At 39.1% G+C, this 72,089-nt stretch overlaps 1 protein-coding gene across 1 annotated transcript; it reads left to right on the forward strand.

Annotated features, from left to right (window-relative positions):
- Positions 1-228: 228 nt before the first annotated feature.
- LOC124117920 (probable methyltransferase-like protein 24) lies at positions 229-25,221 on the forward strand. The gene is made up of 9 exons (XM_048395055.1): positions 229-272; positions 4,122-4,246; positions 7,260-7,316; positions 7,484-7,561; positions 18,272-18,339; positions 19,168-19,296; positions 19,816-19,890; positions 20,509-20,644; positions 21,384-25,221. The coding sequence occupies exons 2-9, from the start codon at positions 4,172-4,174 to the stop codon at positions 21,678-21,680; spliced, it is 915 nt and encodes a 304-aa protein (XP_048251012.1). The 5' UTR covers positions 229-272; positions 4,122-4,171; the 3' UTR covers positions 21,681-25,221.
- Positions 25,222-72,089: the final 46,868 nt, after the last annotated feature.

Consider the following 72,089-nt stretch of genomic DNA (forward strand, 5'->3'; position numbering starts at 1 on the left):
TGTATACCGTACAATTTAACCGATTACACAAGCATGGCAAGTATTTATAAAACGACCGAAATGGCGGGGGGGGGGGGGGGGGGGGTGATATTCTGGGGTGATATTTTATTTCGTAGGTGGGGGGAGAGTTTATTTCGAGAGGGGCGGAACTGTACCGGTATAAATTCGCCGGGGGGAGATTTTATTCTGGGGGCGAATATATTTCGTGACACCGGTCTGGCCTGGATACATAACTTCGACAAGGAATTAAGCTGTCTTCCTCCACGCTGAAGGTATGTTCTCTATCGTACTTGATTAATTTGGACTTTGGTTTGTTTAACACTTAAACTCTAGTTTAAAAGGAATACTCAAAACTAATTTTAATCAGCTTCATATATCAGAACAATATAATTAAATCAATATACGTACTGAGAAGAGAACAGCAGTTGTGTGAACTAGGGACAGGTGTGTGTGTGTGTGTGTTTAAAGATGACCAAAACGGACAGGAAATTAAACAAAAAGAATTTTCCTCTATGAGTGTCACTTATTCGTAAAACCTCGGATATAATTATTTTTTGTGTTGTTTATCAGGTCTGTATGTACACTTCAACACTACGTCGCAAAAGTCAGTTATCGTGTTCTCCAGCAAAATTGCGGATAAGTTGCTAATAATTCGTAAATGATTTGCAAACCGCGGATTTCTGCGAAACCGTTTCTATTGCTTTATGGCACTAATTAGGAATTATATGGGACTTCACGCCGTCAACACATGACAATAGTCTCCATACATGTACAATGTAGACTATGATGCTATACTGTGAAAGGATTGAGGTACATGTAATATTTGATAAATGCATGTAAACACCAGTTTGTAAAATATTCCTTGCTATAATAATGCTGCCACTAAATATCTTTATTGTCATGAATATTTGATTTATGATCCACTTAAATCGTGTCTCTTGTCTACATATGTCAGGATATACTAATGTAGTGGTTAGATAAATACCGCGTTGACACTGGTCATATCACAGTTGATACAATGTACATATACTTGGTTAAAAACCACATACAATGTACATGTACTTGGTTAAAAACCACATACAATGTACATGTACTTGGTTAAAAACCACATACAATGTACATATACTTGGTTAAAAACCACATACAATGTACATATACTTGGTTAAAAACCACATACAATGTACATGTACTTGGTTAAAAACCACATACATTGTACATGTACTTGGTTAAAAACCACATACAATGTACATGTACTTGGTTAAAAACCACATACAATGTACATGTATGGAGGGGCGTCCTGATTAGCGTGGCCAGACAGTTACCCTTGATAACAATATGAAGTGCATTACATGTACTATTTGATAACCGGTGTATAACCATATTATGTTCAGAATGATCAATTCAGTGTGGCAAATGTGGCAGTGTGGCAACACGATGTACATTTATAATGTGTAAACTGTGGTCAACTCTCAAGAGAAAATATATTTAATAAAGTTAAATGCGTGTGTAAATAGTGTGTAAACAAGGTATACATGTGGTTATTACACTCTAGTGAAAGATCTAAAAGTTAGCAATCCCCCCATTTATATCCCGAGTAGTTTTGTGATTCAGTTGTCATCACCTTCCTTATATGAACATTTGATTTCCATCCATGTTCATTGTGCTGGAGAAGTTATACACTATCATTTGTAACCGAGTCACAGACACAGGTGATAACAAACTCCGAGAAGTATACTTGGGTTTTGAGTTTTCACATGTAGAACTTTACATTGAAGGTATATACCACATATATCGACAATATTATATTTGGTTGCAGGGATGCTCGAAAATTGATGATATAATATTCCTCCGATTGATGCAGAATTGAGTGAATATTCGGACACGAATGCAGCTTGTAGATTTGATCAGAAAAACAGAACAGCCTTCTTATGATAATTCCCATTTTCTCACTAGTGCGTTGTATAATGTCTTATCCGTATATGCCCTGTAGCTATTAGAACATACAGAAACATATATTGTATATATTCTTTTTATAATTTACTTAATGATCGCGGACACGAATACGCGTAGATGATGTTAGAAACCGCAATTCATTGATATTGTCTCTCTGTATATGCGGATTGACTGATGCCTTCAGTAAAATATCTTCTCGTTATAATCAGGACAGTTTACTCTTGAATACACAATGTCATTCGCCTAAGAGAAAGTCGTATCTAATTACAGAGTCGGCCTAATTTACAAACATACAGACAGATTGTTCATTTGAGTCTCACCTCACAAAATTATTTACATAGATACATATAACAGTACATACAATAGGAAACACGTACATGTAGTCACCTACCCTAATTTATCTGCTAATTAAAATTTTCAGTTGTCATGTGATAGCGCTGTGACTAAAATCTGGCTGTTTTCTCTGTATCGGTTATGAATATTTGAGTCGTCCAGTCATACATTGTACGATTCTTACCCAATCGAAAGATTGGCACCACACATTTCAGCAGAGAGTTATTTTTTTAATTTCATTATATAGATTTATTGTTAGTTGTGGTAGATACTTACATCAGTGTGTCTCAGAAAGCAGAACTGTAAACATGTACTTTCTACACAGGGAATTGCTACTCATCATTTCCTGTATATATCTCCTTGTACAAAGATCCTACATGTATGTTGTAATCGGTGCAGTGTGTGTCCACATGTACAGTCACAGCTGGCTACCGTTGCATCTCCCATCAAGTCAGCTCTATATTTCAAGCATGATTTCATTTCCAAAGACATTTTGAATGAAAGGAATTAAAAAGAAATTCGTTTTATAGTCATATTTACCTAACGTACGTGTATTTCACCAAATAAAAAAAGGTATACACTCGTACTATATTTCGTTCCAATGGACATAGAACATTCAACTCGCTCGCAAAGTTCGAAGGTGGTATATGACTTTCAAGTGAATACGTTTACAGTGTTAATATATTTATACTTTTAACTGCATAAAACAGAAAACGAATTATCTTACCCCACATGAACTACCCCACATGAACTATCAAAATACTCAGTAATTTTCTTGCCATAATCGTATGTTATAGTTGCTTTAACATGATTACCCATACTCTGAATAATACATAAAAACTTGTCATGAATACCATTTTGCAATAAAATATACATTAACTTACTCCTATCAACCATATCAAATGCTTTTCGAAATCAATAAAAGCTATCATTATGATGTTGAAGAAACTCACTGACTTCAGTTGAGAAATTCTCATCCCCTATTGACACTGGATTAAGTAATTCCTTAAAATAATCTACCCAAGTTGCGGGTGCGATGTTAGAGTCCTGCGAGCGTGCGGTAATATAACGTTTAACAAGTCTCAAAATTGTTGTACAGTTGCTATCATTCGCAGCATTAACTAATGCCTTTGTAATGCTCTGCTTAAAATGAGTCTGTATTTGTTTACATAAAGATTAAAATCCCATATCGGATCCGTATATACACACCAATATCGGATCTGAATGTACACTCCTATATCGGATCTGTCTATACACTCCAATATCAGATCTGCATATACACTCCTATATCGGATCTGTTTGTACACTCCTATATCGGATCTGTTTATACACTCATATGTCGGATCTGTATACACACTCCAATATCAGATCTGCATATACACTCCTTTATCGGATCTGTTTGTACACTCCTATATCGGATCTGTATACACAATCCTATATCAGATCTTCATATACACTCCTATATCGGATCTGTTTGTACACTCCTATATCGGATCTGTATACACACTCCTACACGTATGTTTTGCTGGTCTGATAGATAACGACATATGAGTGCTTTCTAGCACACAACATTCACAATATTATATTGACCATTTCCTATTTGAAACATATACTTTTCATTTCAAATATCATCGCTCGCTTGATTCGAATTAACAGGACTCGTAGGCTCAAACGACTTCGAATTAGTAGAATCGGGTTTTGACTACAATGTATATTCATTTGCACGTTGTACTGCTAACGTGGTCTACTTCCTGGTGGATACAATGCAAAGTCGTGATGTTGTTATACATATGACGTCATTTCGATTTCTGTAAACTCTGATATCCTGACCACAGTTGGATATTCGCCTGGTGGCTGCACAGAGACGTCTCGTTGTGAGGGGAGAATGAAGTTGAAAATCGCACCTATCGGATTCATGTTTGGGTTTGGCTGTGGCGCCCTTTTTCTTATCATCACTCAGGTGAGTTGCTCTCCAATCCATTTCATAACTGGTTTGAAAAGAAGAGGGGTGCACAGTCTTATAAAAAAGTGGTTGTGAGGGTGGTGCACATAAAATACAAAATTGTTTGCACATAATTCGGGAAACAATATGTGTGTATAACCCATGCAATAGTCAAACAATGCTACTTTTGTTATGAGAACAGAATGTGAGCAAATGATTTAGATATTCTTCCCCATACAAGTGTACTTCAATAGGGTTAGTCTGCTTCAAGACACGACATTCGAACCCCCGACCATGGATTTCTGAGAGACCTACGGTACGGAACTCTGCACAGCGAATTGCGGCCCTGTGGATGACTGGGCCACCCGTCCCCCAAATATTAATAAGATGAAAACATAGCTATGAATCCACGACGCAACAGCGGTTTTACTGCTTTCACAGGAGGCTATTGTAATTAAAGTCTTTGTGTTGGTAAAATTCTGCAGGTAAGGTCATATCCGAATTGTAAATCCCATTTACGAATTTTTAGTATGCAAGTTTCGGTGACACGGAAATGGTTTTAGCTTTGTAGCTGCCTTTTTAGGCACGGCAAACTGTTCGCAGCTCATATTGTGTCATTGAGCTGGTGAGGTTTTCTTTCAGTTGTGGGAACAGAACAAAGAGTTAAGAAGGGATGGGATTTATCATTATATCTATAGCTCTGAACACTCTGGGACGCCGTAACTTCAACTCACTCTGCATTATTACGGTGTGTTTGTTCCTGTGTGTTTATTCGTTTCAACAAATCAGCAGTGCGTAGCTTCATCCATAATAAGGATAAAATGTTCATGATAACATCTCGCCAAAGTGGCAGTTCCATTAGACAGCAATTTATATTGCATTTGTCTGGAGCGATATGTTACAGATAATAATGATAATATTAGAGGGCGTCATGGAAAATGATAAATACAAAATCCTTTGGAATAGGCCCATTTACAGCCTCAGACCTATCCAGGCCAACAAACCTGATCTTGTCCTTTTTGATAAATCCAATGAAATCATTTATATCATTGAATTTTCTGTCCCCTTTGACACTAATGTGATTGACAAGATTGAGGAAAAACATGGCAAAAATGTAAATAATAATAATGATAATAATAATAATACTGTACCTCACGAATGGATTTTGAAGTCACTAGAATGTATTGACCTCCCCGAGCGACTGCTTGTTTTACTCAAGTCTTTATTGAATTGCTGGTCAACTCAACTTGAGATGTATTTGCAGGGGCAGGTGGTGATTACGATTCGGAACCCATTTCTATTAGAAGAGGAATATTGCACGGCGATTCTTTCAGTCCTTTGCTCTTCTGTTTGTCATTAAATCCTTTAAGCTTTTGGCTTGGCAAAGAGGGAGGTTATCATCCTGGACCTCCTCAGCACATATCCTCAAGACCCCTTACTCACCTCCTTTACATGGATGACCTTGAACTTATTGCCAATTGAGGATCCACACTAAAAAAAACTAGAATCTCCTTGTCGAGTCCGTTTCTAATGATATAGCACAAAATCCACATCAGTGAGGGACATGCTCAATGCGCAAAATTCAGTATATGTACATATGTACAACAGAGAGGGGACAATAAAATAGTAAAAATATACACATTCAGTTGTAGCGTTCAAAAAGGTATGTGTTGAGTCCAGACTGAAACACAGTGATACTAGTTGCACTTTTGAGGCTGAAAGGAAGGGCGTTCCACCAGCATGAGAGAAGGATCGAGCACCGAAGGACTTTGGTCTGTATTTTGGAACATACAGGAGAAGTTGGTCATTTGAATGGAGTCAATAAATACACCAAGGGTTTTGACAAGTGAGGAAAAAGGAATCAAGGATTGTCCAATTGTGAGGTTGGTTTGAAGAGATTTATGCTGTCTCTCGGGCGGAGCGATTACGATTGCTTCTGCTTTATCGTCATTCAGCTTAAGCATGTTGGCAGTCATCCAGGATTTGACATTGTTTGGACAACTTTCCATCTTGTTCAAAGATGAAATCTGATTGTCGAGGAGGGGACTGAAACTATCAACTAATTGTGAATCCTCTGCATCAAAGCGATGAGCCACATGCCCTTCTGATATCAAATGCCCTACCGAATGCCCATGGTGAACAAGATCAGTCCCAGCACAGACCCTTGAGGCACACCACATGTGAGACGTTCGCTGTTCGACAGTCTTGTTTATCCGAACTGAGTGTGTCCTACCTGTCAGTTACTAGGAACACCACGCCAGGACAGTGCTGCTCAAACCATTGTCATTTTCCAAACGAAATAATAACCTTGCATGGTCTATTGTTTCAAACGCCGCTGACAGATGAAGAAGGACTTACTGACGCGCAACGCGGAGACATATTTGTTACTAGTAATTGATGCGCCGCATGGCGCGATATATGTTACCAATAATTGATGGGCCACAATGGCGGTCATTACTATATTCCGTGTCGTCATGCACATGTGTTTATTCTGTCTCGAAGAACACAGGAACACTTCAAAGTATTCTAGATAAAGTACAGAAAAGATTTTGCTCAATCACTGTTTTTTATCTTTTTGTGAAATCCACAATCTCAATCTCACGTCAATAAGGTCATTGTCTGTTTACCTGCCCACTACCAGTTGTTTTACGCGCTTCTGATTGGTTGAATTTAATTAGGGGTGACGCTTTATTGACAGTGTTGAAAATGGTGTTTACACTGTCACTTACATGTATTCATTCGCCAATTGGGATTTTAAGCACATTGTGATATTTGTTTCCGATGTTCCTCTTTTCAAGTGAAAATGTCACTAAATTGATTTATAAGGATTGACTGATATTAATGGCACTGTCTCTTGTATGCAATATTGAGTACACTCCACGCCATGCTAAAGACATCAGTTAAAGCTTATATTAGGCGTTTTACTACTTTAATGTGTAAAGTTGAACTGAGCTATTATAAAATTTAATGGTGATGTTTTTATTCTTAAACATAAAATGAAATTAAAAGTTGGAGCCTCTTCTTTTTCCAGTATCGAGTCACAGAACAGAAGGCCCATCTAGATGCTAGTACCAGGACCCAACTCAAGGTGACCAGGCAACTACATGACATAAATGAGACAAAAGTAACCTTAGTAACAGTAGCTTTCAAAGTATAAACGATGAAATCGAATTAATCACTTGTAAGTCCTGAGCAGTCGTATAGTTTAAAAAAACAATTATTCGTTCAAAGAATGTTGAAAAATCTCTACTTCAGTACCGAAAATCAAATTGGGCGTTGCATTCAGAAGAAAACATGGATGGACCACTCAAGGATCTTCGCCAGCAAGGACAGGTATAGCACCACCTTTCATTATCTCTTATGAGGCGGCAGGGGTGGGCCAGCAATCTAAGGCGCCTAAAATTTATCGTTCAGAGTTGTCTCCCTTAGAAGTGCCGGAAACCTGTGATCTGGGGTTCTGATCCTGCATAGTCCTGGTGATGTTTCTAGGTTTGTCAGCACCATGGCCATGTTCATGAGTTCCATCTAGTAAACGCTTCGGGCTGTGCGGAATTGCGTCCGTTATGCGTCCCAGTAAAAACTATGATCCTTGGTTCGAATCCCAGTTTGCTCATGGGTTTCACCAACGCGAACATCCTGTGGCATAACTGAAATACAGTTGAAAGCTGCGTTAAACAAAAATCACCAACTTACTTGTATGTCATTTAATCTAGTTTAAGGTAACTTGGAACATCATGCATGTGAGTGATGTGATGACGTGTGAGGTTAGCGCAGGGAGAAATAGTGAGGACCATAATCAGGGCAAACCTGGATTACGTGCCCGCAAAAACTGGATCCTGACACAGGGACGCAACTCGGCACAGAAAGATGCTTTGCCATATACCATTTTCTCAACCGTACCCACTTCTCTCTTGTATAACCACATTGTATTTATTAATTTATTCTAAATGTTTCATTTCTATTTTTATGTTTGGAATAACCTACTTTTACTTTTACTGATACCATTCCCATCGAGATTCCCTGGCACCATTCACATCTAGAGTGGCCTGATACCATTCATTTCTGGAGTGGCCTGTGTCATTCACATATAGAGTGCCCTGATACCATTCTCATTTAGACTGGCCTGATATTCACATCTAGAGTGGCCTGGTACCACTCTCATCTAGAGAACCCTCATACCATTCACATCTAGACTGGCCTGGTGTCATTCATATCTAGAATGGACTGATATTATTCACATCTAGAGTGGCCTGTGTCATTCACATCTAGAGTGGCCTGATACCATTCACATCTAGAGTGGCCTGATACCATTCACATCTAGAGTGGCCTTATACCATTCACATCTAGAATAGCCTGATACAATTCACATCTAAAATAGCCTGATACCATTCACATCTGGAGTGGCCTGATACCATTCACATCTAGAGTAGCCTGATACCATTCACATCTAGAGTGGCCTGATATCATTCACATCTAGAGTGGCCAGATACCTTTCACATCTAGAGAGGCCTGATACCATTCACATCTAGAACAGCCTGATACCATTCGCATCTAGAGTAGCCTGATACAGTTCACATCTAGAGTAGGCTGATACCATTCAAATCTAGAGTGGCCTTATACCATTCACATCTAGACTAGCCTGATACCATTCACATCTAGAGTGGCCATATACCATTCACATCTAGAGTGGCCTGATACCTTTCACATCTAGAGTGGTCTGATACCTTTCACATCTAGAGAGGCCTGATACCATTCTCATCTAGAACAGTCTGATACCATTCGCATCTAGAATATCCTGATACAGTTCATATCTGGAGTGGCCTGATACCATTCACATCTAAAGTGGCCTGATACCATTCACATCTAGAGTGGCCTGATACCATTCACATCTAGATTAGCCTGATACAGTTCACATCTGGAGTGGCCTGATACCATTCACATCTAGAGTAGCCTGATACAATTCATATCTGGATTGGCCTGGTACCATTCACATCTAGAGAGGCGTGATACCTTTCACATCTAGAGTGGCCTGATACCATTCACATGTAGGTTGGCCTTATACCATTCACATCTAGAGTAGCCTGATACCATTCACATCTAGAGTGGCCTGATACCATTCACATCTAGATTGGCCTGATACCATTCACATCTAGAGTGGCCTGATACAATTCACATCTGGAGCGGCCTGGTACCATTCACATCTAGAGTGGCCTGATACCTTTCACATCTAGAGTGGCCTGATACCATTCACATCTAGATTGGGCTTATACCATTCACATCTAGAGTAGCCTGATACCATTCACATCTAGAGTAGCCTGATACCATTCACATCTAGACTGGCCTGATACCATTCACATCTAGAGTAGCCTGATACCATTCACATCTAGACTGGCCTGATATCATTTACATCTAGAGTGGCCTGTGTCATTCACATCTAGAGTGGCCTGTGTCATTAACATCTAGAGTAGCCTGATATCTTTCACATCTAGAGTGGCCTGATATCATTCACATCTAGAGTGGCCTGTTTCATTCACATCTAGAGCGGCCTGTGTCATTCCATCTGGAGTAGCCTGATATCTTTCACATCTAGAGTGGCCATATACCATTTATATCTAGAGTAGCCTGATACCATTCACATCTAGAGTGGCCTGATACCATTCACATCTAGATTGGCCTGATACCATTCACATCTAGAGTGGCCTGATACAATTCACATCTGGAGCGGCCTGGTACCATTCACATCTAGAGTGGCCTGATACCTTTCACATCTGGAGTGGCCTGATACCATTCACATCTAGGTTGGGCTTATACCATTCACATCTAGAGTAGCCTGATACCATTCACATCTAGAGTAGCCTGATACCATTCACATCTAGACTGGCCTGATACCATTCACATCTAGAGTAGCCTGATACCATTCACATCTAGACTGGCCTGATACCATTCACATCTAGAGTGGCCATATACCATTCACATCTAGAGTGGCCTGATACCTTTCACATCTAGAGTGGTCTGATACCTTTCACATCTAGAGAGGCCTGATACCATTCACATCTAGAACAGTCTGATACCATTCGCATCTAGAATATCCTGATACAGTTCATATCTGGAGTGGCCTGATACCATTCACATCTAAAGTGGCCTGATACCATTCACATCTAGAGTGGCCTGATACCATTCACATCTAGATTAGCCTGATACAGTTCACATCTGGAGTGGCCTGATACCATTCACATCTACAGTGGCCTGATACAATTCATATCTGAATTGGCCTGGTACCATTCACATCTAGAGAGGCCTGATACCTTTCACATCTAGAGTGGCCTGATACCATTCACATGTAGGTTGGCCTTATACCATTCACATCTAGAGTAGCCTGATACCATTCACATCTAGAGTGGCCTGATACCATTCACATCTAGATTGGCCTGATACCATTCACATCTAGAGTGGCCTGATACAATTCACATCTGGAGCGGCCTGGTACCATTCACATCTAGAGTGGCCTGATACCTTTCACATCTAGAGTGGCCTGATACCATTCACATCTAGGTTGGGCTTATACCATTCACATCTAGAGTAGCCTGATACCATTCACATCTAGAGTAGCCTGATACCATTCACATCTAGACTGGCCTGATACCATTCACATCTAGAGTAGCCTGATACCATTCACATCTAGACTGGCCTGATATCATTCACATCTAGAGTGGCCTGTGTCATTCACATCTAGAGTGGCCTGTGTCATTAACATCTAGAGTAGCCTGATATCTTTCACATCTAGAGTGGCCTGATATCATTCACATCTAGAGTGGCCTGTTTCATTCACATCTAGAGTGGCCTGTGTCATTCACATCTGGAGTAGCCTGATATCTTTCACATCTAGAGTGGCCATATACCATTTATATCTAGAGTGTCCTGATACCATTCACATGTAGGTTGGCCTTATACAATTCACATCTAGAGTAGCCTGATACCATTCACATCTAGAGTGGCCTGATACCATTCACATCTAGATTGGCCTGATACCATTCACATCTAGAGTGGCCTGATACAATTCACATCTGGAGCGGCCTGGTACCATTCACATCTAGACTGGCCTGATACCTTTCACATCTGGAGTGGCCTGATACCATTCACATCTAGGTTGGGCTTATACCATTCACATCTAGAGTAGCCTGATACCATTCACATCTAGAGTAGCCTGATACCATTCACATCTAGACTGGCCTGATACCATTCACATCTAGAGTAGCCTGATACCATTCACATCTAGACTTACCTGATATCATTCACATCTAGAGCGGCCTGTGTCATTCACATCTAGAGTGGCCTGTGTCATTAACATCTAGAGTAGCCTGATATCTTTCACATCTAGAGTGGCCTGATATCATTCACATCTAGGGTGGCCTGTTTCATTCAAATCTAGAGTGGCCTGTGTCATTCACATCTGGAGTAGCCTGATATCTTTCACATCTAGAGTGGCCATATACCATTTATATCTAGAGTGTCCTGATACCATTCACATCTAGAGTGGCCTGATACCATTCACATCTAGAATAGCCTGATACAATTCACATCTAGAATAGCCTGATACCATTCACATCTGGAGTGGCCTGATACCATTCACATCTAGAGTGGCCTGATATCTTTCACATCTAGAGTGGCCTGATATCATTCACATCTAGAGTGGCCATATACCATTCACATCTAGAGTGGTCTGATACCTTTCACATCTAGAGTTGTCTGATACCTTTCACATCTAGAACAGTCTGATACCATTCGCATCTAGAATATCCTGATACAGTTCATATCTGGAGTGGCCTGATACCATTCACATCTAGAGTAGCCTGATACCATTCACATCTAGAGTAGCCTGATACCATTCACATCTAGAGTGGCCTGATACCATTCACATCTAGATTAGCCTGATACAATTCACATCTGGAGTGGCCTGATACCATTCACATCTAGAGTGGCCTGATACAATTCACATCTGGATTGGCCTGGTATCATTCACATCTAGAGAGGCCTGATACCTTTCACATCTAGAGTGGCCTGATACCATTCACATGTAGGTTGGCCTTATACCATTCACATCTAGAGTAGCCTGATACCATTCACATCTAGAGTGGCCTGATACCATTCACATCTAGATTGGCCTGATACCATTCACATCTAGAGTGGCCTGATACAATTCACATCTGGAGCGGCCTGGTACCATTCACATCTAGAGTGGGCTGATACCTTTCACATCTAGAGTGGCCTGATACCATTCACATCTAGGTTGGGCTTATACCATTCACATCTAGAGTAGCCTGTTACCATTCACATCTAGAGTAGCCTGATACCATTCACATCTAGACTGGCCTGGTACTATTCACATCATTCCGTCTATTTATAATATATCCACCTAAATGTCAACATTCTATATATAATATCGCCATCTACATATAATTTTTTAATTTGAAGTTTACACGATATACGGCTTTTCCATTGGACGAGAGGTCGATCACATGACCGCGAAATTGACGTTCATAAGTGTATGAACGACACAATTTGACGTTCATACGTTTTTCACGAGACCGTGTTCTTGAAATGACGTAAACACTGACGGACTACTTCCACATTCCTGGGGAAACCCCTGGGAATTCCCTAGCACGAAAACATGCATAAGCGTTCTTTCTGATCATTTAGAACCTTTATTCTTGGTCTCAGCGTTTCAGTATACATTGAGAAATGCGGTGAGCGTGACTGCATGATTGTTCACGAATATCCTCGCTACGGCCCATCCTAATGAACAAACGAAGAAATGCACATCTAAACTATCGTAGTATCGACTCGATCCGTGCCTAGGCTGACATTGACCGTCTCCAGCAATCCATGTATTTACCTTTGTGTCTGTTTGACGCATCTTTATTCACCTTTCAATGATCGGCCAGTTGATCAGTGATGACTAACACATGTAACCGCCACAGATTCACTACCAACTTCGGAAATCTCTCCCGTCACGTTTATTGTGTCGGCCATTTTGACGTCTTGTACTTGATGTAAATGTATTACGACGCGCTGTCATTGTGACTTACTTACTGAGGTAGTTCTTTACAGACATTTCTCATCTAATGAGGATATGATTTGAACACATGTGCTGCGTAAGATGTTTCTGAAGAGCAAGTTGTGCATCCATACGCCCATGTCACCTCTCTTTTTGAGGAACTATTTTACTCCGCGATATAGCTGGTTGTTGTATGGCTGTCAGCGTAAACATGAAGTCACACGTACTAAATAAAATTGTGTTACGATCTTGGTCTACATCCTTTGAGGTAAGAAATTGTGATAGAAAATTATAAGAATTGACTTTCACTTTGTGTGAGTTCATTGGAGTATGAACCTTCATAGAGTGGGGGCCAAACATTGTATAGTTGTATAGTTTGGCCCTCAGTCTATGAAGGTTCATACTACAATAAACTCACACAAAGTGAAGGTCAATTCTTAAGTATACATTCCATTTATGACATGGTCATCTTCATGTAAACATTCTCAATATAATCGCCATCTTCATGTCAACATCAGGTTTATTCATTACGAATTCACAGATCGATGAGTGATCGAGGGTTGTATTATTTTCAGACAGGGGCAGCATACTTAGAAGCCCAGAATACACGATTAAAAACATTTCAAAACAACAACAAAATCATTGGAAACCAATGAAATGGACAGTGGGAAATGTTCTTGATTTGTTTGTTTGTTAGTTGTTTAACGCCGCACTCAGCAATAAATCGACTTGACAGCCCAGTGACAAACATCATGAACACCGATCCACGGAATGTATCGACATTCAGTCAGCCAAGTCACTGAGCCTGACCACCCAACCTATTTAGTTGTCTCTCACGACACGCTCCTGTTGCTGGGGATCTATATTCTTACCCTGAATCGCCACGAGTAATCTCCACAAGTGCTGTGCTAGATACTATGAGATAGTGTCAAATAAAGTAACTTTGGTACAACCTCGCTAGGCCCGTCCTACATACAAAATATCTAAAACATAACGTTGCATAAACTAAATTTGTGAGTCATTACATGTTTATTCCAATGACATTTTAGTTAATTAATGATGAATCTTACATCTTCAGGTTATGACTGAAGTCAACCCTTGTTAATCCAGGAGATTACCCAATCAAGGCAACTTGATTAATATTTCCCCGCATATCATCCTGCACACATGCACACGTTTGTTAGAGTTAGCGTTTCCAAGTTAACGATTTTTCAATTAACAAAAATTAACAAAACATTATATTTCATATAACGATAAAGATATTTGCCATCCCACGCACGTGGGATCAAAGCGTTCTCTATCGTACTTCCTACACAGTGAAACCTCGTTAATCAGGACGGTACTTTCTCTGTGACATCGTCGAGGAGAAAGTGTGATGTATAGCACCTATACAAAACATGAACAACATGTAAAGAATAACAAATATCATTTGGGGGTAATACAGAACAAATTCCAAACAAAACCCCAAATACCACCAAGTGGAAGAACAAGTTTTTAACTTAAGTAAAATTCTTGTTATTATTAGAGTCAAAATGTGATTGCTTCATTAAGTTGTCTTGCCAAGTTATTGTCAGTGATGCAGACATAGCGTTCATAGGACGATGAGCGCCAGTCACCTCTGAGCTTAATAAGAGTGTTAGACTCCCCTACTTCGAAAGCAAATAAGCAACCTCCACTCCGAAAAGAGGGACAACTGTAATCACTTGACTTGTAACCACACAAGAACTGGTGACAATTCAAGGTCCAATCAAAACCATTGTATGTTAAGCACTTGGCCCAACCACCAGCATTCATATCGGAGAACAAGGGGACTGCTGCCTTCTGTATAGCAGCACAATACTGGTCAATGCAAGGCTGACACAGGACACAGTCTGATGTTTGAAACAGCTGCCAGAGGTAAACGAAGCACACGTTGTCCAAACTGTCAGGCTTTTGTAGATGTGTGTCGAACAGTCACCGTAGTCAATTCCCCTGCTGTGGAAAATAACATCTTTCATCAACAGATAGGTCTTCTTTCTGGAACTTACGCCACTGGCTGATTCAGGAAGCATAGTAAGACTTGTCTAAATTGATTTCTCTTCTAAGTTATCCAAGGGGTTCTGCAATCCAAATTCGAGGTGTGAAAGTCTCAGTACCTTCAGATATCCTGGAATACTTGAGGTACAAAGGGATCCTGCTAAAATGCTGTGAACAGCAATATTGTACTCATATTTGCAAACACTGGCGTACACCCAAATAGAAACAGAATCATACCTAAGCATTATTCATAGATGGATAGGTCTTTTTTGTAGTCTCAGCATATGTTGCTCGTTTAAACTGTCGGTGTTCTGTTTGTAGCATACGCCACTGTTGTGCCACTGATTCTGCCAATATATTGAAATAATATCAGTCATGTGGTTCACAGTGCTTATCACAATGGACCTCTGCATGTGAAGTTATTAGTAGCATACATAGTAAACACGTTGTCTTATGTACAACAATCCGCTCTCCTTTTGCTGCACCACCGTTTAGCTGACAGATGGACGATAAAGATTTCTTTAACATTGATATGTGATCAGTTAACTTCTGGAAAATCCAAATTTCGGTTGCGATAGATCCTGTCCGTTCCATAACGTGCTGCGCTACCCTCTTGACATGCATCTGAGGTCCATTTTTTCTTTGAAATTAAAAGGACTTCATGATGTCTGCCTACTCACTCTTATTGAGTCTTACATGACGACTGCGCCTTTTTCGGGTGTTTATTAAATTAATCAGTCTGAAAAAGAAGGCTCGTCCACCATGAACCATCCATGCAACCCAATTAAGTTCACGTTTTTTTCTTTTTGCTGACCCAATTTGCCAAATGTCCTTTAACCTCCTCCAAAGCCTGGGATTTAGGCTGTACCACTTGTTCTGTCAATTTCAATGCCAAGAAAACCAAGCTTTTGACAAGGCCGCACTGTCTTATCAGCAATAATGCATTGAACTACTGAGATTTTTTGTCCCCAATCACTGGAAAGTCATCAGGATACACAACCACTATGAAACCTCTGTGTTCCATCATTATTCTGACCGAAGAAGAAAGTCTGTGGAATATATCTGGTCTGTTAGATGTCCCCAAAGGAAACCTTGTATCCACCATATAGGTTGGAATATTAGCGTTCTTGAAACACGGTTTCAATCCATTTGCTTCATAACTGGTTTCTAATGTCTATCTAGGGCGGGTTGGGTAGTCCAGTAGTTAAAACGTTTGGTCGTCACTCAGAAGACCCAGATTCGATCCCCACATGGGTACAGTGTCTGAAGCCCATTTCTACTGTCCACCACCATGATATTGCTAGAATATTGCTAAAAGCTGCGTAAAACCACCAGTCAATCAGTCACTGTAATGTCTATCCTTGCCATAAAACTTTTTGGCAACAATTTAACAGCAGCATCGATTTCTTGATGTTGGTATTTTTGCGTTGATCAAAACAATCACGAATCAGTCTCACATTCCTGAACCTTTTGTAATAGCACCAAGGCAGCTAGGGTTCTAATACACCGCTACCTAACCCCAAGCTTCATTTCTGAAGTGATGATTTGAACTTCAACCAATTGTGCATTCTCATGATCAGAAGCAGATTGGTAATATTTAAAATAACTTTCAATATCTCAATAGTCTCAATGCTCTGGTTCAAATAATCACTGTTTTTTTGTGCTTGCTGATGACGATGTGAGTTGTCAAGCAGCATCACCGATGGTAGAAAGAAGATCTGGCAAAGATCCCTTATCTCTGCTGTATATTCCAAATGCTCTTTAATTTCTGTAATTTCTGCGTCACCTTAATCCATAAGCTTTTGAAGTAGATGAGCATTTGCAGATACCGATTGCGTTAACTTGACCTGTTCTGGTAAAGGCTTCATCTTAGATGTTCGTAGATACAATTGTTGACAACCCTCGATTTTGAGTTTCGTCACTGACGACCTAGGCTTTGTGACGAAATAAGGGGCCTCTCACCTTCAACTTTTCGTCCTCCTTCATCTTGGTCGAGGAGGCCATCCATGGAACTTCGGCCGAGACACTTCTACAAATGCACATCGGATAGTCCTTTAGATCATTCAGCTCTTTGTTAGGCGCAAGTGTTTTCGTATTGATAGGAGCAGCAGCTTTCATTTCAGTTAATACCTGCATAGTCTTCAACAATGCGTGTGTCGCTACTTGAAACTCATTTATGGCATTGCTACTCCAAAGGAAATTATAGGTCCATAACATCCTCAAGAGACAACGGCTTAATTCCACACAATTCTTCATCCTCAAATAGCTGTGTCGTTTTACTGTTGAGTTCCCGATCGTGAAACCATTTCACCATATCTAAAACCGATACTGATCACCATTAAGTTTTCCGCAAAAGGGCCTTAACCCAACGTGAGTAATGTAACAGTACTGTCCATATTTGCTGTACTGTTCGTAACAAGGAGTGTCCGGATTAACTGAGACCAGTACTGTTTGCTAGTTTTTTAACGCTGCACTAAGCTTCATATTTCAGCTATTAATATGACGGCGGCCTGTAAGTAATCTAGTCTGGACCAGACATTTCAGTGATTGACATCTCACACAATTGCGAGATATGATGTCACATATGATGACATGCAATCAAACAAGTTACTGAGCTTGACTACCCGATCCATTAAGTCGACCCTTTAGACAAGCATACGTTAAAGTGTACATCTTTCTTACCCGAAACACTAAAAGGGAGAGAACTATACGCTGCCGCGGACCTATATTCTAACCCGCAGTCCCCACAGGGAGACAAGCATAGGTTTTTGGGGACCTATATTCTGACCCGCAGTCGCCACAGGGAGACAAGCATAGGTTTTTGGGGACCTATATTCTGACCCGGAATGAAGTTTTAAAGTCCCTAAAGACGAACCTACAATAGGCGTAACGCCTCAGTTGCTTTGTGGAATGTGAGTCTTAACAATTATTATTTGGTATCATACATTATTACATATATTTCCATGATTTAGGTTCGCCTACCGAAGAAAGATGTAATAGAGAAAATGTCCATCAGTGAAGCATTCAAAACGTACCACAGGTAGGTGTACTTGGTGGATACAGTAACAAAAATGGACATATTATCATGAGTTAACGTACACACTTGTGTAATATTCTTGACTACTGTGGACAGAAATCAGTACAATATTCTTGCAATGAAAGTGAATTAGTGAGTGAGTTTGGTGTTTTGCCTCTTTGAACAGTATTTCGGTTACATCACGGCGTACCAGCTTGATGTGGGAGGAAAGCCCGACATGATGCAGGTCTTAGACGTTTTACCGATTTCGTTAAATCCATGAGCAGGGGTATGACAAACCTCGAAACCTAATCAGGGAGAACCGTTGATAGTGGGTTCGAATCCCAGATTCGTACTGATAATCTTCTCAGTACCATGCCAGTGACTGTGACATAGTGTTACGGCAACTGTAATGCAACACCACAATTATTTACAGAGGTGAGTCCTTCAATGTGCAAACGGTGGTCTAACATATATCGTTGGTGCAAATCATGACGTTGATGCTGATAAGAACAATAATTTTATAAGGGCTTCAACAAATATCATGATTACGCCTTTGTCTATATCTCGCTCATGGGTGCAATTTGTGTTAATCAGGCTCAATAAAAGTCAAGTTTGCGAAATTCTTGGGCACTAATTGATACAATAGTTCTTTGCCCAGCAATATTCCAGTTATATTGTGTTGGCCTGTAAATAATCTGGACCGGACAATCCAGGGCTTGATCTTGCAAGCAACGATCCATGCCTTCGGGGTCCGATTGCACACATTCTACCAGGATCACAGAGCCAGACCACCTACTCCATTTGGAACTTTACAGTGTGTAAAGATGTGTAACTCTTCTTGTTATTCAGTTACCTTGACAACGTAGATATGTTGTGCAAGCGAAAGCTGCGCATGGGCAAACTCGGAGACGGAGGCTGGGAGATATGTGATGACGCCGAATACCGACCAGTAAAGCCTTGCATTGTGTATTCCTTTGGGTGAGTTGTCACCTGACTGGAATATATAGTTGTCTTAGATACAGAAACAAACACCGATTACAATGGCATGTCCAACGTATGAAGCCAACGAAACACTTTGAATCGGAATCTAGGGCACTATGGTGTCCTTTTCAAATGTCAAAAAATGTTTAGTTATACAACGCGGACCCTTTAAAGATAATCTCACAAAATTCAGATCTGTTACCGCACCAGGAAACATGATAAACAGCCAATCAGCGTCGAGGCATCTAAATTATCGATTGTGTGAAAACAAACAGTTGTTCATGTAATTGTATGTAATCGAATTATCGTGTTTGTGTACTTTGAAGGGCCATCCTTCATTTTGATTGATGTATAGTATCGGAATAAATGATCTGACTTTAAAGCTATTACTTTAAACTGTTGTGCACTGCCGTGCATGTATACCCACGCCGTATTGTACCTAACTGGTTACACGATAAGACACGCATATTCTAAAACTTTTCACAGTGAAGTAATATTGTTGTTGTTTTACTGCAGAATCAACAACGATTTTTCTTTTGACGATGAAACGGCCAAAAACTATGAGTGTGACGTCTTTTCCTTTGATCCGAGGTTTGTACAGGCGCTTGTTCAAACCTACTTATACGTTATCCACTGGGTTGTTTGTTGTTTAACATCACACTCCGCCATATTCCAGCAATGTCGGCTGACTTTTTATTAATTGAGCCTTGAGAAACTAATGATTGATATTGAGCCGCCGTGGGGGTACGATGACATGCAATCAACCAAATGACCGAGCCTGATCACCCGAATCATGAAGTCGGCTCTTTAGAACAGCATATGTTGCTGAGGACCAATTCTAACCAGGAATCCCCACGGGGTAAGAACTCATAACGAGGACTGTCTGAAATGAACCAAGTTTGTCCGAACGCATTGGGTAAAGGGAAGTAACTCGATTCGTTATGTTCTTTTTTTTATTCAATACAAGTGTTTTGTTAACCCAGTGAAACTGCGTACATATATATATATATATATATATATATATATATATATATATATATACCCCCATTGAGATCGGTTGGCAACATTCATTGTAACTAAAATACCTGACGTGGGATAAAATGTTTTTCTTTTGGAACAGATCATTGTGGACAGTTTTGCCATTGAATTTGATGTCCATGTCTCTGATTACTGATGTAATATATTAATGGCACGTGCATGATATTTCAGTATGAAACAGAAAAGTTACCAGAGATCACCACGGGTGCGGTTTTTAAGTTTAGGTATTGATGGAAAGGACTACAAGAAGGGTCCCTGGAATCTTCATTCACTGACCAGTTTCAAGAAAATGTTGAACCACACAGGGGTCAGTGATACGGAAATATTATGACATTTTACATCATTAATAAGAAACCTCCACAAACTAATTTAGAACTTTTTGTTATTAATGTCTCTACTCTTGTCAATGTTCAGGCGAAATGAGGACGTTTAACTTAAATGACCCCCAATGGAAGATGAAGATTCGTATCATTCATTTGTTTGTTGCCAGACAATCCACTGATGAGTATTTACAACCCGACCCATTTAGTCGCCCCAAGTTTTATATTATGTGTGCCATAATCCGTTATTTGTGTAAAGAAATTATCTTGAGTTAACACAATTTAACCACGTATTAACATGAACGTGTTATCCCAAAGTAATTTCTGAAGAGCAGAGATAAGACAGAGAGAATGGACTCTCTAAGGACTCTTTGCGCATATTAGCAGTTCTCCCCTGGCCGTGTCATTCAAAATGACGTTACAAGATGACAGGTGTTGTTACCCTTCTTGGCGCTCGGCATGAAGGGGTAAAACATTGATGGATCGGCTCGGAGTCAGTATAATTTGCGTGGGATATCCACATTAAACTGTGGCATGGTATCCAAGTGGGCTAGCACAATAAAACATGCATACGTCAGCCACACATACACGTGCATGCATGTCGCTATAAGTGAAATAACCTTGAACACGACATTGAACCCTATTTCACATATTTTCAAACCAAAAATGTTATTAAATGTGTAAGGATAATTTGTGATACAGTAAGATCCTTCTTTTGTTTTCCAGAGATTCATTGATGTTCTCAAGATGGACGTTGAACACTCAGAATGGCCAGCGCTGCCCAACATGATCTCATCAGGGGAACTGTCTAAAGTCCGGCAGTTTCTCGTGGAGTACCACGGAAAATGTGACACTAAGAATGACTGCCGCAATAAACTGAAAATTTTGAAAGACATCTATGATAAAGGATTTAGGAAGTTTTATGTCCACAAAAATCATCAATGTGGATTTAAAAATAATTTATTTCCTGTCATAAGGACAGGTTGCTATGAAATTCATTATGTGAATATCAACATACAGTAAATGCCATATTTGATCATTTTCAAAACAACATTTCAAAGTCTGTCGCCACTTCAAAATTTCCGGATCGCCGTCATATAGCTGAGTTCAGCGTGAACAACGAACAAACAAAAGAATCAAAATTTAAACCCTCTCGTCTTTTATTCCATGTATTGCGCTAAAACGATACCTTCAGATAAGTATAACAGGACATCCTGAATCTACATGTATGTCTGTCACTGTAAAACTACATTTACTATGTGTTCAGTACTATGTCAATAAATAAAAAGACAAAACCCTTTCCATAACCACAAGAAATCTCTGTAAAAGCGGACTCGATTGTACGAGTCCGACTATATCATGAGGATGTGTTGAACTAATAATCATACCAGGTGAGCGTATTCAATACCATTCGCCCTCAAGCAAGGCTATCAACCTGTAGGTCATATAATCACAGATGACTTCTCTATTCAGTATAAGTGTTTATTCATAAAACCGAGTGGCCATAGGCCTATAGGTACATGTTGTATGGTATGGGTGTATATACATTAATAAGGTAAAACATGTGGAACTTCTTAGCGTCATAGCATGCAATATGTACATTGACAATTGTTTCGTTAGTACTACATTGTTACTTGACCTTAACGAAACAGATTTCGGTAAAATTCGGCAACGGATAAATTATCAATGAACTGATTTCTCAGTTCAGCATACAACGGATAAGGTGGTAAGAAATAGCATTCACTTTTTTCAGTGTTTAAATCACAAAAAGGACAAATTCTGAGTTCTCTTACGATCCCCATATATCTTCCCGTCTCGATAAAGAGTTCGTATGAACTACATCTGAATCAGCTTTAACAGATTCAATATTTGGGGTTAATCTAGCTTCCGATTCCTTTATTGCAAACTTCAGCTCATCAAAGTTATCTCCTGTAGGTCCAGGATTAAGTTCGATATCTTCGGAGAGATAAATAAGTGTCACAAAAGGTTGTCGCCTACATTCGAGGGTATAGTTCAGATTTCGGTATGCAAACAATGTCGATTGTTTGTATACATGTTCACAAATTTAACCATCTGAGAACAAAGAGGATGGTGGTATGATGGCCGGTAACGCCGATTACATCGATGATGCTGCAGTAGATCCCAAATACCAGATTGTAAGAAATGGTGCTGTACATAACATCAGACGGTTGTCCATGTCGATTCCTGCTGTCCACCCCGACGTCGAGGTGTAGGAGAGCACTGTCACCTGCATGTGTCTATGGATATCCCCATTTGATGACGTGACCTTTTTGACGGATATTTGCCCCAGATTTTATTGTTATATTTCGCAGGTTATTTTTAATTAACGCCCTATTGCGCAGTGTGCTCTTCAGTTGACAATAACAACCTTCGTCACATATCTAAATATGGACCAAACTTTCGCGAGCAACCTCCTACTAATTGGATTCACAACTTATGGATGTTGTCGGCATATGACAAAAAATGGTCCAAAAGAGAAGAGGAACATGTTGAATTTCTTTCGGAGTGGGTTGAGTCAGTGCGTGATGTTATTGGTAAAATGCGTAAAATTAAATAGAGGAAACGGAATTGGAATATACCCAGCCAGCTGTCATTCCAAGTTTGTAGTTGTTCCCACTGACAAGGCCTCAAATAGCATAACCATTGTATGTAAGCATCACTACATTAATTGTTTGATCAAAGAACTTGGCATAAATTACATCAAATAAAGGCCACAGTCATATAACGTCAGTATGTTGACTGGCGAAGAATTCTGCCCAAACCATGCATTTCTGATATCAACTTTTGACTTGACTCTAAAACCTGAAGACATATCCATTCCTCTTTTCTAGTGAATCCACGCAAAGAGAGATATATTGCTGGGTCCAGAAAATGTACCACCAAATCCCTGTCTCAAAGGCTAATTATAATCCTTAGTACAATCAAGGAAGAACTTTCTTTAGATTGAAATACAGTATTTGACGCAAGTGGAATTAATACCATGTGGATTCCTAAAACCACAAGGGATTTTCTTGTCACAGAAATGAACCAGTTCCATTTTGTCAAAACATATGATTTTTCAACTTTGCACACCACCATCCCACATGCCAAACTTTAGGAAAAACGTCATTCCTTGATTGATAGGGCTTTTGTTATAGTTACGTATCTATATTCAGAGATTCGGGACAATTTTGTCAAAAATGAAAGCAAATGCTATCTACAGTTTACTGAGAAAACAATTTGTGAAATGCTGGACTTCATCATTGATAACATATATGTAAAACTTGGAAGTCCCCAAGGGCACCAACTGTGCTCTCCTTCTTGCGTATCTGTCTCTTTATGGATATGAATAGGAATTTCTGATCGGATTGGCAAGATCAAAGCAAGATATTTTGGCCAAGAAGTTTAACCAAAGCTTCAGGTATATCGGTGATTTGATCTCGTTCAATAACAATCACTTAGCCAATTCCCTTCCATTGATTTACCTGACCTGAAATAGAAATAAATGAGACCAGCGAGACCGCCTCATATGTTTCATATTTAGATCTAAGCATAAAGTTCCAGAATGATTTCAAAGAGTGCCATATGACTCTTGCACAGAAGGTGTTTGATCGAGATTACAACATTCAAGGCCTCAGTAAAGCTTTCAAAAATGTTTATTGTAGACAATTGGGGGACATTTCCAAATTTGCCGCATTAGTGGCAAACATGACGTCCAATACAATTCCCTATTTCGACTTGTACCAAATGTTCACATTAATTTTTCAGGTGAACAATTGACTTTCCTTTGCATGTGTATGTGACGGGTGCCCTCTGTGGGGCAGGATACACTCACCTTTTCGCGAAAATCTGGTATCATCACTATTTGATTGTTAATCATTAATGCTCATGTTATAGTCAGAATCGTACTATCAAATTTCTCTTGAATATTGAAAGGGTTTTGTTGCTTTTATGTCCATCCTTAAAACAGGCTTTGAATTCTTTGTGAGATGTATGTTGAGGGAATACTGAATTGTTTAATGTTATTTTGGTGGAATTTTCAATTATATAGAATTATTTATGATATAATTCAGTTCAATTGTTATTTAACTCATTGAAGGCGCTAGGCATGATCATGAATAAAATTGAATTAATTAATTAATTAATTAATCCTATTTTCGTTACTGGATGTAAGATGTGACCAGGGCACACCATATCAGGCAATACACATCATGTGTTATTTTATGTTTAACAGACAATAAATAGATATCAGGCAATCAATGAGTTTCTCTTCGACAACATGGCTACAAATCCACAAATAGGGTTATTTTGAGTTTATACCTGCACATCATTCCAACACAGTCAGGTTTTGTAATCTGCTCTTTTCTACAATGCTGAATGTTGACTAACTAGAATCTCTACTAAACTCAACGTTTATATGCACAAACTCATACAGTTCAACCTAGTTGTCTCGGATATGTCAATCTCATTAAAATCAGATCTTCAGGACATCACATTAAGGGTCACGTCAGAACGACCTTTCATCCAACCAATCAGAGTGTCGCTTACCAGATCATGAAAGTGACAGTCGGAATGTGTTTTTTAATCATGCAACCACGATATATTTAACACGGGGTATTCCGAAGGACAGTTACGGGTTTTATGATTATATCCATACAATCTAGGCCATCTCTTATCCATTCCAGCATGTTCTTCTTATCAGTTTTAAAAATTTTAATGGAGAATACGTCAAAATATGTTTTGAGGCGTAGTCGCCAGTTTGAAACTAATGTCGTAAAGCTCGAGAAAGCTACCTTCTGATTGGCCAAAGTCAGTCATTTCATTGGTCGATGAAAATTCGCGAAAGGTCGTTCTGACGTTCGTCCTCAGATCTTTGTTTTGCGGTCGTGAAAACTAAGATCTGATTTTAATGAGATTGCGGATATGTCTAATGTCCGGTTGTGTTGAATTCAGTCCGGTTCCGGCAAATTATTACACGGTTAATGGTAATACGCATATACCTGTTGGAAATATATTCAGTATCAGATAAGATGTCGGTCGTTACAAACGACAATACGAATATACCTTCCAACTAATAAAATCACTGTCAGAAAAGATGTTAGTCGTTAACAAACGACAATACGAATATACCTTCCAACTAATAAAATCACTGTCAGAAAAGATGTTGGTCGTTAACAAACGACAATACGAATATACCTTCCAACTAATAAAATAACTATCAGAAAAGATGTTGGTCGTTAACAAACGACAATACGAATATACCTTCCAACTTTCATTGTCAATATATGTGTGGCGGCAGGATCTGTCAGTGCACAGGCTACCGTTTAAGCATCTTGTGTCGCAACACCAGGTCTGTCTAGGTTATGATTGAGGGGAGGTCAAATGTGGTTAAACGCCTCGTTTAAGATTATTTTACTCATGTAGGGGCGAATATGCACGTGTGTGTGTGTGTGTGGGGGGGGGGGGGGGGGGTGCTTGTGCTAGCCCTGACTACCGTCGGTTTTATAGTGCTAGCCAATGAGATAAAGTTTAACATGGCTACTTTACTCAGGCACATTATACGGAGTCCGAACCGAGCAGTCCTTGTGTAGTCCCTCTAATGCCGAGTGCCAGGCATGGTTACAACAAGTGCCTTCTTTAAACGTCCCTTGGTATGGCGTGACCAGGTGACCGAACAACGGACCTTCCGCTCTCCGGGCAGGCGCTCTATCCACTTGACCAAGGCTATGGTCACTCGGGCTATGATGTAGATAGTGGATTGAGGTTGTATATCCGAGTGCTCATACTACTGCATTCGTTACACTGCCTTCATGTGTTCACGTTAAGATTGGACTCGTTACCCTCGTCTTACACACACCCGCACATATACACCCATACCCAAACCCCATATACACACCCGACCCACGCCCACATACACACTCATCACAGTTTCTCATATTTCAATGCACTCATCTTGTCTCAGGACATCTACAATAGCTTCTGTTTTCTTCAACTGGTCTATGAATTCTTCATTCTGTTTTTTCAAGAGTGTCACCCATTTCCTCCTTACCAAGCAGATTAATATCTCCCTTTTTCTTTTGGAGACCTGGTGTTACCTTTATGCCGTCAAGGGAAAGACAAACACTGGTATCACTTGTTTGCTGGGCCAAAGCTTGTGGTACCTTCTCTGATAATCCAGTTGATACTTTCCGTTGCCAGTCACCATAATATGGATCAAATTCTCGTTTCATGGCTTGAATAATATTCGCCAAGATATGCCGAAATGGCCTGGCAGGGAATCTCCCGTCAGCAGTGATCCCATACATTTCCATCCGCTTAAAATCCTGATCGCCATTACCCAATATTGTCAAAATAAGTTTCCAGAAGCATTTGGACCTAAACGAATATCGCACTTGGTTGAGGCTTGTTATTGACAGGGCCCTAACAATTATTGAATAAGTAATATAAGTCCATCAGGTGTGAAGATGTGAAGAGGTCAGGTGTGAAGAGGTCAGGTGTGAAGAGGTCACATGTGAACTTTGGGTCACCCTCTTGTGTAAGTTTGTTTTGAACTTTGTCAACGGGTTCACCAAATAATTTATATCCGTGTGGCCGGACACATATTCAGAATCAGAATAAATTTCTTCATGTTCAAATTATTTCTGTGAGCTCCCAAGCTTGTATCCTGACAAATTGTGAAATGACGATGTTAAGCATGAATCGTTTGTTTCCCCCCAATTCTTTTCTGCAGCTTCTACTTTGTTGTTTGATTTAGACGATTGATTGAAGGAATCTTTGTCCTCAGCATACATGAACTTCACTGTCACTGTCCCACTGCAGTTCCTTCCAAGGGGCGCTGTGCTCTGGTCCTGTGCTTCCACATGTAAGTCAGAAACTTCCTCTTCTGTGACGTTTAAATCCTCTTTAGCGTTAGTCTGTATTTCGACGTCCCATATTTCATGATTTCCTTACCTAAAAAGTGAAAGGTATTTTCAGTACTTGACGATAAATATATTTCAGGTATTTGTCAGAAGTATTGGAACTAAATAGAGTACCTGTCATCGCCAATTTTTCCAATTTTTTTTCTGAACCTTTCTGTGTATAAAGTTGATTGTACCATTATAATCAATAACATTGATGTTTGTAAAACTATAAATATATGCCCTTATTTCTGTCTGTGGAAACGTTTCCATCGATTCCTTTTATGACGCCAACAGACAGAAACCAATGTTCAATTTACTCATGCTTAGATATCGATTTCGAGATATATATTTAGGTTATGAAATTTGAAAAAAAAATGCTACCTTAAATATTAAAATCGTTTTGGAGGGAAGACATCACAGAAAGAGTGTGAGTAATGACCAAACTAAATGTGCATCATTTTGTTGGATATTTTTTGTGCAGAGTTGACACAACTGGGAGTGTGTTCTAAGGTGCATATCTGGCATTTTTATATTTTTCAAAACAAGGGCCTATTTTGCTCATCATTGCAGGACAAATACTTCTTTCTTCTAATAAATAGAACAACAAAGGTAAATGAGTGGCGATCACTTGAGCTATAACGGGTGTGACGATAATTCGTCCTCGGGGATAGCTGGTCGCTGACCAGGGCACATAATATAATTAACAATTGTTGTTTTGGATAAATAATTTTCATGAATTGCCATCAGACAGGACACAAGAACCTGTTACCATCTGAACTGATATATTTATCCGCCGATTCGCGACATGGAGAGATCATATCCCTAATAATAATAATATGGCATCTCGATTTACCTTGGTCCAGACTGCACATATATTTGCGATAACTGATACAAGAAAACACATCTCCCACTTAAGATGCCACATTCGGATACATATACATGTTTCTTTTTTTATCAATGCCATGGATTGTATGCATAATGGTCAAGACTTCGAGTCAGAGTAACCAAAGCAAATGACTTAGCTTGTCGCTTATTTCGCTTGCCCCTACCATGTGTGGCACAGAATTCCATGCAGGCCACCAACGCCTCTATGAGCTTCTTCTGAAATATCTCAAAATAGGTGGATGTTCCGAACGGAAGTCTCTCATTACGAAGCCTTCTATACAGGTTTGAAATGCCGTCAACATACTAGATTCCTTGTCAAGCTGTGCGTGTCAGTAGCCTGATCTTAGATACGCGTTTTTGGCCCAACTAATTAAGAGAATCTTCCAGGATTTGTAATGTCAAGTGTTCTCGACCTAAAGGCCTGATTGAGGTGTCTGAGATCAAGACAGACTCTTATTTCACCTAGAGATTTGCAGTTATTGCCACTTGACTTTCACACAGAGTGGGTCTCTCAACATGTATTACGACTCCCATCCTGGTAAGTCGAGTTTTGGCCTAACAGCAGTAGAAATCCATTTGTTGGGCATCTCTTTCTGAAACAATGTCTGGTCGAGTTTCAAAGCGCACTTCACCTTCAAAAGTATCCGGCTCACTATCAAACACTATTGTGTACGTATCTATGATGGAATTAGAGTTTGTAGATGACACAGCATATGCACAATCAACATGTCGTCATTGACCCTGACAATGTCAATTTGTTCCGATGCACTACGACCAAGGAGTGGTGCGTAATCCTCCTTGACAATAACAAATTCAAAGGAGTACTTTATGTTTATTGCATTCTTCATGACTGACAATCTGGCTTCAGCCAGACTATGTATCTCTTTGTGATCCACACTGTCAGCAGGCATTTGGCAGGAGTGATATCCGAATTATTGACATATTGTGAGGGACGATTGTTGATAGGACTTGTGTTCACTTGAAGTATGACTTCTTTATCTTTGACATTCAACTGAACTTTGATGTATTTCTCTCTGAACTGCACAGTATTGACTGAGACATCTGTTTACGTGATTTCCACAATATTCATCCATTCTTGTGAGCTATTGACCCGAACTAATTCATATCCTCGAGCAGAACTATGAATTTTTTTTGTGGCCACAGAGCTGCAAAGTGATTCTGCTAACCACATTTAGAACAAGTATTTCCCTACCCCGGCATTCATATAGGCCCGATACATGATTCCTGTCACAAAACGTGCATGGAGTCTCACTCGCTTCTGACTTAAGAGGCTGCCCTGTCGTCTTTGTGAGGAGTACAACGTTTACCATTATGTTTTGTTTATACACCCACTTTATTAACACTTTCAGTTGTCTCGGTGTTCAGTGTAGCACAGTGATGCGATGCTTTTTCAGCAGTTTTGCAAATGCCAATAACTCGTTCCAGGGTTAACTTGAGCTTCTTCGTTAAGGCCTGTTGGGTTTCCCTGTCATGGATTCTAGCACTATTCTGTCACGGAGGTCTGCAGTCTTCACAATAGTTACATTTTGTAATCAGTGTTCTGATACTTGACTGGAAGTTCTCCAAGGATTCACCTTCTTCCGACAACGTATATTAAACACATATCTCTCACCTCCCGTATGGCGAAAGAATCGAACTTAGACAGGATCTCTGTTACAGTTCTGGCTTCCCTAATGCTATTCAGCAACAATGCCAGTTGGTACTATCATCATATTGTTTGAGCTCTTTCAAAGTTTCAATGTTCGTCCACTTTTGAATGAACAATTTCCAGTGTTCAACAACATTTGTGTCAACTATCGTGGGTCCAGGGGAACAAATTCAACCAATGCGTGGTAGACGGGGTGCATTACACCCTTGTTCACCGGCATTAACATCACGATTATCAACATGTACCTCTTCCACCGGTTCAGCCATCCTGATCTTCAGATCCGAAGAATAAAGAGCACGTAATACATGGAAAGGTCAACTGTCAGCCCTACCTACCGCTGCTACGTGTGGTAGACTTTTGAACCTAGACCCGTATGGGTAGAAACAATGCTTTTTGTGAGCTGAAGCTTTGACTGACATCGGACAGCAACGATGTAGCACATGGTAGAGGGAGATCCCTCCTATGCTGGTACCTAACATTATACTGCTAATAAAATATCACGCAACAGGGTCGAAGTGCTCCGATACCATATTCTGTTAATCTGCTATGTTCAGCGTGATTCCATTTGAGTGGGGATGGCACATGATAGATGGACGTTGCTTACCAATACAGTCAGATCAGCCTGCAGCACCTTCAGCACTCCTTGATAGTACCTGCTGTATTTTAAAAAAAGACTATATCACACAAAGATGCACTTGTCGGAAATATGGTATCACCTGCTGTGCTGTGTGTGGGGAATAACATGGTACAAGCTGTATCAATAGTTACCAGTCAACAATTACCAGACTCTGACAAACCAGAGACTTTCGAGGTTCATGTATATAATTACTCTGCAACGTCACGCTCCAGCATTCACCATGACATGTTTTCCACTGTTCATCACGTAATAATGTTCATCAATCACACAGTCATGTAACGGAATGAGCAGTGGATCAAAAGTTTCAGATTGATATCCAAATATTGGTATTTAGTGGTTATATTGAATGTCCGCAAATAAACTACGAGGGAGATAACTTGTCGACTTCTTGTGAAACAACTGGTTTGGGTTAATTTTGAGATGACCTCATATACGTCAAACTTGTTTCCAACAAGTATGTACATGAATGAAAACGAAACTTATTGTCAGGTGGATAAGTAGATTCAGAAAATAACAATCAACATTGATGTCTAAACTCATCCAAGCATGTCATTTAAGAGATAAATATTGATACTTGGTGGTTATATTGGTTTAATGCAAATGATGGAGTATTCTACATGCATCCGTATAATGGTTATGTTTTTTTATGCCTTGTCAGTAGAAACAACAACAAACTTGGGATGGCAGCTGGCTGGGACAGAATGGGTACATTCCAATTCCGTTTCCTCTGTTTAAATTTATGCATTCTACCAATAACAACATCACGCACTGACTTAACCACTCTGAAAGACATTCCTCTTCTCTTTGGGCCCATATTCATCGACAGCTTCCATAATAATTTTAAAGTTGTGATCCCAATTGGCAGGAGGTTGCTCGGGATATTTTGGTCCATATTTAAATAACTGACGAAAGTTGTTTTTGTCAACAATAGAGAACATGGCGCATGCACTAGAGTAATCGGGTGTTGATTCAAATGACCTGTGACAATAAAATCTGAGGCAAATATCCGTCAAAACATTGACATCACAGAATGGGGATATCCATAGAAACATGTAGGTGACAGTGTGCTGCACGACGGAGTGGACAGCTAGAATCGACATGGTCTACCGTCTGATGTCTGATATGTACAGCACCACTTCTCACAATCTGGTATTTGGGATACACTACAGCATCTTACAGAAATCATAAATAAAAGGTTTTTCTTCAAAGTAGGATTAATTGCCGAGGACATTAAACGTGACATATAGAGAAGAGATAGTCCTGCACACGCCCAGAAAAGTAATCTCAGACCAAACTATGGTGGAACCAGGAAGAACGCTAATCGAAAGCACGGTGAAGAAAACAGAATTGACTATCAGCCGCGATCACTCTGCCCCAGCACGAGAGAGAAAACAAACACAAGATACGGGGGTGGCCAGGGCAAAGTTGATAGTAGGGTGTTTCATGCAGGTTCACCTACAAATTCCACCTTGTTGACTGGGTCTGTAAACTTTATTTTCTGGAACGTGTCTGGACCAAAATCCATTTTGAACGATTATGAATTTATAAACTTCTTTGATACAGTCAGACTAGCTAAAACATGGTTTATGCAAAGATGTGAGTTGTCATCTTCTGTTACCTATCATCTTTACTCATAAGGAAGAGAATATATGGATGTCAACTTCTTTTTTATGAGGAACACAACGTTTTGGAAGTATCTGCTTGCGCCTTCATCAGGTGCAAATGATGAAGGCGTAAGTATATACTCTTAAACGCTTTGTATTCTCTTCCTTATGTGTATCACTTCTAAACGCCTTTCAAAGATCTGAGCTTTATGCATTTGGTTATGTTGATGTATGGACAGAACAGAACACGTATATACCAGATCATTTCATAGATGCATTTAATCAAAACTGGCACTTTTTCTTATAAGTATCCATTAAATTATCAACTTATTTCCTCTTAAAAATGGTTTCTGTGGAGGGCAATACTTATTAAATGTAACAATAAAACACTTCGAATTGCATTTGCAGATGTAGTTCACATGAACTCTTTATCGAGAATGGGAAGATATGTGGGGATCGTAAGGGCACACAGAATGTGTCAGTTTTGTGATTTAAACACTGTAGAAAGTGAATGCTATTTCTAACTACTCTGTCCCTTGTACGCTGAACTGAGAAACAGTTCATTGATAAATATATTGATTAATATATCCGTTATCGAAATTTACCGTTTTGTTAAGGTCAAGTAACAATGTAGTAATAACGAAACAATTGTCAATGTATATATTGCATGCTATGAAGCCAAGAAGATCCCCATGTGTTACTTTATAAATGTAAGGCCTATGGCCACTCGGTATTATGAAAAAACACATATACTGAACAGACACTGCAAACACGAAAACGTCGTTTTTTTCCGTATATGGTCATTGGACGGAAAAACGACGTTATTTGGACGCTTTCAAACCATCGTTTTTCCGTCCAAATAACGTCGTTATTTGACATCGGAATTTACTGGGAGAGAACGATATCATCAAGCTCCTCCCTTTCGTGATTGACATTGTCAATCAAGCAACAGCGTCTACCGGTATTCCTACTTCTCAGATTTCATTGGTCAGTTCTCGCGTCTTAGATTACAGGCCCGAGTTTGACGATGTACTCGAAGCGCTTAGCGGAAGTACTGAAGTCAATCGTTCTGCGCATGCGGATTGCTTAATGCCTTGTCCTAATTTTCCGTTCTGTGCATGCGCGATTTCGCGTATTGTTTCCACTATGTCACCACTATTTGACAATGATTCATAAACACTGTCTCGTGATAAGTTCGGAATCGTACAATGACGCTTTAATTTATGGCACGTACTTGTTCGGCACGCGTTTCCCATTAACTAATACAATGATAACGGTAATAATTTTAGTCAAAATAATTAGGAAAGCGCAAAGCTCAGGAACGTCGGAGTATAGGAAAAGGATTGATAATTTCGAAAGTTATATAATCGTCAAATACGCAAACGAATATCAACCGGCTTTTAAAACTTATTTTTGTAGAAGGTGATCTTGGTGTATATTGCCAGATATTATATGCATATACATTTTTCCGATATTGCTTATTTGTAAAGTGCAGATTCTCGTAGTTTTTAGGGTTGAGATAACAGACGTCGATGGTTAATTATCAATGGACAAATTAAAGCCAAAACTTATCTTATGAAATATTGGTAATGGGCAATGGACAATGGTCAAACGGGAGGCCGGGGTAATTAGCGCCAATTACCTGTTGGCTTCCCTTGTTACGTTTCCTCCTTTGCTATCTTTTTACTTTTATTGTTCTTACAGTTATCTATATATCTTCTCTGCCTCATAGCGTTAATTCACCTGATGAAGGAGTAAGTTTTTACTCCGAAACGTTGTGTTCCTCATAATAAAGACGTTGACATCCATACATTTTTTTCCTTAAGTGTTTCACTTCTTAATGCCTTCAAAGCCTCAATCTAGCTTTGTTTTTAAATGTGGAGATATTTGCGTGGAATATAATATGGTCATGCCTATAAACATTTGGGTCTTTGTCTACATGAGCATTTAGATATAAATTTCATAGCTAAGGAATTGCCAAATCTGCAGGGATGAAGTACACTTTATAGCAAGCTGTGATCCTTATTCACACTTTAGATATTCGTAATGGAAATCTGTAACTGAAGTTTATCGTAATTTTCCCCAACTCTCACCTCCTGACCAGCTGAACGTCTTAGTGCATTCTGATGCCATTGTAAAATTCCAGGCTGCCCTTCTTTCTGTGATGTTTTGACGGATGAAATCTATTGCGTTATAATACTCGCTGTTTGCTGATATTTAATATGTACATATTGTAAAATATTTACGATATTTTAAACGTATAATTCGATGCATGCAATGCAATCTGAACATGAGTGCGGATGCATGGAGGCTGTTATAGTTATAGTGCGATGGATGTAGGGGAATGGTAGGAGGGTGTATGTATGTAAGCAGGAATACCGATACATGAAGGCGGATATAGTTATAGTTCGATGGATGTTGGGGAATGGTGGGAGGGTGGATTATGTATGTAAGCATGCGCATGTATCCATGATGGCTGACGTAGACATAATGAGATGGTTGTAGGGATAAAGGGGAACGATGAATGCGATGTGTGTGCGCGTGTGTGCGTGCGTGCGTGCGTGCATGCGTTGTGATACGAGGGTTGGCGAACATGTAGTGAGATGATTGTGTAAGTAAGTTAAGTGGTTGAGGATGTTGCAGGTATGAGCATTGATACATGCAGACTTGGGGTTGGGGGACTGGATGTGCCTGTACTGATGTCACACACACACACACACACACACACACACACACACACACACACACACACACACACACACACACACACACACACACACACACACACACACACACACACACACATACACACACACACATTAATTGTTTTATTAAATGTATCCTCGAGAGTCAGTAAAAAAACTAGAAATAACTGCCTTTGTTCTGTAAATCTCACCAAGTTTCAGCTTTCGCCTCTTCTTTTGTGGAATGAGGTTTCACATTTGTAAAATGATCTCTGTTATCTGTCTGCACCATCAACTTAACTGCCCTCACCCCCTGCAGTTTTCCCGTCCCATATTGCCAAGCAGGTGACCCACAAGGAGGAATACGGCCCTCCCTCAGTCCAGAAGCATGAGTTATACTGTGCCTACCACAATAAGTTGTGAATACGTAGCCTTGCTGTGGCCAAACATTTTGCAACAATTTGGCAAACTTTGATATGTAAACAGCACATATAATTCAGTTTTATTTCATCTTAATATATCAGTTGAATCACACTTGACCTTTGAAGATGCGGGTTAGAATAGGTCTTCAGCAACCCATGCTTGCTGTTATAGGCGACTATGCTTGTCCAAAAACCAAGACAGCTACGCGATAAATCGCAAAGAACAGAGAAGAAGGAAGCGATATATATTTCTCGATAAAACCTTGTTCTATCATGACGTCATTTATGGAGATTCGAACATGCACTCGCAACTTGAGGACGTCGTAGATTTGACGTTATTTGTGAGAGGGAAGTGTCTAGTGAGTTGTTCCCAATAGATGTACCTGGGGAAGGTAGATAAATTCAATGCCGGAACAATCGCATCCGAAAGTGAGACCGATATGACAATCGGTATTGGGAGAAAAGGTACATATAATCGACGAGAAAAGTGTGAGAATATGCGGGAAAGACCAAATTCAAACCCTCCTGTTCATAAAATGGATTTATCTGGCAATGACGCAGTCGGAATCTATTCAGGGAGTCATCATAATTTAAGTACGGGTAAATATTTTTAAAGCGTCTACTTTTTCCTAATATAACACCCTTAAAGAGGCTGTACAAAATGTTGATATCTCATATAAGAAATAAACGAGTCGTGGTCGTTGTTTATCGTACAATTGTTGTTTCTTAATTACATGACCATATACACTGACATTATATCACGTGTTTATCAGTTGACGAAAACGACATAAGCCATTCCATCATCACAAGAAACCCTTGCCAAAAGTAGCGCCAACTGCACGATTCCGACAACACCAGGAGCATGTTTCATTATTCACCATAAAATATGATGACACTGGGTGATCGCATAAAGGCGAGCTCATCCCGATCCACTAGTGGCACCCGCCACAAACACACGCAAAGGCAAGCCAATTGATCACCCGAAAAGGCACGGAAACACACGGTACAAGTCAAATTAGAGAATTGCATCAGACATCATTTTGGTCATTGATACGTCAAACCTAGAAATGCCGTCTACACGTCCAACACAAAGCCCAAGCCAGGACCCGAATCCTTTGAACCCGCCCAAATAACCCCCTGAGCACTAAGCTTGCCGAAATCCAAGGTTCTGTTAATAAAATACATTTTCCCCTAACCTAAAGTAATCTATACTAGTTCTGAAGTAAATCGTATTGACCCGCATGAATCGCCTCATGTCAGTTATTGCCAATAAACAGAATATGCACACTTTCTGACAGTAATGTGTGATAAGTAACGCACCAAACCTTTACTCTCGATATACATGTTGCTCTTACTTAAAACACTATTGGGCTAACAACGTATATTAAGGTGCCATGTTTTCCTGATGTGCTGTCATTCTTATTTAAAATGATGACATAAATAGTTACTACTCATCCTTCAATATTTTTCAAGGTCGGTTTAATCACAAACATATTTGAATATATACAACAGCTATACTTACTTATCTTTATACTTAAAAGCATTAGGTTTGTCTGTCATACAGACCCCGAAAGAATATGTCAAATACAGCCCAAAATTTGACAAAATGAAGAAAGTCTCTTGTCTCCTTTTTATTATATTTATATATTATATTATAACTATTGTTTAACAACTGGGTTTTTTCTGTAAAATATGTTCATTTCGGAGATTAGATGTTATTCTAGCATCAGGTCTGTGGTACGTTCACTGCATCAGCGTTGACATAACAACGATATTTACATATATAGATACATACAGAGGAAATACTTAGCATTTATCTTTTAAGGAAAAATGTGGGACTTTCTTAATACATATGTATGTGGACATATATGTATGGACATTTGGATGAATATAGATATACCTCCTTATAGATAGTGATCGTCGATGATTGTAGAAAGTGCATGAAGAAAATGGAATAATTATGTGAGTAATCGGGTAAATACCACGTTTAGCAATATTCAGCCATATTGCGATATTGGTTTCCAACATACAAGACGGACCATGAAATTATAACTTGAATTTGGACCTGGCTTTCTGGTGTGATGTAACACCCCATAATCTCCTGTAGAAAAAAAGCTAAAAACACGAATATAGATCACGAGATGAAACTGATGTATACATCTGGACATATATTTGCGTAGTATTACAATGTTAATTCATCAGTATACATGTATTTTGCGCAAAAGGATATTGTAGGATCGACGCCGACATGCGCATTTAACCTATTCACCAGTGCTGTAATATTTAATTCATTTGTCTTTTGATACATATCGATAGGAACATGGAGAGTCTGTCTGAAGAAATATAGACATGCTTTGGATCTTTTGGATAGTTGTACTTCACGGTTAGACTAACGCTTAGTCTCTGAAAATATATTATTTTGGTTAAAACGAGAAACTATATTTAAATTTAAAAGGAGCCCAAGTGAGATGGAAATTTCAGCCTGAACCTGTTGAACATCTAGGCATGTTTCATTTGGGGCTATAGCATTGCAGTAAGGCCTTGGCGGAAGGGAAAATAATATGGTTCAGGGTCTGTGAGACAAACTACTTTACAATCTGTATTGCCGTCGTGATCTTTAGAGCTACGAAATAAGAGCCATCTGAGACAGCGACTCGACACCTGTTTGCACCCATCAGATACCAGTCACTACTGTCACTACTTCTCTCTCCAAACGAAAAAAATACGAAAAATGTCGGAAGTGTATAATTTTAATCCTTCTAACTTACTATTTAGATACATGATTTAACTTTAAAGTAATTATATGTATCTCATGTTCAAAAATGTTTTATAGGTATCTGTGATGCTGGTACCGTTTTGTCGCCATTGTGTAGCTTTTGTGGAGTTATTATGAATATCAAATGCATGTCTGCGACTTGAAATATAGACTTGTAAAAGAGTTCATCAATGAACCATATGCAGTCTAACCCATTTAATTGGCGTGTATGGATATATTATCCATTTACTTATACACACTTATTATGGACATATACAGAATTTCATTGTACCTTATTATTAAAAAAAATACCCGTGAAGATCCGGGTTAGAACAGGCCTTCAACAACCCATGCTTGTACAAAGGCGACTAACGTAATCAGGTGGTCAGACTCGCTGAATTGGTTGATGATGTCATCGTATCCCAATTGCGTAGATCGGTGCTCTCTATGTCAATAACTGGATTGTCTGGCCCAGACTGGATTATTTACAAACTGCCGTCACAACAAACAATCAAACAAAAACTATTATTAAACACCTTCCAACAATGAGAAATTAAACTTTTAATTTCTATATAGTTAGTTTTATTTATAAAATAATTTGATTCATAATTTAATCATTGTGTTGCTTTCTTGTCTGTCATTCAATGCACATGTTCAAACCCCTAAACTTTTAATATTTGATTTTTCACAAATGGTTACGTCAGTGAGTTGCCTCGATCTTTTGTTTCCTACTCACACGAACAGATTAAAATAATTTGTTTGTACTATCATATTTCAATTTATTTAACTCATAATACGAAATTAATAATTCATTTATCACAGTATAGATCATATTCGTATATATCACTATCTGATGTTAAGGTTTTATTGCAGAAATTATAATGAATTCAAAATGTAGAAAGATACACAATTTTCCATGATTTGAAATGCAATATTTCTCAATTTTTAAACTATACAAAGCATAATATAATGATTAGAATACCTGTAACGGACAGTGTTTAAGAAAGAAATATTAGCCGATTAGTCCCATTTTTCAGATATGCCCTTCAGTTGTATTATTGTATATCCCCAGATAGACGTTCACATTGTAGTTCTCATTATTTGTGGATAATTCAAAAAGCAACATAGAAAATATATATTCTACCATGACGAAAGAATACAGAGTATACAATAACTCGCAATTGTTCAAAAATATATTTCAAATCACAATAACATATCTGATATAAACAGAGCTGGTGATGCTTTAATCTCTACATTGTGCCCTTGTTTGTGAGCCATTGTTCTATTCAGCAAACAGCCCAAACCCGAAACTCCACAATATATCCCATTACACTGACCCAGGCTGGACCAAAACGTCAGTTCTCAATGCGATACTGACATCCTTGTATGTCTCCCAAACCATAGAGAATAAATTTAAAAGGAATCCAGCTCAAGTCTAGAACGATTTGGCAAGCCCAGATTGCCTCAATTCTATCCATGGAAGTAAGTATTAATAAAACAGTATTGTTCTTGGCTCCTTTAGATTATATTTTGTAGATATATATTTTTAACTACGAAAATTTTACTGACACCGGTACTGTCCTTGTTGAAGCTATTTATAGCTCAAATAAGAATTTCGAATTATCGTCCATTGTTCGATGCCAATACATCGATGACAAGTGAGGATATCATATAGTAATCGTTGATGCCGCGCTGCGCTATAATAAACATTATAATCAAGTTGACTAGTATGTACATTACTACAGTGAACATGTACCTGATCATGCCCTTCGTAATATCAAATACTAATATGTTATTGTGTGATGAATTTAACTGCATCATTGGTGACATGTGATATTAATATTCCATCAATTTCTTTCCTGGTTGGTCTATCCATATCTACAAAATAAAATTAAAAATTAAAAAGGAGGATAGAACAATTCTTAATTTCAGGCTAGAGCTGTGGAACTCTAGACTTTCCCAATGATTGTAGATTTGCGTTGGTCTCATTTTTTACTTTATTCTCAACATAGTCTCTATCAGAAGTGTTTGGCTTGTGTTGGGTCCGACTTGGCCCGGACGGTCAAAATCTACTTTAAAAGCACAGATGTATGTTCAAATGTGTTTACATCTATAGATTAGTGTTATATCTACCTATACACCACTTTATAATGTCACGGTAAATCGTATTTAAAGAATACAAGGTGCTCAAAGTGAAGCATTGTTACTGTATTTTCTTAAGAAAATCTATGTCAGAAGTGTTCGGTCCGACTTGGCCCGGGCGGTCAAAATCAACTTTAAACACACATATGTATCTTCAAATGTGTGTACATCTATGTATTAATATTCTATCTACCTATACATCACTTTATAATGTCCAGGTGTATCGCATTTAAAGAAATCTGCGCCGTTAAAGTGAAGCATTTTAACTTTATTTTCTTAAGAAAATCCAAGTCAGAAATGTTCGGTCCGACCTGGCCCGGGCTGTCAAAATCAACTTAAACCTCACGGATGTATCATCAAATGGATTCACATCTATAGATTAGTACTATATCTACCTAAATACCACTATATAATGTCACAGATGGCTGTACTTAAAGAAAACAAGGTGCTCAAAGTGAAGCCCTTTTCCCCTCTACAATCTCAACATAGTCTCTATCAGAAGTGTTTGGCTTGTGTTGGGTCCGACTTGGCCCGGGCGGTCAAAATCAAATTTAAAAACACATATGTATCTTCAAATGTGTTTACATCTATACATCTATACATTTTTACACTATTTAGGTAGAGTGAGTGAGTGAGTGAGTTAAGATTTTAAGTCACATCGGCAATATTTCAGCCATATCGTGACTTTCAAAAGTTATATATAATAAATACATGTAAACCGTAAAAACCTGTCGACAAGGGACAGTAAAATAACTAGACTTATCACAGATTATTATTTAAAACTAGCAGGGAACCATAAAAATACATTACTAGACAGGACAATACATTATAAAATGGGCTATAGATCGGCAGCAACTGAAGGTAGATCACCATACTGGGGACCATGGGGACTTACAGTACCTTTGCTACCTGCATGGACCCCAGCAGGATTTACATCATCCCTTCAGTTGTTGGCGACGATTAGGGAATGTAGCTGTATTTAAAAGAACATATATTCTACGATTAAAACTATGATAGGAATAACAGACGTCGAATGATATGGACTTGCTATGCCCTCTCAGGGGGACAATAATTTTACAGTACTTTAACCCCCGTCAAGGGCACAGCCATTAACAATCTCAGTTCACAATTAGACACTATCAAATTAAGAAACAATTATGTACATCAAAATTTATTTATCAGTTCAATTTCTTTTAAAAAGTTAATTATTAAATGAGACGAAACATTATTAAAAAGATCCATTATTGAAGTTGCACTGAAATATTTATCCCTTGTGATGGAAAAATCAATACAGTCAAGCAGAACATGCTTGACCGTGATTCTCTCATCACAAGGGATACAAAATGGAGGATCCTCGCTTTTTAAAATATATTCGTGTGTATACCTGCTATGGCCAATACGACATCGTCGCATAATGACCTCTTCAAATCTGGACTGACAGCCCAAGTAGGTGTAACCAATATTTGGTTTAATTACATGTAATTTATTGATACCGACTTGGGAGTCCCACTTCTTTTGCATAAGATCACAAATATAAGATCTGATTACAGGTTTAAAATCAGTGTATGGGATAAGAAGTGGTGTCACAGATTTGTTGAGTGCTGCTTTAGCAGCAGCATCAGCCATTGAGTTGCCTTTGATGCCCACATGACTGGGCAACCAACAAAAGACGATGTCGTATTGGCCAGTAGCAAGTTCATTAAATAATTCAATAATTTTGATTAAAAGTGGATGTTGACAGGATACGTTATGGATAGCCTGCAGGCAAGAAAGAGAATCGGAAAATATGATAAATTTCTTATATTTTGACTGTTTACTGATATATTGTAAAGCTGTTAAAATGGCATTGGCCTCTGCCGTGAAAATAGAACTATTATCGGGTAATCTGGAGGAGATAGTCCTAGATCCAATGACAGTGGCGCTGGCAACAGCGCCACTATCCTTGGATCCATCAGTAAATATAGATTTGTAAGTATTGTATGTGTTTCTTAATTCATTGTATTTTTGTTGATAAATAAGTGGATTTGTTTCCGATTTCTTTAATTTAGTTAATGTCAGATCCACCTCTGGCTTTACCAACTGCCAAGGTGGAGAAGACAAAAGCTGCGTGGGGGCTATATCTTCAAGAATAATTTGAGCAGCTGAAATATCAGATTGAAGTCTTATTCCAAGTGGGGGTAGAACCGATGATTTGTTTTTATAGAGATTTTCATAAAGGGGGTGAAAAACACAGTCATATGCTGGATTCGAATTATTAGAGCGTAATTTAGAGACATACTGTAAGGATAATTTAATGCGGCGTTGTTTAAGAGATGGCTCATCAGCTTCAACGTACAGACTGTGAATAGGAGAAGTTCGGAAAGATCCAAGACATAGTCTTAGACCTTGATGATGGATAGTATCCAAAAGTTTAAGGTTGCTTTTGCAGGCTCCACCATAGACGATGGAGCCATAATCCAGTTTAGAGCGAATTAGTGTTCTGTATAATTGGAGTAGGGTTTTCTGATCCCCACCCCACTTGGAATTTGAAACAACTTTCAGTAGGTCAAGGGCCTTCAGGCATTTATTTTTCAAATATTTTATATGTGGTAAAAAGGTTAAATGGTGGTCAAAAATAATACCCAGGAATTTAGCCTCTTTTACAACTTTAATCGGAGTGCTATCTAAAACTAACTCAGGGTCTTTATGAGGTTTGTATTTCCTACAAAAGTGTAAACAGTTTGTTTTGGATTTCGAAAATTTAAAACCATTTTCTAAACACCATTTATTTATCTTATTGAGACATAATTGTAATTGTCTTTCGATAGTATGCATGTTTTTACCACGACATGATATGTTAAAGTCATCCACGAATAAAGATCCATCAATGGAGTCACTTAAAACCTTAGAGAGGCTATTTATTTTAATGCTGAACAATGTGACAGACAAAATACTGCCTTGTGGGACACCCTGATCCTGATTATAATGATCAGACAGGGTAGTTCCCACGCGGACTTGAAATTGTCTGTCAGATAAAAACTTGGATATAAATTGAGGCAAACGGCCTCGCAATCCAAAGTCATGTAAGTCTTTTAAAATACCGTGCTTCCATGTAGTGTCGTATGCTTTTTCTAGATCGAAAAAGATAGACACTGCATGTTGCTTATTTACAATGGCATTCTTAACGAATGACTCCAGTCGAACTAAGTGGTCAATGGTACTGCGATTTTTACGGAATCCACATTGGATATTTGTGATTAAGTTATGGGATTCTAAGTACCAGGTTAATCTATTATTGACCATGCGTTCCATGGTTTTGCAAACGCAACTAGTCAATGAAATTGGTCGATAATTGGAAGGATCAGTATGATCACGACCAGGTTTAGGTATGGGAATTACTATAGCATCACGCCATGAAGAAGGAAATTCTCCTGACGTCCAGATTTTATCAAAGATCATCAAGAGGGTTTCTAAACAGGACTGCGGTAAATGTTTTAAGAGTTGATAATGTATATTATCAGACCCTGAAGCAGTGTCATGAGCTTGCCCAAGGGCAGTATTGAGTTCATGAATGGAAAAGATTTCATTGTAATCCTCGCCATTATCTGAATTAAAATTTATAGTTTTCTTTTCTTGCTGCTTTTGATATTTTTGGAATTTAGGGGCATAGTTCGAGGAGGAAGAATGTTGAGCCAGAGTTTCACCAAGTTTATTAGCAATATCTGAAGTATCGGTTAATAAGTCATTCCCAGTTTTAAGGTGGTGAACACCAAATTTAGAACCCTTACCTTTAATTTTCTTAATCATGTTCCATACCTTAGATGTCGGCGTACGTGAATTTATCTTGGAGACATAATTTTGCCAAGACTGACGCTTGTTTTGTTTAAAAGTACGCCTTGCCTTAGCGTTTAATATTTTAAATTTATTTAAATTGTGGACCATAGGATGGCGACGGAAATATTGTTCAGCTTTTTTCCTTGCCTTCCTAGCTAGTTTGCAATCATTGCTGAACCACGGTTTACGTATGTGAGGATTTGAAGAGGACTTCGGAATACATTCATCAGCTATTTGAATTAGTTTATCGGAAAAAAGTTTTATAGGATCAGAAACATCAATAAAACCATCAGGTTTTAGATGATTAGTGCAAAGGGTTGCATATAAAGCCCAGTTTGCCTTAGTAAAATTCCATCGTGATGACGGAGAAACATCAGATGGTGTCACAGATTGTAAAATGGTAGGAAAATGGTCGCTTCCGCATAGGTCATTGTGGACTGACCATTCAAATTCCTGAAGTAAATTGGAATCTACAACTGACAGGTCTAAACAAGAGTAAGTGCCAGTTGCAGGATGTAGATAGGTGTGAGTACCATCATTGAAAATACACAAATCATTATTCAAGAGAAAATCCTCAAGTATCTTTCCTTTATTATTAGTGTCATTACTACCCCAAAGAGGGTTATGGCCATTCAAATCTCCCATGATAACACATGGCTTAGGGAGTTGGTCATATAGTGCTTGAATATCAGACTGTCGAAGAGAGAACGACGGTGGTACATACAATGAACATAATGTAAAAACAATATTTAATGTTACACGTACCGCAACAGCCTGAAGAGGGGTATTGAGAGGAACAGGACTGTGAATGACGTCCTGCCTCACTATAACAGAAGATCCCCCAGTTGCTCTATCCCCTGGTGGGGAAAAGCAATGGTATGAATCATACTGTCTTATATCAAATTTATCAGTAGTTTTAAGGAAAGTTTCTTGTAAACAAAATGCAGATGGTTTGAAATCCTGAATTAATAGCTGAAGATCAGTGAAATTGTGCCGAAGTCCTCGACAATTCCATTGGATTAGATTAGGAGAGCAACTCATGGAGGCTCAATTGGAGAACGTGAGCGTGGGGAAGGTCCTCTACGCTGTAGTGGCAGCGATGGGGAGACCTCCATCTCAAGAGGTTCAAAGCTGTTGTGAACCTCTATAGGGATTGGTAAAGACTCCTTAATATGTTTAAGGGCCTTAGCTTCTTTTCGTTTCTGCTGTTTTCTTTCTTTATTGGTTAAACGTTTCGTTGCAATGATTTGATCTGTGTTAATATCTGGCACAGGTTCAGCATCTTGCATAGAAGCAGTATCTGGCTCAGGGCCTGGTTTAGGTAGGTCAGCTGGTTGAGACTGAGGGGGAGATGGTATAACAGTCTGTGTTGCAGCGGATGTTGTCATCTCAGAAAGAGAGTAGAGCATAGTTTGCTGATCCGTGACCCAGCTAATTGCTGTCTGACATGAAGTATTCACCTTTTTGATGGCAGAAGAAACTGTGGCAGAGTATGACCTTGAGGAAGGAGTATTGGGAGCTTGGTCTGCTACCAATTTCTTGGCCTCAGAAAACGAAATGTTGTTTGTGTACTTTAATTTCACAATTTTAGATTCTCTGTCAAAGACAGGACATAACTTGGAGTAGGACATGTGCTCACCGTTGCAGTTTGCACACTTGATATCATTGGTGCAATCGATATTGTCATGTTTGCCACTGCAGCGGGAGCAAATTGGATCGTGAGTGCAAGATTTGGCCCCATGTCCAAAATGTTGACACTTAAAACAACGGAGTGGATTTGGAATATATATATCCACTCCGATGTTAAAATATCCAGCTTTGATGGATGTCGGAAGTTTTGACAGTGAAAAGGTCAAAAGATAAGTAGTGGTATTGATTATTCTGCCATTATCTTTCCGGGTGAATCGTTTTACGGAAGTCACCCCTTGAGATTTCAGTTCCACCTCAATCTCATCCTCTGACATGTCAGACAGACATTTAGCCCGATCACGAACAATGCCCCTACATGAATTAAGAGACTTGTGCACAGAGACAACTATCTCAGTATCCGCAAAATGATGTGCATTTAGCAGATTTAGAGACTGCTGTCTCCTTGCACACTCTATCAAAAGAGAACCAGACCGTAAACGAGTGACGTTCTTCACATCACCACATATTCCTTGTATAGATTTAGAAACAACAAAAGGATTGATCTTGAGTGGTTGGCCATGAACACCTTCCACAACCAGAAATCGAGGCCATGAATCTACATTAGTAACACAAGTTTCATCATCAGAAGATGAAACTGTATCTGTGTCAACGTGTCTTCTCTTATTTTTGAAACGAGAACCAGTGTTTTGTGGGGAAGCCATGATGAAAGAAAACAGATTCGACAACCCTGCTCCCCACCCGCCATGGAGTGTCAACAAGGACAGTATTGCAGTGGAAGCCAACTACATACACTAGGGTTACAGGGGTGCTATACTCAAGCAATACCAACACAGGTAGCTAATAATGTCAAACAGAATAAGAGTAAGGATGGTTCTGCCCAATACAAATATCTGATGACAATCAGAACCTGGAGGTCAATAATGCCAGATTGGCCCATGAGCCACCGCCTTCTGGCATAGGACTCTAGGCAAAGTTGTGATATGTGCAGAACGCGATAATATGCCATATATACTGCATGATATACTAATATAATCAAAATTGACATTTACCATGCACAGGGCACGGCATGACCAGCCGATTGATAGAACCGGGCCCATTCTACCACCCGTCTAGGTGAAGTAAGGGTCAAAGTGGTGTGTTGGGCAAAAGGAACACTTGTTCCTGGCTCCAATGCCCTCAACCACCAGAATCCCGTCCTCCACCGACACAGGGGCGCAACCCACGGCAAACAGGTTGCCCACTTTGGTCGCCTCTTACGACCAGCAATGGGGTGCTGTGGAAATATTCTACCCCGGTTCCACACGGGGGAAGAGCTATTAGCGTTACCCAGCACTCACCACGAGGAGGTTGCTCTTCACGAGTGCCTTAGGTAGATATAGTACTAATCTATAGATGTGAATCCATTTGATGATACATCTGTGAGGTTTAAGTAACAATGCTCCACTTTGAGCACCTTGTATTCTTTAAATACGATATACTGTGACATTATAAAGTGGTATATAGGTAGATATAACACTAGTCTATAGATGTAAACACATTTGATGATACATCTTTGTGTTTAAAGTTGATTTTGACCGCCCGGGGGGAAAAGGGCTTCACTTTGAGCTCTGTGTTTTCTGTAACTACTGAAATATGAGACAATAAAGTGAAATTAATGAAAGAAGAGTAGTCAAAACACTGTCGTTTCCTGCCCAGGACATCACACCCCTACACTAAGGTCGGTGAGAAGCATTCTTATCAAAGAATACACACAGTCAAGACACTGACTTTTCTACGAGACTCACGGTATGGAGTCATAATCATCAGTTAATTACATTGTTGAAGGTTCATTTTTATTCAAACTCAATTAAATGAGCAAAACTATACGTTTGTGGACATTTGAGATCTGCCTAGATATGCGCGTTTCGTTTTATTTTTCTGCAATCCATTTTTAGTATTACCCGCTGGCCCGGCCCGACTTTTAGGCAATCCATGCCGAGTCTACACGCTGTGATTAACAATAATGCTCTGAGTCAATACATTTTGTCAAATGTATGACATATATTACCTATGGAATACTGTAAGAGACATTCTCGCGATCTCGACCATTGGAAACGAACTAAATATGCCCAAAACACGAGAATGCGAAATCGCGAGTACGCGAGATTTGGACAAAATGTCGCGTTCTCGCGTTCTCGCGTTCTCGCACTTTTTGTCAAAAGTCGACAACGCGAAAATGCGACATTTGGACATGATGCAAAATCTCGCAATCTCACTTCCACAAAAACACAAAATCGCGAGAACGCAAGAATGCAACATTTCATTTTTCTCGCGACCTCGTGTTCTCGTTTTTTAGACGCTGTCCGTGCGCATGCGTAATATCATAAGGTCAAGGCGCATACGCACGTTAGCAGTCCGGTGGTCATGCTTCTTTCACGCTCTTCATTCTCCAAGCAGCATTTAGCAAACTTATGACTTGAGCTTGAAAATGCTATCATGTAATTTACAAACACAAAGTCCCATGTATCGTAGCGTCCTTTCCCTTTGGTTCAGTTTCCAATGTACTTTAAATTAAAACCCTCAACGTGCTCATTATAATTAATTAAAAGAAATTGTGTACATGAATGTCCAGTGATAGTGAAAACATTAAAGTGTGATGAGGCTGGAAACAATATATATCACTGTCAGTGAGAGAGTAAATATTGCTTAAAGCCACATCAGCAGTATTGCAGCTATTCGCGTCTGCACTGTCAGTTACAGGAATAATCACAGGCCAGTGAGGCAATATTATACACGGCTAGCATATTCACCGAAACAAAATTTTCCAAGACCAATTTGTAGCATTCGGCTAAAATGAGATTGTCCGATGTTTTTACAAGACACCATAGTCGCTACTTTAGGCCATACAAAATTAATTAATAGATTATCATCGTCTCCCACCTAACTACAAAACATCCCGCCTTACATTATTCAATTGCCTCAAACTTCCTAGAAATAAAAAATATCGCTAATATGTGTGTTCCTACTCCGTACACGTAGCCCTACTGAACACGCATGATGCATCTGAATCGCACCCTTCGACAGCAATTGTACACAGATGCCCTAAATGGTTCGATAAGAAAACAATAAACGCAATCTCGCGTTCTCGCGTTTTTGAAAATAGTTGCATATAACTGTAAAGGCAACTGACACAAAAGCACGAGAACGCGGGATCGCGACATTGGTCAAGTGTCGCAATCTCGCGTTCTTGCGTTTTTGAAAATAGATGCATATGACTGTATAGGCAATTGACACAAAAGCACGAGAACGTCACCAAAGTTCGCAATAACAACTTTATCGTCAGTTTAATCAGTCAATAGAGGTTATCACGCGAGTGTGTTTGGGGATGGTAAATATCCTGCATTAGGAATAAACATTGTATTTAGCGAGCCTTGGCGAGCTAAATACCTAGTGTTTATTCCTAATACAGGATATTTACCATCCCCAAACACACAAGCGTGATAACCTCTTTATCATATAATGTCATTCTTTAATTCTGTGCTTCAAAATAGCTCTCCCTCTTTCACAAACATTACCCAAACATTGCGAGTTTTCCTGGAATGCGCGCATTAATATTTATTACGTCACAGGGTAAGTGATGTGTCAGTCGGACTGTGACAGAAGCCAATATAGCTCCAACTAAAATCTGTTTCTTATACAGTGGCGAAGCAACATATACGCAAAACAACAATTGTTTTTACTTGTAAGACAGCCTTTTTGGGGTGATCCCAATAACTGTCAGGCCTCGGTTTGGGGAATTAGCTATTGGGAGCTAGCCTTGAAACAAGAGAGAAGAGAGCTGTGAGGTCCTTAGGGTTTATTCAAGCAAGTGTCTTATATCATTCAAGTTACATCAATTAATATATAATAGTGACGAACAATCATAATAATGATAATAATCTGCAAAAACATTGTCCATCTAATAAAGGCATAATAATAAAGGCAATGTATTTAAATTGGAGTTTGTACGGTAACATTATACAACAGATGCAGTATTTACTAGAATAATAACGGTAATGCTAAATAACATTTCTTAACAGCTAAATTGAGTAGTCGTAATAGTTTAATGGAGCATTACGGTAGACTGCACAAACTGCTTAGATGAGGAACATGACATTTACTTATGAAAAGACGGTAAACATTAATATTTGTGGTTTCAGTAATAATTATCACAACATAATAATTCCGGCTAATACGGAAAGTAAATACTTGATCCAAATAAAGATACGAATGTACGCGGTAGAAGACATAGCTCGGTTTTAGTTAGTGTAATTATTAGTTTTAGTGGTGATTACTTTGGTGACTACGGTAATGAATCACGGCGGCTATGTTGCTATTGACTACGCACATTTCCTATATATATACGGAGCTAGACGATAACAGCTAATGGAGTGAATACGGCAATTGTATACTTAAACGATGCGCGTTTAAATGTACGTTGTTATGAAGTATAAAAGATGACTATAACACTATTTAAATGACTACGGTAATAAAATTGTAGTATAAGTTGTGTTGTAGCGTATGCAACTATATGAGGAAAGGCACTCTTTACAATATATTCAAATACATACTTAATGAAGATAAAACCTAAGAAATATGGAATGCGTTGTTATAGCCTATTCTGTAAGCGCACACGGAAGGTAAAGCTGCTCATATAACCTTTGATCGGTGGACTGTCGGAAAATATGGACTAACCGACCTACGTATAGAATAAACCTTGCTTGAAACAGTTGTGTTAACTCTAGGAACCGTTTTGTGACTAAGCTACGTGTACGCTACGCTACTGCACGGAAATATAAACTGTATATGCATCTGGTATTTTGAACAGATGATGTTAGACATAGAAGGAGAAAATAATCATGGATGTCGAAATATAGGAGAGAACTATTGGTGCCGCATATTAATGACACATACACTGGAGGAGCCCACGACGCATTACACTTCAAATAACACTGGGAAGTTACTGTGTATTAAACAGTAAATAATATATATAATGAGCAGTCATTTAGAACTTGTACACAGTAGATTGAGAGTTACAATATGGCAGTACTGATTCAACTTAACTATAACATTTTCTAGACAATAATAACAATGAAATAAGAAGTTTAGTCATAAAATAGGAATATTTAAATGTTTCTTACCTTGAAACAAGAGAGAAGAGAGCTGTGAGGTCCTTAGGGTTTATTCAAGCAAGTGTGCTGAGGACCAACACCCAAGGAGTTATATACCCCCACAGCTCTACTCTTATCACATTAACAATTACTTTGAAGTTGTAATTTCGGTCTTTTATCTGCCCTGGGCTGTCAAAGTTGACTACACAAAAGCAGGTGGTAATAGAATGGTATCAGTATTACCTAAGAAGAGTTTATTTTAATTACAGTTTAAGATGGTGGTCAAAACCTGCGCCAGCTGGTAACAAAACATTTATCAAGAGAACAAGGGCCGGGTCGGACGTACGCGCCGACTTTATCTATGATTACGTAATTTACTGTTCGCGTGAATGAGCTTGCCAAGGAGCAGCCGTCTGGTCTAGCGACTTTCGAATTTTAGAATTTCCTAGTTTAAGTTTAATTTGTTAAAAATATAAAAAGTGTAATGAAATATATGCACTGTAACACTTGCATTTCGCGGCAATCCATCGGTCTGTCTGCTAGAGTAACTGCCCTTTGTCAAAGGGAAGCTACTCTAACCCTATTCTATGAGACGTCACGGCCACGGTCAGACTTTGTTGACAGTCGGTCAGTCCTGTCATAACGTCAAGTACAGTCAGATGCACACAGAGTGACAAAACGAAACAAGGTAACCATTCAAACATATTTCGGCCAAATCCAACTATTTTAATTTGTGGAAAAGGTTTCAAGTCGCAGAGGTCGACAAGCACAGATATGGCTACTGATCCCGCTTGGCTGGGCCTAGTGCCCTTGCAAAATTGTTTCGAAATTTATATCTCAAAAGTTGCCAAAAGTTACAAAATGCCTTAGCTACATCACAGTTAGACACTGATTTTCAGTATGTTAGACTGTTTTTTTGATAATGAAAGCAATTATCCCTTTTGTTTATCCAGATTCACGATGGTTAATTCTGACTCGATCGCCGAATGACAAGGGCAACGCCATGTTTGTTTGTAAACACTGAAAGTAGTCCCTACTTAACCTTTGATATTTGCATCTCTATCCGCATATGACCCCAACGGATATCGTTTTTATCCGTTGGCTTTATCCTGCCGAGAAACCTACCCATTATATGATAAATGAGATTATCTGTAGTTGCTAGAATAGGTATAAATACTGACGACAGACAGTCACATATCATTCTGATTCCCCAACTCTCGTGTTAATAGTATCATCATGTTTCCGAGGATTGACATGTCTTTGCATGTGTTTGTGACGGGTGCCATCGGTTATAATCCTGTGACTAGATAAAGTCGATATATTTAATTGAATATCATAGATACAAATATGAAATTTTGGACCTCGATAGTCACATGTTGTCGTTGTACAAAGGCATTGAAAATTGTTCATTGACATGTCACATAAAGCCACAACGTTGCACTAAAATCAGTATCTCGTGTGACCGCCCGGGGCAGCAATCACGGTTCTGCATCTCCTCTGCACTGACTGGTTAAGCGTACGAATTCTGTCCTGCGGAATTCGGCGCCATTTTGCTTGTAACGCGTTGGCCAGTTGTGGAGTGTCTGCGGCGGTTCTGACGTTGACGTACACGTCGATCGAGTTCATCCCAGAGTTGTTCTATTGGGTTGAGATCTGGAGATCTCGACGGCCAGGGCAAGGCGTTGATGTTGGCATAAGAAGGTAGTCTACCGTGACACAAGCTCAGTGAAGTGGAGCGTTGTCCTGTTGAAACAGCTCCCTCTGGCGGTCAATGATTGGAAGAAGGTGAGGTTGAAGAATTTGATTCATGTAGCAATTTGCTGTCAACTTTCCCTGAACCACAACCAAGTCAGATCTCGTGGTGTAGGATATATATATATATATATATATATATATATATATATATATATATATATATGTATAATTTATGATGTAGCTAAGGTACGTGCACGTGTAAAAACTGTATTTTGCTGACAACCAAAGAAGATCTTCAACACCTTATAATTGTAAACTGTTTTGAAATGTCTCGCCTCATGAACACGTTCCTTATTTCAATATTGTATTCAGTTCCACACATGGTTGTACACAACATTTATATATTTTACATGTATACGACGGCTACATGGGCAAGCATAACGGTAAACACAAACGTGTGTTTATTTAACATTTTTGTGTGTTGAAACACGTATTATTTTAAAGGGAAATATAAACATTAAGTCTGGTCGGGTTACTAACTCTGACTATTGTTTCCTGAATAAAATATTATTTACTTCAGATATACCGCTTATGTTTTGGTGTCATGTGACACCAGATGTTGTTATCAACCAATACTCCTGTATAGAAATATGAAACATCAATGCTTGAGAATGCTAGTGAATAACTAATTTCGATTTGCCAACAGAACATATTCCTGACAACGTTGACAATAGCGGTAAGAATATATTCATGGATCAGTGATGACCCAGTTGTTTGCAAAAGGAAGCTGTTGCCTCAGATGAATAGATGAAGTTATGCCGAAACAGTAAGCTCTTAGAACTCTTGTTTTTGCCAGCTGGGACCATGTCAATACATCTTGTATGAAATGTATGTACATGTTGAACGCATTGACAGACAGTATTATTATCTTGAACGAATTCTGCAAACGAAGTAGACATTTGGGATTCCATTTATGCACACGAAGATGTTTCATTTATCAAAATATGCCTATGTTTGTTTGAAGGGAACGTGTTCTTCACCGACTTTGCTGCAGACTTCAATGCAGGGTTGGAGTACACAAAAACTATTCAGAGACAATCAATTCAATTAATTAATCAGTGTAACTACCAGTGCAAATGAAGAATGTTTATTATAACATGTCATTGTGTGTTTATGCGAATTCTGATTGGCAAGCGCTACATGTTTCGACTCAAACCGTAATAAACGCGAGAATGCGAGATCGCGACACCTAACCAATGTTGCTATCTCGCGATCTCGCGTTCTCGTGCTTTTGTGTCAATTGCCTTTTCAGTCATATGCAACTCTTTTTAAAAACGCGAGAACGCGAGATTGCGACCCTTGACCAATGTCGCGATCTCACGTTCTCGTGCTTTTGTACCAATTGGCTATGCAGTTATATGTAACTATTTTCAAAAACGCGAGAACGCGAGTTTGCGACACTTGACCAATGTCGCCATCTCGCGGTCTTGTGCTTTTGTGTCAATTGCTTATACAGTTAGGAGAACGCGAGATTGCGAAACTGGACCAATGTCGCGATCTCGCGTTCTCGCGTTTTTCTGCCAATTACCTGGACAGTGACCTAGTGGCTCAGTCCTCTGAGGCGTCGCAATTCGCTGTGTACGTAAAGTTGCGTCCCTTGGGCGTGCCAGAAACCTATGATGGTGGGTTACGTCCCATTTAAAGCTGACAAGCCAGGGAATAACTGAAATATAAATACTGTTCAAAGCGGTGTTGAGCCAAACTCACTCACTTATTCAGAGCCATGCCGGTCCCTCAGGCTGGATATTGGGGGTACTTACTCAGTATAAAGATGTTATTGTTTTCTTGTCGAACCATTTAAGGCATCTGTGTACAATTGCTGTCGAAGGATGCGATTCACATGCAACATGCGTGTTCAATGGGGCTACGTGCACGGAGTAGGAACACACATATTAGCGATATTTCTATTCTAGGAAGTTTGAGGCAATAGAATAATGTAAGGCGGGATGTTTTGTAGTCAGGTGGGAAAGGATGACAATCTATCAATTAATTTTGTATGGCCTAAAGTAGCGATTATGGTGTCGTGTAAAAACATCGGACAATCTCAGTTTAGCAGAAAGCTACAAATTGGTCTTGGAGAAAAAATTTTTATTGAATAATAATGTGATTATTTCTGTAACTGATACAGCAATACTGATGATGTGGCTTTAAGCAATATTAAATTAACAGTGATATATATTGTTTCCAGCTTCCTCACACTTTAATGTTTTCACTATCCATGAACATTCATGTACACAATTTCTTTTGTTAAATTATGTTTAGCATATTGAGGGTTTTAAATTAAAGTACACAGAAAACAGCACCAAAGGGAGAGGAGTCTGCTCTACTCTACATGGGTCTTTGTCTATGTAAATTACATGATAGCATTTTCAAGCTCAAGTCATACATTTTCTAAATGCTACTTGGAGAATGAAGAGCTTGATAGAAGCATGACCACTGTGCAGGACTACTAATGTGCGCATGCGCCTTGACCTTATGATATCACGCATGCGCACGGACAGCGTCTAAAAAACAAGAACACGAGAACGCGAGATCGCGAGAAAATAAATTTTTCATCATGTCCAAATGTCGCATTCTCACGTTGTCGATTTTTGACAAAAAGTGTTATGTATCAAAAACACGCATTCTCGGGTTTTTGGCATATTTAGCTCGTTTCCAAAGGTCCAGATCGCGAGAATGTCCCCGTCAGTATTACATAACTACCTGTAGGAACATATTGTTTATACTCGTCCATGTTTAATATATATAATTTACATGCTCGGTAATAGTGAGGACGGGAATCATTGTGTGTTTCCGTGCTTTGTTTAGGTGAACAATTGACTTGTCCTTGCATGTGTTTGTGATGGATGCCACCCGTCTGGCAGAATACGCTCACCTTTTCGCGAACACCCGTTGGATGGCCTGAACCACTTCGGATTTTTATCCCACATCAGTCTGATACACCGTGATATAACTGAAATACTTTTCAAAGTGGTGTTTAATGCGATCACCGTAGTGTGTTACTGCAACTTTGCAACATTCCGGAATAAAATAGTTCCCCCAAAAGCGAGGAACATCTGTTTTAGTTTGTTTACAAGAAATATATTCGAAAAAATATCCTCATTAGATGAGAAGGTCTGTTAAGAACTACCTCAGTAAGTCAATCACAATGACAGAGCGTCGTAATACATTATATTTACATCAAGTACAAGACGTCAAAATGGCCGACACGATAAACATGACGGGAGATATTTCCGAAGTTGTTAATTAGCCTGTGGCGATTTCAAGCCTTTGTGATCAAACACTGATCAATTGGCCGATCATTGAAAGGTGATTGTAAAGATGTGTCAAATAGATACTAAGGTAATTTCATACAGTGCTGTAGATTGTCACTACGATAGTTTGGATTTTGGAGATTTATTTCTCTAGGATGGGTTGTAGCGAGGGTATCCTTGAACGGGCATGCAACCAAACTCTATGAATAATCTCAGAGTATGCTAAGACGCTACGTTCAAATTTAAAGGGTCTAAATGATGAGAAACAACGCTTTTGTATGAATTCGTACTAGGGAATTCCCAGGGCTTTCCCCAGGAATGTGGAAGTAGTCAGTGCTTACCTAATATCAAGAATACAGTCTTGTGAAAAACGTCATGTGACCCACCTCTCGTCCTATGGAAAAGCCGTATATCGTGTAAACTTCACATTACAAAATTAGTTACTGTTATAACCAAATGAAACACAACCCATTATCCGATAGAGGTAACTGTGCATAGCGGAGGGATGTGTTATCTCAATAAACTTGGTACATGGTTTGGTTTGACTTCTTGGCGCGTGTCTGAATTCCATTAACATGTTACATATCCTAAAACTGACTTATCAGCAAATCTCCCTGCGCGCGACAGATACTAGAGCAAGGCATGCCAGAAATACGAAACCTAATGCTTCCGAAAGGAAGCCTTCTGCATCACGTGCGTCGGGGGTCCAGCGCCATCTGATTGGCCGTTAACAGTTGTACAAGGCGGAGCAAAAAGCATCGTTTTTCCGTCCATTTTACGCTTGAAAAACTCGACGCTTTTCCGGACACTTTCTATACGCTAAACAATTAATCAATTTTAACGAATTTTTAGTCGTTTTTCCGTCCAATGACCATATACGGAAAAAAACGACGTTTTCGTGTTTGCGGTGATTATATCTGTGATTATATGACCTACAGGTTGAGAGCCTTGCTTGAAGGCGAATGGGATTGAATACGACCAACTTGTCGCGAACACCTGGTATGATGATTTGTTGATAGTGAGTCATAAACACTTCCTCATGATATAGTCGGACTCGTACAATCGAGTCCGCTTTTACAGAGATTTCTTGTGGTATGGAAAGGGTTTTGGGGTTTTTATTTTTTGACATAGTACTGAACACATAGTAAATGTAGTTTTACAGCGACAGACATACATGTAGATTAAGGATGTCCTGTTAAACTGATCTGAAGGTATCGTCTCAGAGCAATACATGGAACAAAAGACGAGAGGGTTTAAATTTTGATTTTTGTTTGTTTGTTGGTTGTTCACGCTGATCCCAGCTATATGACGGCGATCCGGAAATTTTGAAGTGGCGGCAGACTTTGAAATGTTGTTTTGAAAATGATCAAATATGGCATTTACTGTATGTTGATATTCACATAATGAACTTCATAGCAACCTGTCCTTATGACAGGAAATAAATTATTTTTAAATCCACAATGATGATTTTTGTGGACATAAAACTTCCTAAATCCTTTATCATAGATGTCTTTCAAAATGTTCAGTTTGCTGATGCAATCATTTCTTGTGGTACAATGTCCGTGGTACTCCACGAGAAACTGCCGGACTTTAGACAGTTCCCCTGATTAGATCATGTTGGGCAGCGCTGGCCATTCTGACAGTTCAACGTCCATCTTGAGAACATCAATGAATCTCTGGAAAACAAAAGAAGGATCTTACTGTATCACAAATTATCCTTACACATTTACTAACATTTTTTATTTGAAATTATGTGAAATAGGGTTCAATGTCGTGTTCAAGGATATTTCACTTATAGCGACATGCATGCACGTGTATGTGTGGCTGACGTATGCCTGTTTTATTGTGCTAGCCCACTGGGATACCATGCCACAGTTTAATGTAGATATCCCACACACATTAAACTGACTCCGAGCCGATCCATCATTGTTTTACCCCTTAATGCCGAGCGCCAAGAAGGGTAACAACACGTGTCAACTTGTAACGTCATTTTTAATGACAGGGCCAGGGAAGAACTGCAAATATGCTCAAAGAGTCCCCAGAGAGTCCATTTTCTCTGTCTTATCTCTGCTCTTCAGAAATTACTTTGGGATAACACGTTCATGTTAATATGTGTTTCAAATGTGTTTACTCAAGATAATTTCTTTACACCAATAACGGATTATGGCACACATAATATAAAACTTGGGGCGACTAAATGGGTCGGGTTGTAAATGCTCATTAGTGGATTGTCTGGCAACAAACAAATGAATGATACAAATCTTCATCTTCCATTGGGGGTCATTTAAGTCAAACGTCCTCATTTCGCCCGAACATTGACAAGAGTAGAGACATTAATAACAAAAAGTTATACACTGATTTGTGGAGGTTTCTTATTAATGATGTAAAATGTCATAATATTTCCGTATCACTGACCCCTGTGTGGTTCAACATTTTCTTGAAACTGGTCAATGAATGAAGATCCCAGGAACCCTTCTTGTAGTCCTTTCCATCAATACCTAAACTTTAAAACCACACCCGTGGTGATCTCTGGTAACTTTTCTGTTTCATACTGAAATATGATGCACGTGTCATTAATATATTACATCAGTAATCAGAAACATGGACATCAAATTCAATGGCAAAACTGTCCACAATGATCTATTCAAAAAGATCAACATGTTATCCCACGTCAGGTATTTTAGTTACAATAAATGTTGCCAACCGATCTCAATGGGTATATCATAAGTTGTCGCATCAAACGCCCCAAGGGATCGGTTGACAACGAATTTATCTTACCGACATTCAGTCATAAAGGTCCCGAATATATGTACGCAGTTTAACTGCGTTAACAAAACACTTGTATTGAGTGCAAAAAAGAACATAACGAATCGAGTTACTTCACTTTACCCAATGCGTTCGGACGAACTTGGTTTATTTCAGACAGTCCTCGTTATGAGTTCTTACCCCGTGGGGATTCCTGGTTAGAATTGGTCCTCAGCAACATATGCTGTTCTAAAGAGCCGACTTCATGATTCGGGTGATCAGGCTCGGTCAGGCTCGGTCATTTGGTTGATTGCATGTCATCGTACCCCCACGGCGGGTGATGTTGCTCAATATCAATCATTGGTTTCTCAAGGCTCAATTAATAAAAAGCCGCCGACATTGCTGGAATATGGCGGAGTGTGATGTTAAACAACAAACAAACCAGTGCATAACGTACATGTAGGTTTGGACAAGCGCCTGTACAAACCTCGGATCAAAGGAAAAGACGTCACACTCATAGTGTTTGGCCGTTTCATCGTCAAAAGAAAAATCGTTGTTGATTCTGCAGTAAAACAACAACAATATTACTTTGCTGTGAAAAGTTTTTAATATATGCGTGTCTTATCATGTAACCAGTTAGGTGCAATACGGCGTGGGTATACATGCACGGCTGTGCACAACAGTTTAAAGTAATAGCTTTAAAGTCAGATCATTTATTCCGATACTATACATCAATCAAAATGAAGGATGCATGCGCCATTGACCCTTCAAAGTACACAAACACAATAATTCAATTACATACAATTACATGAACAACTGTTTGTTTTCACACAATCGAGAATTTAGATGCCTCGACGCTGACTGGCTGATTATCATGTTTTCCTGGTGCGGTAACAGATCTGAATTTTGAGAGATTATCTTTAAAGGGTCCGTGTTGTATAAATAAAAAAAATTTTACATTTGAAAAGGACACCATAGGGCCCTACATTCTGATTCAAAGTGTTTCGTTGGCTTCGTACGTGGGACATGCCATCGTAATCAATGTTTGTTTCTGAATCTAAGACAACTATATATTCAAGTCAGGTGACAACTCACCCAAAGGAATACACAATGCAAGGCTTTACTGGTCGGTATTCTGCGTCATCACATATCTCCCAGCCTCCGTCTCCGAGTTTGCCCATGCGCAGCTTCCGCTTGCAAAACATATCTACGTTGTCAAGGTAACTGAATTACAAGCAGAGTTACACATCTTTACACACTGTAAAGTTCCAAATGGAGTAGGTAGTCAGGCTCTGTGATCCTGGTTGATTATGTGCAATCGGACCCCGACGGCGTGGATCGTTGCTTGCAATATCAAGCCCTGGATTGTCCGGTCCAGATTATTTACAGGCCGACACAATATAACTGGAATATTGCTTGGCAAAGAACTATTGTATCATTTAGTGCCCCAAACATTTCGCAACCTTGACTTTTTTTGAGCCTGATTAACACACATTGCACCCATGAGCGAGATATAGACAAAGGCGTAATCATGATATTTGTAGAAGCCCTTATCAGCATCAACGTCATGATTTGCACCAACGATTTATGTTAGACCACTGTTTGCACACACCTCTGTAAATAATTGTGGTGTTGCATTACAGTTGCCGTAACACTATGTCACAGACATTGGCATGGTACTGAGAAGATTATCAGTACGAATCTGGGATTCGAACCCACTATCAACGGTCGCCCTGATTAGGTTTCTTGGTTTGTCATATCCGTGCTCGTGGGTTTCACGAATTCGGTAAAACGTCTAAGACCTGCATCATGTCGGGCTTTCCTCCCACATCAAGCTGGTACGCCGTGATGTAACCTAAATACTGTTCAAAGAGGCAATACACCAAACTCAGTCACTAATTCACTTTCATTGCAAGAATATTGTACTGATTTCTGTCCTCAGGTGTCAAGAATATAACATAATTGTGTACGTTAACTCATGACAATATGTCCATTTCTGTTACTATATCCACCTAATACACCTACCTGTGGTACGTTGTGAATGCTTCGCTGATGGGCATTTTCTCTATTACATCTTTCTCCGGTAGGCGAACCTAAATCATGGAAATATATGTAATAATGTATGATACCAAATAATAATGGTTAAGACTCGCATTTCACAAAGCTATTGCGGCGTGACGCCTATTGTAGGTTCGTCTTTAGCTACCGTAAGCCTCATTCCGGGTCAGAATATAGGTCCCCAAGAACCTATGCTTGTCTCCCTGTGGAGACTGCGAGTCAAAATATAGGTCCCCAAGAACCTATGCTTGTCTCCCTGTGGGGACTGCGGGCCAGAATATAGGCCCCCAAGAACCTATGCTTGTCTCCCTGTGGGTACTGCGAGTCAGAATATAGGTCCGAAAAATCCTATGCTTGTCTCCCTGTTGGGACTGAGTGTCAAAATCAAGGTCCCCAAGAACCTATGCTTGTCTCCCTGTGGGGACTGCGAGTCAGAATATAGGTCCCCAGAAACCTATGCTTGTCTCCCTGTCGGGACTGCGGGTCAGAATATAGGTCCCCAAGAACCAAAGCTTGTCTCCCTGTGGGGACTGCGGGTCAGAATATAGGTCCCGAGGGACCTATGCTTGTCTCCCTGTGGAGACTACGGGTCAAAATATAGGCCCCCAAGAACCTATGATTGTCTCCCTGTGGGGACTGCGGGACAGAATATAGGCCCCCAAGAACCTATGCTTGTCTCCCTGTTGAGACTGCGGGTAAAAATATAGGTCCCCAAGAACCTATGCTTGTCTCCCTGCGGGTACTGCGAGTCAGAATATAGGTCCCAAAAATCCTATGCTTGTCTCCCTGTTGGGACTGAGTGTCAAAATCAAGGTCCCCAAGAACCTATGCTTGTCTCCCTGTGGGGACTGCGGGTCAGAATATATAGCCACACAAACCTACGCTTGTCTCCCTGTCGGGACTGCGGGTCAGAATATAGGTCCCCAAGAACCAAAGCTTGTCTCCCTGTGGAGACTGCGGGTCAGAATATAGGTCCCCAAGAACCTATGCTTGTCTCCCTGTGGGTAATAAGGGTCAGACTATAGGTAAAAAAAAAACTATGCTTGTCTCCCTGTGGGGACTGCGCATCAGAATATAGGTCCCTAAGAACCTATGCTTGTCTCCGTGTGGGTACTACGGTTCAGACTATAGGTCCCCAAAAATCTATGCTTGTCTCCCTGTGGGGACTGCGGGTCAGAATATGTGTCCGCGGCAGCCTATAATGCTCTCCCTTTTAGTTTTTCGGGTAAGACAGGGTCGACTTAATGGATCGAGTAGTCAAGGTCAGTTACTTGTTTGATTGCATGGCATCATATCGCAATTGTGTGAGATGTCAATCACTGGAATGTCTGAATGATTATTTACAGGCCGCAGTAGTATAAAAGTAATACCTTCAGCGCTTTCCGTGGAAAGCGCCCTATGAATATTCATGAGCCTAATGTTATGCTAATAGACATGCATGACGTCACAATGAGAACGGAGTCAATATGCATGCATGTTAAAATGTGAAGAATGCGGGCTTTGTTAAAATGTCATAGTTGAGGAATTCTTTAGGAATGCCAGCTATGTGGAATGTAGTTGGGGTAGAATCCTTCAGATGTATACTAGAATGATCATCATCAAATGGAATGTCATCCCTTTCGTGAAAAAATATTGGAATTCTTTAGGAATGCCAGCTATGTGGAATGTAGTCGATGTAGATACCTTCAGATGTATACTAGAATGATCGTCATCAAACGGAATGTCATCCCTTTCGTGCAAGAATGAAACAGTCCTCGATCTCTTGACATAGCTACTCATAAATAAGTAGAATGTCGTCATCGAGACGAAGAGGAGAATTCACCATTTGATCATCACAGTGGACTGCGAGGAAATATTTTATTTTTTTTGTCTCACAAAATACAGACGTACCTTTCATTTTTGAATGGAAAAAAGATGCTTCAACTAATACCATCAATCATTTTCACTAGAAATAATGAATAAAAAATAGTATAGTTTTATAAAAATATTTCTCTACTTTATTCACGCCGTGATATATTTCGTTGTAAAAAGTCAGTCTTATTCTTATTTTCAATCTTAATTTCCAACTCTGAAAGATTTCCTTCGCTTATATCGTGCGCTTAGTTTCCCATCTCAACCCTAAATCCGACCATACACGTTCTTCTTAAATTATATCTGGTTCACATCACATATTATTCACCGAACATATGATAAATGAATGAAAGTATGTTCTAAAAGCTAGGTTGAAATGAAACATCCCAAGTTCTTATTAAGAATGCATGAACAGTTTCAGAATAGTGTTATCTCACCGATAGTGTTTTCCCAATCCTATTGAAATTCACGAAACACATATCTTCCGTGTAGCATGTATCGGCTTTAAGAATTTTTACCCACCTCAACCCTACACTGTGATATACCACCGTAAATGGTCTTATAGAAATAACCGTCTCCCCCTTATGGTAACCCATGTTTAAGTTACAGTAGCCTGTTTAGAGATAATACGTTAGTATGTACTCTATAAAATAATATTTACCCCATCCGACATCCGGCTGTATGAATGGGCGAGACACGCGTTGTACTGATTGACCTAGATGGATACATTACCTAAGGCATTGCTAAACCGTGTGTGAATATAGGCTGCCGCTTTGGGAGACGATGTGGGTCACCCGTGTCGAACAAATGTTTTATCATTTTGAAAATGGTATTCATTGAATGAATTGAAATGTCGCTCGGAATAGTTTATCCAAAATTCCAAGTTTTCTCTTTATGTTGAATGGCTGAGCGAAGTGGAATGTCTCTTTGAAAAGTTTATCAGGAATTCTAAAATTCTCTCTAGACAAGTGTTGACCAGCCAACCTAAAAAATAAAAGAGGTCACCACACAATCGAAAGTAGAACAAAATGCTGCTGACGGATTAAAAAAAGAAGAGATATTTTGTCAATGTGTGTAATTTTGGAAATGTGATAAGCATTATCATTTCATACTTCTCTATGTCACACATGTGCGTTACATTCGAAACATCTCAGAGAGACTTAAAGGTTAGCGTGTGTGTGAAGCTAATTCTTTTTTGATAATTTAAAGTAATCTGTTTCATCTTTGAATCTTTTACATCTCTATCTAGTTGTTAGTTTTTTAAAAAAAACATGTTCTAGTTTCCATCCAAATTATATTTTTTTAAATGAAAAAAAAAATATTTTGATGATGAAAATAATTATACTTAGTTATCGTTGATTCACGATTTATTTTATATTTTCCAAAAATAGTGTTTTCATCTGAAAATATATGCATATGCCCTATAGTGCCTTGTTTTGATTTCCTCTGTTTCCCAATAGTACTGCTATACACATACATAGCCCATGTCGTTATTTATTTTTTTACAATCTTGCTCGTCACACGTCCATAATTTCAAACATCAATGTCTTCTGTCGCACTCGGTGAACACTTATTGAACCATCGTCGGAGATATGTAGGTTACAGCTTTGTGAGAGTGAAATATTATGTTGTTTAAGATATTACCCGAACAAACTACATATGTATGTTTTAGGTTTCAATATAATGTCTCTTTACGTTATGTATATATAATTCATTTACGGGATAGAAATGTATCGTCACAGACTGCTGCTTTTCAGAGGCATGTAATCAATGTATGTCAGACTAGAAGTTGCTTGACTGGACGTCACGTGACCATAGTTTGAATCTCGTGCCTGACCTACGTACGGGATCAAGTCTTTTCAATAGGCAATTGTCAGACGGACAGAAGCCTAGGAGTCGTCACGACTACCTCTTTTGAAAACATATACCTGCAGACCACATGACATTTGAATGATGTACTGCTCGAACAAACATTCTTACAATTCTAACTATGTATATGAAGGACTAAAAGTTTCGTGACTTAGAAAATCCGTATCGCTAAACAAAATAAAAACAAAATATTATTCAGCTTCAAAATATTAGAAGGTAATATTATTTCACGTGAAAAACTACTCGTTTAACCAATACCAAGAATAATTTTCAAGAGAAAAAATAGAGTGAAATAACGTAGTTTCAAAGAAATTTTATACCAATTCATTTCAGATGTCGAACATTTGTATGAAAAAAATCGTGTTTCATGTTTATTTCATTGAAAAAATACAGTCGTGTCTATATAAATAATTAATTTTTTTTATTGTTGATAAAAATATTTTGTTCTTCATCAATTTTCCTTCAAAACTAAGCGTAAAAAATAATCGAACCCTTTATGTAGTTTTTTCATTTATAATGAATCATAATGAAGTTAACTTTACACTTTTATTTATGTAGTATTTTGGAATTTGAATCTATTCATTCAATGTGGAGACACTGACATGTAGCAGTGAAAGTGGTCAGTAGGTTGAGACACTGACATGGTGTGGTGAAGATGGTCTGTAGATGCATACACTGACATGTAGTAGTGATGGTGATCTGTAGGTGGAGACACTGACATGTAGTAGTGATGGTGATCCTAAGTTGTAGACACTGACATGTAGTAGTGATGGTGGTCTGCAGGTGGAGTCACTGACGTGTAGTAGTGATGGTGATCTGTAGGTGTAGACACTGACATGTGGTAGTGATGGTGATCTGTAGGTGGAGTCACTGACAGTAGTAGTGATGGTGGTCTGTAGGTGGAGTCACTGACATGTAGTAGTTAGTAATCTTAAGGTGGAGACACTGACATGGTGTGGTGATGATAGTCTGTAGGTGGAGATACTGACATGTAGTAGTGATGGCGGTCTGTAGGTGGAGACACTGACATGTAGTAGTGATGGTAATCTTAAGGTGGAGACTCTGACATGTTGTGGTGATGATGGTCTGTAGGTGTAGACAGTGACATGTGGTAGTGATGGTGATCTGTAGGTGGAGTAACTGACATGTAGTAGTTAGTAATCTTAAGGTGGAGACACTGACATGGTGTGGTGATGATTGTCTGTAGGTGGAGATACTGACATGTAGTAGTGATGGCGGTCTGTAGGTGGAGACACTGACATGTAGTAGTGATGGTAATCTTAAGGTGGAGACTCTGACATGTTGTGGTGATGATGGTCTGTAGGTGTAGACACTGACATGTAGTAGTGATGTTGGTCTGCAGGTGGAGTCACTGACACGAAGTAGTGATGGTGATCTCAAGGTGAAATCACTGACGTGTATTAGTGATGGTGGTCTGTAGAGGGAGACACTGACATGTAGTAGGGTTATTGGTCAGCAGGTGGAGACGATGACGTGTAGTAGTGATGGTGGACTGTAGGTGGAGACACTGACATGTAATGGTGATTGTGGTCTGTAGGTGGCGACACTGACATGGTGTGGTGATGATGGTCTGTAGGTGGAGACGCTGACATGTGGTAGTGATGGTGGTCTGTAGGTGGAGAGAATGAAATGTAGTAGTGATGTTGGTGTGTAGGTGGAGGCAATGCAATGTAGGAGTGATGGTGATCTGTAGGTGGAGACAATGACGTGTAGTAGTGATGGTGGTCTGTAGGTGGAGACAATGACGTGTAGTAGTGATGGTGGTCTGTAGGTGGAGACGCTAACATGTAGTAGTGGTGGTGGTCTGTAGGTGGTGACACTGACATGTAGTAGTGATGGTGGTCTGTATGTGGAGAAAATGACATGTAGTATTGATGGTGATCTTTAGGTGGAGACAATGACGTGTAGTAGTGATGGTGGTCTGTAGGTGGAGTCGCTGACATCTAGTAGTGATGGTGATCTGTAGGTGGAGACACTGACATGTAGTAGTGATGGTGGTCTGTAGGTGGAGACACTGACATGTTGTAGTGATGGTAATCTGTAGGTAGAGATAATGACGTGTAGTAGTGATGGTCGTCTGTAGGTGGAGATACTGACATGTAGTAGTGATGGTGGTCTGTAGGTGGAGACACTGACATGTAGTAGTGATGGTGGTCTGTAGGTGGAGACACTGACATGTAGTAGTGATGGTGACCTGTAGGTGGAGACACTGACATGTAGTAGTGATGGTGGTCTGTTGGTGTAGACACTGACATGTAGTAGTGATGGTGATCTGTAGGTGGAGACACTGACATGTAGTGGTGATTGTGGTCTGTAGGTGGAGACACTGACATGTAGTTGTGATGGTGGTCTGCAGGTGGAGTCACTGACATGTAGTAGTGATGGTGATCTGTAGGTGGAATCACTGACGTGTATTAGTGATGGTGGTCTGTAGGTGGAGACACTGACATGTAGTAGTGATTGTGGTCAGCAGGTGGAGACACTGACATGTAGTAGTGATGGTGGTCTGTAGGTGCAGACACTGACATGTAGTAGTGATGGTTGTCTGTAGGTGGTGACACTGACATGTAGTGGTGATGGTGGTCTGTAAGTGGAGACGCTGACGGTGTAGACGCTATTGTAAGAAACAGACCTTCAATGTGGCGACACCAGGTGTTCACAAAATAGGTAAGCATGATAAATATGCACGCCCACCCCCAACTATAGTTGCGATACAATTTGCCCTCATTTCTCCATGGCTGCCCCCTCCCATATAATAAATGGCCATTCCCTTATCATTGTAATCACTGGTAGGTTATACATACACCTCAATGCTTATCATCACAGTGTGCATGCTTTTCTGTATAACTGATATATATCATGCACATGTCGTTTATATCTATGGATACAATTTTTGACTGCAGATGTACTTTCAATAACATATAAGCAATAAATTCATTTAAAAATTGTTTACATTATTTCACACATAAAGTGACATACCACTGAAGGACAGTGTGCGCTTCGTCAACTTCATCTTTGTTTTGAAGGCAGGCGCAGTTATTGCATCCCTCCACTTCGGATTTGCAATGACATTTTCCGGGCTTGAAAAGACAAAGTTAAAAAATCCGTCTTGTATCATTTCAAGGTCCGTGTGATGCTTTCCGATAAAGGTTGCCTTGAATCCCAGGTTGTTTAACTTCTCGCACTGTTCTACCATGACGGATGTCAGCGGTGCGAGTACGAGAACGCACGATTCTTCGTACAAAACTGGCACACATTCGTATGATAGAGATTTGCCACTTCCCGCCCTTGTCGAAAAGAAAATATATTTTGCGTCCTGCAAAGCCTTGACTGATTGGCACTGTGTGTCTGTGAGGCAGGGATTGTGAAACCTTTCTTTGATTAACTTTATCAGATTGTCTTGACTGGGCGCCGCCATTTTGTTTGAAGTGATTTGAGAGGTGAAATCTGATTGATCAGTATTTGGGTCAGAGAAGGGACACAACTCGTACTCGCCACTGGTGGCGCTACGATCGAGCCCAGTAATCGCAGCCTAGTTCGGCAAGGGTGGAAACTGGACTTTCTCATAAAGTCAGTTAACACCTTTGCCGCGGGAAGATGATCACCATAAGGTTTTAGCAGCATGCATGTGGAAGTCTTGTGAGTTAAGTATGCTAAGGCACACGTATTCACTTACTTGACAATTCATAAAGAGGAATTTGTTTGTACTTGCATCTTCTTAATTACTACAAAACATAGTAACATAAATCTTCATAATTTAGGTTTTATGTCTGATTGAGACTTGCTTTGGAAATATAGCTTAGAATTCAACTTTTGTTCATCACTATTCTTTGGGCATAAAGTATTGTGTGTAAGTTCCAACCTTGCGTTGCAAATTATTATTGTCAAGTGAACACGCCGTTGTGAAATAAAAAAGCCCAACTCAGTATAGCATTACTGCATTATGAAGAAAATGTTTTAACTTCATATACCTAATGAAATTGAAAGTTGTCAAGATCAACTTGAACGTCACAGATGTGTTTACAATTATAGACTGGTATTATATCTAGCTAAATACTATTTTATAGTGTCACAGGTCATGATATTGTGGCAAACACGTTGCTCAAAGTCATTGATTTTTTACTCTCAACTGGCTGTCAAAATCAACTTTAACGTCACAGATGCATCATCAAATGTGTTTATAGCTTGTAAGACAAACGTGCAACCGACAGGATCTGTTAAGATAGACTGGTATCAGATCAGAAGGTCAACACACGACTGGGCAACTATCTTTATGCTTTCCTTCAAAGTTTTATGTTCTGTCGAATACAGTCAAAATAGGATGCCCTAAGGTAGAATCGCGAAATGCCATTTCGGAACTGCAGCCCATGACATAATGAAAGACATTTTTGTATCACTTAATATGCATGAAACATGAAATGTTCGAAAATATTTTTGATATTACCGATGTTAATTGCAGTGACCTTTGGATGATGATGATGATGTTATCATGGCTCTCGTAAAAGGCCTTGAGTTTGATATATGGGGCGAAACTATGTTACTAGTCTCCGATTATGTTAACAAGTGGCAGCATGTTCATACGCCCTCGCTATGACATGTAGTTTTTTTCGTCTAGTTTTAATTTATATTCATGTATCTGTCTTATATAATGTATGTTCACTACTGGAGGAAATCGATCTATCTGTCTATCTATCTATCAGAAGTGTTTCGTCTGTGTTTGGTCCGATGTGGCCCGTAGATACTTTGTTTAATTTCACCAGAAGGCGCTTCATACGCCACACTGCTGTAAGTGTTTATTCCTTGTCCGATAATAAAGTGCTTTGTGATCAGTAATATGTCTACATCCTAAACCAAACTACATCCTATGTAAGAAATTGTTTAAAACCCAAACATATTCTAATCTAAAAGTGTTCAGAACCAAAGTGTGTTACGAATATTTATATTCGTGATTTGAATGTTTGTCCGTTTTGTTGACATTTGCCTGAAATATTTTGCTTTGCGATGGTTACAGTAGTACAGCATCAATACCAACGACTTCCAAGTGAAAACTTGTCAAATCAAATAAGTTCCTCTCTACAATCCACGACTTTCGTATGCTGCTGTATTTTTCAAAGCAAAATGAAAACCAACATTAATAAGAAAATCTGTAATATATTATCCTGGTTAGATATGAAGATATTATCAATATAAGATTATGTGACTGATAATTTCAGACTACTGCTTGATTTCCTTGCACTAAGAAATGTTCCCAGAACCCTTTGTAAATTGTTATGGCAGTTGACTGTTGCTGTAGACTCGCGAAAGGCTTTGGCATGAAATGTCACTATTCAATAAATTCACAATTTCATTAAAATCAGATCTTATAACTCGCTGCCGCCACACATTACAGGTCACGTGATTGTATCAACGTGATAACCATAAGAATATCCATGTTTCTTGGTATCATCACTATTTGCACTCAACATCGTTGTCCTAATTGATGTTGCAAGGCTATTTTTGGTTTCTTTTTCACAGAATCATTTGCACCAATCTTTCCTAAACTCACTGTAGATATTTGTATCAAAATAAGGTTAAAGTGTCACCAATTTTTGCAAAAGGTACTTATTTTGTGTAAGTAATAAATACAATCTCATGAGCGAATTTGCAGTGTTCGTACATGCATAACTTGTCCACAGTTGTAACACGTAGTCAACATAAAATCGAGAACTGGTAGCAATCGTGATTGTTAGCTTGTATGTAATTTACATATGTTGTTGATATGTGACAGCTATTCCAAACCGAGAAGAGAATGTTTCGCTAAAGATCTAATAAATCCACCAATAAGTGAAACCTTTGTAAGACTTATGTCGACCGACAATATCCATATTATTAAATGTTTGATTAAATTCCTTTGTCAAGTACTAAAGATGTGACGCAAATCACCTTTCCTGTATCATAAATTCTACTTTCCTCCAGCCGCTTATTCAGTTTGCACAGAGATCACAAAGCCGAGATTTCTTCTAACACGGAATTTACTTTTTCAGGGTTCTGAAAATTACAGAATGATGCAATGTAATTGAATGTATCCATCATTCACTGTCATGACAATACATGTTATTAAACATACTGAAGTACTCTTTTATAATATAATTGCAACACAGCAATAGCATGATACCTTACACTGTAATACAATGGCTGCTCCCTTTCTACATGCAACTTTGATAATGTTATGTTTACACACTAATATAAAAATAAAGCATCAACACTGACCATGTGGGCAGTAGGTAGTTTCTAACACAATTAATAATCTCAATAACACAAGTTTTATGACATAAAACTTGCTATATATGAAGATTTCCTGCGATAACGCGCACCTCTACAACGAAAATAGGATACAGTATAGCAGGTGGCTAAATAATTAAACCTTTCAATAAATGTATGAAATTGACTGACAACAGCTTATGAAATGCCTATAAATTTTAATATTATCTCATATTCATGTTTTCTGTACCTGAAGAGTGGATCTCGGCCATGTAACACATCTCAATAGTTGAATTTCCGCACTTCTCAAACTCTCTGACCATCGCGGTTCAATGGCGTGCAGTAAAAACAAATACTCAAGGGGGCATCTATTGTATCAGAATGGTGCAAAACAGTCAGTGTGAAGCCTCTATGGCTATGCACCTACAGTCACAGAAATTAAACAAGTTAGAGTCAAATCATATTCCAGACAATAAGTACACATGGTGCAAAAGATGAAGAAGACATTCTGCAAATTTTATGATTACATTACGGAGAATGCTAAAACATCACCATTACGATCATAATATTACTACTTATTCTCTAAAGACTATAAATGCCATCTAATTGGCATATTTATGTTTTCAAGTCTCAGTCTACATCAATGATAAATGCATAATAAGATTTACAGTATTTGTATAACTATACAAGGAGTAACCACATTGTAGTCTGGTATCATTACATTATGCAGCACGATCAATGAAATACAGCTCTCTCTATAGATGGATCTATTAGCTCGATCATACAGCAGATAATAAATTAGGGGCAACCTAGCTCTCAGTTAACATCATACATTATTCCAAACAATGTAATTATTTTATCCATCTTGATTGTATTATGGGCCTAGGGCCGGAAGTACAAAAAATAAAGTTTGTCTGTCTGTTCATCCGTCCGCCCGTCCGTCCGTATGTCTGCCTGTCTGTCTGTCTGTCTGTCTGTCTGTCTGTCTTTATGGATCTAGAACCTTTCGGTTAAATTCATTGCTAGGTCAAATGTGCACAGCTGGTTTATGCGGGACACACCCAAAGTATTGAACAAGAGAATTATTAATGACAAAAACATCAAAAGGACTTTCAATAAACATAAGCTTTATTGGTCTAAAACCTAAAGGTTTATCAATTAAAATACCTATTTCAGAGAGGCGTATTTCAAATCGGAACAGTTAGTACATGGTATTATGTCGACAGTAGAATAATCATGGTTTTTGATGCTGGAGAATATGCATGATATTGCAGTATGTTGGAGAATGTGGAATAGTATTGTAGTATGTTGGAGCATATGGAATGGTATTGTTGTACTTTAGCTTTC

This window comes from Haliotis rufescens, unplaced genomic scaffold (genome assembly GCF_023055435.1).
Source record: "Haliotis rufescens isolate VD_foot unplaced genomic scaffold, xgHalRufe1.0.p SCAF_14, whole genome shotgun sequence".
In the NCBI taxonomy this organism is placed as follows: Eukaryota; Metazoa; Mollusca; class Gastropoda; order Lepetellida; family Haliotidae; genus Haliotis; species Haliotis rufescens.

Bases quoted from the DNA above. Each gene is read 5' to 3' on its own strand.
- LOC124117920 (XM_048395055.1), top strand. From the start codon at position 4,172: ATGAAGTTGAAAATCGCACCTATCGGATTCATGTTTGGGTTTGGCTGT. The intron at 19,297-19,815 runs GTGAGTTGTCAC...GTTTTACTGCAG, and splicing joins TGCATTGTGTATTCCTTTGG to AATCAACAACGATTTTTCTT. The intron at 20,645-21,383 runs GTCAGTGATACG...TTTGTTTTCCAG, and splicing joins AAATGTTGAACCACACAGGG to AGATTCATTGATGTTCTCAA.